The sequence below is a fragment of the Melanotaenia boesemani genome, chromosome 1 (assembly GCF_017639745.1).
Source record: "Melanotaenia boesemani isolate fMelBoe1 chromosome 1, fMelBoe1.pri, whole genome shotgun sequence".
Lineage (NCBI taxonomy): Eukaryota > Metazoa > Chordata > Actinopteri > Atheriniformes > Melanotaeniidae > Melanotaenia > Melanotaenia boesemani.
Window position 1 is genome coordinate 15,846,787 of NC_055682.1, and position 72,089 is coordinate 15,918,875.

General features: G+C 37.3%; 1 long non-coding RNA gene across 1 annotated transcript; it reads left to right on the forward strand.

Moving 5' to 3' along the window:
- The first annotated feature begins 18,161 nt into the window (after window positions 1–18,161).
- Window positions 18,162–39,134, forward strand: LOC121643006. The gene is made up of 4 exons (XR_006011022.1): window positions 18,162–18,262; window positions 27,889–27,898; window positions 30,596–30,599; window positions 39,124–39,134. It is a non-coding gene; the product is annotated as an uncharacterized LOC121643006 (long non-coding RNA).
- The last annotated feature ends 32,955 nt before the right edge of the window (window positions 39,135–72,089 follow it).

A 72,089-nucleotide genomic window follows, 5' to 3' on the forward strand; every position in this document is an offset into this window, starting at 1 on the left:
CCAGATTAGTACACTTGAGCTCACACCACCATGCTGGTAGGAGCTAATAAGCTTTTCTGGATAAATGAATTGAAATAGTTTCCTAAGGGTGTTGTGAATGGGCCAAAATGTCTCTAATTTCTTATTGCTTTGGCTGTTGGGCCATGAGTGTGATTTATAATATGCCTTTTATTTTCATAATTGCACCTCTACTCCAAGAATACAGTCATATGTAATAAAGTCTATCCTTAGTGGTTTACTTAGAGCTCATTTTCTTCCTCTAAGTCCCACTCAGCTCTGAGTTTGTGTAAATGCATTACTTTGAGCTCACTGTTGTAATCTTCCACCACCTGTTTCACATACTGTCTTTTTACCTGTTCAAAGTTGCAAAGCATCATTTTTGCTCTTGGTTTAACTGTCAAAGTTTCAAAGTTATGATAATGATATGACATCGAAAGTTTGTATGAATTTATCAGATCAGAATGGATGTCGTTTCTCATTCTCACCAATTGGAGTATTCTGCTGTATTTATTTACTGTGGAGATACTGTAGAGAGGAGCATTGTACAATTTTTAGGGGAATTTTTGTTCTGCTCCCTTTTTCTGTCATTTACAAACCACCACACAATTGGTGAAAACTTGTGTACAACATGGACAAACCACCACTTTGTGCATATATGTGTACATATTTCAGCATGAGGGTGTCTGATACAATAATAATAATAATGGATTAGATTTATATAGCGCTTTTCAAGGCACCCAAAGCGCTTTACATTGTGAATCCATTATTCATCTACTCCTCACTCATACCTGGTGATGGTAAGCTACGTGCGTAGCCACAGCTGCCCTGGGGCAAGCTGACGGAAACGTGGCTGCCAGTCTGCGCCTACGGCCTCTCCGACCATCACCGAACATTCATCCACACATTCATACACCAGCGATGCCAACACTGGAGGCAAGGAGGGTTAAGTGTCTTGCCCAAGGACACAACGACAGATGACTGCGGGAGCGGGAATCGAACCGCCGACCTTCCGATCATTGGACGACCTGCTCTACCGCCTGAGCCACCAAACACAATACAAACCATAAGCAACATTAATATGCAGTCTAAAATTACACCATGCAGTTTTAGCCATCTCATAAGGTTACTGGATGCCACACTGTGACAGACATCTGATGAACTTGACACTGACGTCTTGTTTGTGTGCAGACAGCACAGTGATGTTACTGACTTCTAGTATGTTATGACTGCAAAGAACGAGATGTGTCACCTTAATCTTAAGTAAGTTTTATGAGCTGACAGGATGAAAAATGACTATCCTGCATATTAAAGTTGATATCAATATACTTATTGGTTTGCTGGAATTCCTCCATTATTTCTTTCTATGCTGCTTTTTTCTTTGTTTGAATTTCACAAGTTACAATCAAAGAGGTTCCCACAGTTCTTCCACATTGGCCATCTCTCATGAAGATCCTCTCTTTTGAACATTGTCTCTTCTTATGTAACTGAAGTGGCATTAATGCAGCTGGAATAGGTGATCCACTTAAAAGATCAATCCAAGGGATGTCAAACACCAATCATTATCCCACATAAGGAAGAAATCAAAAAGTGCAAACCAAAAAAGATATAAGTAGAAAAAAATACAAACAAGAATAAAGTCAGATGCAAAATACACTGTAATTCAAGTTAATATTAAAGTTGACTAAATCAAATTTTAGAGATGATTTAAGATTAGACATTTAAAAAATAAGAAAAAGAAAATGGATGGGATTAAAAAAAAAAAAAAAAAAATCTTTAAGTGATAAAAAAGGCAGCCAAAGCATCAGGACGGAAAAAGTGTGGGAGGTAGAATAATGAGAAATCAGGCATTAACTTTCTTGACACCTCAAAGTACCACTATGTAATATTTCTTGGTATCCACTAGTAAAAATGCTGTAGATTATTTACAAGTTTACATTAGCATAGAATCATGTGGAATAAGATTCATGTGATTGTATTACCTTATGATGAGCAATTTGCATTCATAAATACAGTTGGACCATCTTTTCAGTGCACAGTATTAGTACAGTATCCCTGAGGGACATACCAAACGCTGACTTTGGCACAGACGATTCACATGTTTTTGCATCCAATTAGACAAGATGACATTAGTTAGATAGACTTCACCACCTCCTACACACTAGACATTTAGTTAAAAATAAAAGTCATAAACAAAATTGATCAGAATGATGGCATGCTCTGTAATGGCAGTAGAACCTCAATTTCTAGAAATTATGTCACATAAAACTACAATTACAAATTTAATTTATTATGCATGCAATTTTTTTCTTTTGCAAGTTAAAGATTTCTCAAATCTTTCAAAACTGTATTGTGTAAAAAAACGGATGCATCAGAAAGATCCAACATATTTTCACAAGCAGTTTATATATATATATATATATGTGTGTGTGTGTGTGTGTGTGTGTGTGTAAAACAAAGGAGACCCTAAAACTTGTTGAAGGACTTCTTTTTAGCTGCATTCCACCCATTAGACCCACCTAATGAATTTCTTAAATCTAGTTCAGTTACATATATTTTCCAATCATGAAAAAACATTTTTGCATCTTATAAATGAGATTTTCTTGCTTCACTTAAAAAGCATATAACTATATGTAAGAATGAACTCTTATGGTCATCTGTGTCTTTTATTTTATTTTATTTTAATTATTTATGACACGATTTTATTCATTTTTTGTGGTGTATTGATTTTTGTGCAGCACTTTGAAAAGGTTTTGTTGTGAAATGTGCCATATAAATAAAAGTGATTGACTGATGATTGATAATATAGTAATTTTTTTTTGCCTGGTACAGACTAAAAAACTGATGTTTTTCAAAAGAAACAAAAGCTTACCTACATCAAGGCAAGACAATAAAAATTAAAGACACCATAATGCTTTGGTTGCATTTTAAATTTAAACAAAAGGTTACCAGCATTGCCACTAAAGCCAGTTTATACATGGGAAAGACTTTTGGAAAATTATCTAGAGCAGATTTGAGTGGACACTGCACTTAGCTTAAACTTGTATTTACTGCAAGTAATAAAGTTACAAATTCCCTAAACAACAGCACATTAAGTATAGCCAGCTTAAAAAATGTGTCCTTTTCTGATTATAACAAGAAACATATTTAAGTATCTCCTCGCGTGTAGTTGCAAATTTATTATAGAAATTAAGTGCTTTTGTAAATCAACCTGTTTTGAGTTTTTCAGTTAAGGACATTTTTGTTTGCCATCCAAACACATATCCACCCACACTTTTCTTGGATTAGATTTTTTTTTCTGTCAGTGATTCTGTCAGTGATCAAACCTCTGAAGAAAAAAAATAAAAAAAAGAAATAAAGGTGAACCGGGTAACTTTTCAGCAATGCTCTAAGGTCACAATTCAAATTTGCAAACTTTGAATGTAACATTCTTACACATTTGCATTCATTGAACTAAACTTTGGTCTAAGTCCTGTTAGGTGTGACCATGCATAATACTGCCAGCACTGAGAAGATTCCTTTTTTCTTTACATGTCACATTTTCAAGACTTTGCATAACTAATCATTCGAACTCACATTAAAGTATTGTAAGAAACTGGTGCAACTGTGTTTTTCTCTAAGCTGCAGTTAAGGAGACAATGCCGACACATTTGAATGCTATATTTGTACAATGGGCTGAAAACTGAGTGTGGGGAAAAGCATTGTACGCCTTCATTCTAATGGGCAGTTTTTTGAGGCACAGAAATCTATGTTCTCTACTCACCATGGCAACTGGTTATAGGAATATTTGACTCATCTCAATACTCCTATTTGATATGTGTTCTTCTTAGCGGAGAAAGTGGGTATTTTGTGTCATTATCATTTTGTCCTCTTAAACAAAATTAAGACTTGGAGGTAAATGTCAGTAATTCAAATGCTGATATTTATTGCTAAGTAAATGAAAATAAACACATTTTAATCCCTTCACATAAGAACAAATTGAGTTTATACAGGTCCCATGTGTTTACTTTATTTACTGTATAATTCCTATCCTGTAGGCAGCTGACTTACTAGTTCTTGTTACTGCAATAGTAGACATCTGTCTCAACCTGAAAATTTAACATGCCTAAAAAGACTTTTTGATCCATACAATGTTTAAACTTTGTGACTTTGTTGGTATGGCATGTTGATAATGTAGCAATATTTACATGATATTTGAATGTAACACCATAAAAAGGGACAACAACACAACTAGGTGATGTAGAATAAGCAAATGCTGTATTTATTGTGGCTTTGTCATCTTATATAGTACTTTAGGCCAACAATTTTTCTCAGAGATATTCAAACATGTCAGCCAGCTTAGCATTACTGTGTTACGACTTTCTGTGTGATGAAACCACCAGACAGATTCATAAATAAAAGATACAGAGATAGGCCATGAAATCCTTCCATTTCCTACAAACATAAGATCATTTCAGCACACACAGATACACACAAAATTGTAATTGTCTTCCGGTTATGGCGGCGCACTGAACAGACGTGTTTCTCGTGCTCGCGTGGCTTTTCAATTAATCCTACATAAACAATCCAGAACAAAGCCAAAATAGAGACATATTTGAAAAAAAGATGAAAACTCTAGCTAACAAGGTCGAAGATCTGGAAGGAAGGAGCAGGCGCAATAATTTGCGCATACTCAGCATACCTGAGAAAGAAGGTAAAGACACCTACTCTTTTATGGAAAAATGGATAGCGGATGTTTTGAAGATAAAGCCACCGATGTTGGAGAGAGCTCATCGACTAACAGTGAGCCAAAGTCTTGCTATATGTCCGAGAACCGTGATTATAAAATGTTTGAACTACAAGGACATCCTGAGAGCCGCGCGAACACAGAAGGAGGTGACATATCAGAATTACAAGATAAGATTCCTTCCCGACCTGCCAACGGAGGTGTATAAACAACAGAGGAGATAGCGGCTGCGTGAACATGGACTGGACAAGCACCGGATCCTGTACCCCGCATGACTTCTGCTGACCAACAAGGATCGCACAATTATATTCACCTCACCAGCAGACGTGGACAAATATATAAAGCAGCTGAAGCCGACAACAGATGACAGTATTTAGAAATTAAATGCGCCCTGATGAGAAAATTCACTTACAGACTATTTTAAACAGGCTGTTGTGAAATACAGGTATGTGGGGCTTAATTTTATTTGAAGAGAAAATCTTCACAGCAATATTAATAAAAGATGTTTATTCAAATAGGAGTTATAAAATATATTAACAAGCCCTAATTTTGAGTTTTGTTTCCACCCAGTGTTTAGTTACTCTTTTATGTGTAAGTGAATGGATATAGTTATACAGGCATGGAGCCTAATGCATATTTCTAATGGACAGATAAAAGGACTTATGTGGATTACTATTATAGTTTTGTGGGTGTGTTCAATAACAAGCAACCAAACTGAGTTTTGGAGTGTTGGAGAATAGTTCCTCATTAAAGCGTGGACCTATTCCAGACAGTGAAAGGAAGTTATTCAGGGATTTGGGAATGCCTGCGAGTTTTAGTGGGTCAGGCTTGGGTTTTGGGGCAGGTCGCTCTCTATCATACTTTTTTTTCAACAAGATATCTGTTTACACTTTTATTGATGCGTGTATCTTAAGTAACTTTACCTCTCTTTGTTAATTAAGATAATATAACGAATGGCAGAAGTTTTAGTTGAATATGTCTCTTGGAACTGTGGAGGTCTGCATAAGCTTAACAAAATAAAACAAGACATGGGTAGAATAAAACAGCTGAAAGCCAAAGTAGTGTTCCTACAGAAAACATATGTGCTAGCCCATGAGACAATCAAAATTAAACGCAGATGGCTAGGTTATTCAAAATTACAAGAGGTTGTCCTCAAGGTTCGCCATTGTCTCCACTTCTATTTATTCTGGCCATAGAACTGTTAGCGATAGCTGTAAGATCTAATGCTCATATACGAGGGATTACAATGGGTAGGAAAGAGCATAAAACAGCTTTATTTGCTGATGATATAGTTTTATTTTTAAAACAGCTAAATACCTCTCTACCAACACTGCTGGATCTAATCAAATGTTTTGGAAATATTTCTGGATATAAAGTAAACACGTCAAAGTCTTCGTTGATGTTGCTTAATAAAGAAAGTTGTCAAGATATAATGCAGCATTTATTTAGCTTCAAATTTTCAACCAGTTTTACATATCTGGACATCAAAATAGTACCACAATTAGAAACTATAATATCAATAAATTATGAAGCCTTAGAGGAATCAACATCTAAAGAATTAGAAAGGTGGCTGTCTTTACCAATTTCTTTAATAGGAAGGATAAATATATTAAAGATGAACATTTTACCAACGTTCATCGCTTTGGCTCCACCAGTGGGATTGTTTTCCCAGAGTAATTCAATGTTCAGGAAATTTATTTGGAACAAGAAATGCCCTCAAGTCCATCTTTACGTTGTCTTCCATTCGATGCTGGTGGGCTAAAATGTCCCAACCTCCACTGGTATTATTTAGCTGCACAAATGAGAACAATTATTACATCTGGGAACATTAGGTTACATCTGGATGTTGTGTCATATCTCTAGCTAATGCTCCAGTTAAAACTGAGCTTATGAAAATACCTATAACTAGATCAGGCGGCTGTAGCTCAGGAGGATGAGCAGTTGTCTCTCGACCGGAAGGTAGGCGGAGCGATTCCAGGCTTCCACTGACTACATGCCGAAGTGTCCTTGGGCAAGACACTTAACCCCACGTTGCCTCCCGATGTGCCTATCGGGGTGTGAATGTGTGAATGTGATAAATAGTGTAAAGCGCTTTGAGTGGTCAAACTGGCTGGTACTTATATATATATATATAAGACTCTACTTCTTAAGGAAGCTGAGATCTTTTTAACGTCTGCACCAAAATGTTGCAAATGTTCTACAGGTCTGTTGTTGAAAGTGCAATCAGCTTTGCAGCAATCTGCTGGGGCAGCGGCATCAGAACCAGAGACTTGAAAAGAATTAACAAACTGATCAAGAAAGCCGGTTCTGTGCTTGGAGTAACTCTGGAGCCGCTGGAGTTGATCATCAAAAAAAGAATTCTGTACAAGCTGACGAAGATAATGGAAGATCCTTCACACCCTCTACACAACGCCGTGACGAAACAACAGAGTGTGTTCAGTGGGAGGCTTGTTCAAGTCCGATGCAAGACAGAGAGATACAGAAGATCCTTCCTTCCAGCAGCTATCAGGCTGAAGAACAAAGCCCTTAATTAATTAATGTGATTGTTTTACTAAAAAATTACTACTACTACAATATTGAATTTCCCTTTGGGATTAATAAAGTATTTTTCATTCATTCATTCATTCATTCATTCATTCATTCATTCATTCATTCATATATATGTATATATATATGTATAAGTACAAGTCTATTTACCAAGTCCATTTAGATTCTTTAGCTGTATTTACGACGAGACGTTTATCCTGGAAGTGGAGAAGCTCCTGTGATTTTGTGATCTCGCGGTGGACAGCACTCATGGGCGCTCCACACCTGACATCCTCCCGATATAAAATGTCGCGCCACGCAGGTTGGAACAAAACCGTAGTGCAGCTGTAACATGACGCACACAGTATGATTCTGGTGTAAGGGTCTTGCCCAAGGACACACCTGGAAGGTGTTAATGTTCATCCCCTTGAGGTAATCGAACGCTGGTCTCCTGCATGCGAGATGTATGCTCTGTCAACTGAGCTATCCAGACTACACCTGAGTCTTTGGACCTTTAAACAGCCTCAACCAGACAAGTTAAACAACAAAACACATTAAATAATATGAAATAAAATAGAATGAGATCGCAAACTCACACAAAAAGACCAGCAAAATAAGCTGAAAACTATGACCTTGACATTGGAATTTTTTTGTCATGAAAATAGACAAAAAAAAAAAAAAAAGAAAGAAAAAAACATTCCAGAGTTCTATCAGACTAGTAACAGCCTAAATATCTTATCATGTAAAGATAGACTGTGCCCAGTGGATTGCACATGCAGAGCATTAGAGATGTATTATATGTCCTTTTAAATTTAAAATGCTTTGAATGAACCCAAGGAAAATCCTAACATCTATCCTATGAAATAAAAACTGACCTCTTCCCTGCAGGCAACTATGATACCTGCCTTTTAATTTGAAGCTACAAAGACAATTTCATCTAACTTGCATCAATTCTGAAGGGATCAGCTTTCATTAGACTCTTTCTGTTTTTGTAGCAGGTATTATCTAGACCATTGGTTCTCAAACATTTATACGGCGTACTACCTCAAAAGATATTAGTCTCCACTGTCATGAAATATAGTTGAAAAGATTTACCCTTTTTCACCAGACACTTCAGAAAGAGATAAGTTAATTCCAAATTAATTTATTATTGAGTAGTAACAGCTATCATTATAAAAGGGGTTTATTACCAGAACTGGCATTTAAAGTAAGCAAAGCCCTTATAACCCTGAGGGCTCTGAGACCATTTTGGTTGTTTGAAGATTATTTATTTTGCCTTGTAATGTTTATCATACCTATATTTAGGATCTTTTTCTTCACCACAACTCTACCTCTAAAATCTGATCATAGTTTTTACTGGATCACAAAAATAATAAAATATAATAAAACCCATAAACACCATATTTTTATGTACAGTAAATTGACAAAATAAGACAAATATATTGAAAGAAATGCAACACCTCTTAATTCCACTTTAAAAAGTGGATAAAAAGTTTTGTATCACCAAATTTAAATTAACATATGACCAATTTTCTGTGTTTTATTAACATCAAACGAAATCTGAAAGAATATCAAATCTGCACTTTTGAGTGAAGTTGACTCTCAAGGTAAAGGTGCACCCCCCCTTAAAAAAAAAACCCAAAAAATCTCTGGTCATTTGGAAATTGTCTTAAAGTTGACCAGCAAATTTTCAAGTGGAGAAACTGGTACCAATGAGCCCGATGAGAAAGATGCTCTTACTTAAGTGAACACATTGTTAGATCATACCTGGATCAATCGCTGTATCAGCCCGAAGGCTTTCTTTCAGAAACTAGCAGTTTACAGATTATGTAGAGCAGAATGACAGAGACAGTTCTTCTTGTATTTGTAATTTCCTGGCTTGATTACATCACTTGACTTTTTCACAGCACTGTAACAATGCAGGTCACAGAGTGCTGCTTTCAACTTTATAGATTTGAAACTCTCCCATTTATTAGACATCGATAAATCATGTCAAATCAGAGACATGTTTTCATTTGATAATATAAAAATATTCATCTGTATATTACACATTATGCAGAGCAGAATTTGTATCTTGGTTGATGTCTGAAAATGTGTCATCGTACCACTAAAGGGAGCATGAGTACCGCCAGTAGAATGCATACCACAGTTTGAGAACTATCTATAAGATATAAAATTTTCAGGTAAATTTGCATTGTCACATTTTTTGTTTAGAATAGACAGACATTAGAGCAGGGGTCACTTTCATCCCAAATGAAACAGCTTCTTGTCAAGTTCTGCACAAGCCTGTTAATGATTTGAGTCAGCTTTATTGCAGCAGGGAAAGATCTAAAAAGCTGCCGGGCAGTAGCCCTCGAGGACTGGAGTTAGTGACCCCTGTATGAAGGGATGACACAAATCCAGCTCAAGCTCTTGCATTTTTTGACTGAGTAAATCCAGTGGTGTTGCTTCAGCTCCCTGTAGGTTGAATCATGCTCTTTTCCCTCACTTAATAAAAATGAGTGAGTGGAAAAATTGCATGCTGGTTTCCTTCAATGTTTCTCCCCATTATTCTCCTTTTAAAGATGATATTAGGTGAAATTCCATTATTTGTAGCTTTGTTCCCTTTACTTTATTTACTCCATGATTCAGGATAAAATTCATAGTTATTAGACCAGTATGTAAGCTAGCTGCTGGAGACCTCACAGTCCCACTATGGAGTCTTCGGTTTAACTGTAATTGTTTGACTTAGTCGACACTGTAAAGTTCCTGTTATGTTTTGCTGTTTTAAGAATCTATTGTCTAATAACAGAAGTGTGCAAATACATTATGGTGCATTTCACAGTTAAAACTCAGTTTTGACGTGTTTAAAACAAATAATTTGAAGGTCTGAAAAGAAACCTTGAGCATGACAGCGAACTGCTATATTCTGAACCTATGTACTGTTTGTGCATTGTTTTAAATGAAAAACAAAAAATAATTAGTGAATAGGAGAAATGCATGGTTTTCTTCAGTTACTCTCTTAAATCTTCCTCCTTTAAAAAAAGGCACAGCATTATAAGGCTTTGCCTTTGTAAAAGTTACCATCTCAAAAATATTGATGCTTGTTTTATCAGAATAATCTTTTTGTTTACCAAAAAGCAAATCTTTCTGCAGACTCAGGCCACACCAACAGTTGTATTTTTTCCTTGCAAAGCAACCAACTGTGTATTCCCCAAACATGTTTACTGATCCATTCAAATTCCAGTTTGAATGAATGCATGAATGAATCAACCAATGAATGAATAAATACAGTTTCTACATTTTATTATTGTGTGTTTTGTCTGACATACAGCAGTGTTTTCAGTGTAACCACTACTAATGACTTTGATTTAATGACTGAATTAATTGGCCAGGCCCAAGTTTGGACTGGTGGTTTTATTGTATTATCTTGGGTTAATGAGGCTAGCATAACACTGGGTGGATTTTTACCTCCCCTGCTAATAGTGCAATGAGAATAATGTAGCACTTTTCTGCTTTGCTGATTAGAATGCAACCCTCTATTCAGAACTGTAGCTGCCTGTATGAAGGTAAGTGATACCAGCGGAGCAGGATTGATATTGTTCTACCAAAAATTCTTCTATTTACTTTTTATGTTTGAGGTGTTTCAGTTAACACTTTATGGAATGAATGAATGAATGAAAGAAATAAATGAAAAAAAATACTTCATCACAGAGCTAAATTATTATTATTATTATTATTTTTGCTTGTTTATTTGTTTATTTTTAAGAAATAAAAACAATAATAACCAACCAGAAGATGACGAAGATAGTGGTTTGTTTCAGCAGCTTCTGCAACATTCTTTTCTGGACAATCAGCTCCAGTATGAATATCTATCTATGTGTATTTGGAAAGCAGATAACTTGAACTTTGGAAGATAGTTTGCAACTGTTATGAGAGCATGCACAAGAAGATTAAAAATGTGGGTAGTGTTTGTCTCCCTTACACCCTTTCCCCAGTCATTTGCAGTTTTTTGTCATGTATATACCGGAGTTCAAAGACTTGTAATCACAAAACAACCTTCTGCTTTGTGTTGTTTGTGGTATTTTAATACAACTATTGATCGCACTTTCATGTATTAGAACATGAAGATTCTTCCCTGTAATGTTATCAGCAAGAGTAGAAATTCAGTGGCTCACAAGGTAGAAAAAAACATAAAGACAGATTTAGCATTTTAACACTAAGCTCCCTACAACATCCTGTAAGCCCATCTCTGTTGATAGGACCATTGTACCAGAGTTATTTATACGGTATCTTGCCATTCACAAATGTCTCTAGATACCTGCCACATTCTGAAGATTTTACCTACTGATCTAACAGACTGATGTCATGTTCTCTTTATATCTTCTGTTTTGTTAGCGTAGGTTATAGGTCTTCTTATATTCTTTGCTCTCTTTCTGTGTTTGGCTGGTCTTCGCCTGGCAGTGTTGCAGTATACTGGAACAGAAATTCTTTTAAAAAAATACCAATTACCAGATAAGTTAAAAATTGACAGTGGCACATAAATATTTTTAAATTATTGGGCAAGGTCTTGAAAACAATATATTAAAATCTGTGTCCTCTGCGTTATTGCAGTTAGTCTTGCAGTTTTCCTGACTGCTACTAGGCTAATCCTATCAGTTTAGTCATGTTTCTCCTGGGTCAAAACAATATGGCTTGAGTATTCAGACTCAATAGATACAAACACTCAACTGTTCCAGTCTCTCTACAGTCCTCTGTTTTGTCTGGGGTCTTTTAAAGCTTTCTTCATTAGTCAGGGTATTTTTATCCATCATTTGGCTGTGCTCAGATTGCAACAGTTCTTTTATTCCTCCTCATTCAGGGGCTCAGAAAGGAGGTCATCACTTGATCCACACTGGACCTTGATGCAGGGTCAAGCTGGACCTGCCCCATGCCCTCCTGTCTTGGGCCCAGATGGGGAGGTCACCCCCCAGCACCAGCTGGGCCATCTCCGGCACACACTCATGTCTTTTTTTTCTCCCTTCTTGTTTCTCCTCAATGTTTCTCTTTCATTTCCTTCTCCCCACACTCCATACCTGTTGCTTATTACACTGATTGCTACCAGGATAGTCAGAATGCACAAGTAATATAGTCTGTAGTTTTCAAAACAAAATTAGTTTTGCATCCTGTCACACCAGTTTTCAGTCTGTGATTGCCACTCAGCTTTTTTACGTTAGTCATTACCTTCCTGTGTATGCTGCTGAGATTTCCCTCTTCGTTGTCAGATCTTTCTGTTCGCCTTTCCTCTCATTTAGTTCCTGCCATGCTAGTTCCTGTTTGTTTGATCATTCTTTGACTCCTGTGGACTCTGCTTTCTCTCGAGTGCCTGCACTGCAGTGCTTTAAGTTTTGTTCAGTTTTGTAAGTAATTAAAGACTTTTGTTTGCAATTCAGCTGCCTCCTGTGGGTTTTACATTTGGTTCCTTTTCATCAAAACACCACTTCATGACAGTATCTACCTATTCTACGTATCTCTAGAATGCGCCGCGAAGTGGCAGCAAACAGTAGTTCGTTTACCGAGACATGGCTGCACAAACACATCCTGGATTCTAACGTTTCTGTACACTGCTTTAAGATTTTACAAGCAGACAGCAATTAGAAAATCAGTGGAAAGCTAAAGAGAGGTGGAATTGCAGCACTTTTTAACCACCGTTGCTGCCATCCTTGACGTGTCATTGTCAAGATCTACACAAGGGACTCAGAGTTTACCTGTGTTATTCTGATAACGGTTTATATCATAATTGGCCTGTGATGTCATCGGCTCCGTCATTGCTAGACCACAAACACAGCAACCTAACGCATTTATTGCAATCTCTGAATACTTCTACAACCTCTTACTCTCTGCATCATTACCAATATTTAAATAATTTGTCAGCTGCTCCACATCAGCAGCACTGATATTGGACTTATTTTATTGAATTGTTAAAAATGCATACAACTCCTACCAGCCTCATTTTGGACATTCAGACCATAATCTAGACATTGCCTTACATTGGTTACTGGCTGTTCATTAACAACACAGATCTCATATTTATGCATGTTAAATCAAATCCAGCTACCAGCCATCCATTTACTGCATTCATGTCTCAGTCATTGTGCTACTGTGTGCACCATTCATTGCCTTTTCATTTTACATCTCTGAATGAGAAAAGAGGTCAAAGAATTCTAAGCATAAAATCTTGACAACTCATTGGTGCCAAGTTATAAACCGATTTAGAAGATCACTGAGTAAAAGACCAAGAAAAGAGATCAGCTTAATAACCCTCAAAGTTGACTTGTTCAGTTGGAAGTTAAAAGAGTAGCAGTCAGTGATGTGGAGAAAAGGGACAAAACACTGAATATGTGAAAGAGTTGCAGGAGACATGCATCTCCCACTGTGTTACATTCATTATTTAATGCAAATAAGAGGAACAATATCGGGGTCAAGATAGCACAAACAGCAGAAATAGGAGAAGCATATAAATAGCAAGAAAGATAACCACACACTGGCTCAAATTGCCTTCTTTTGTTTTAATCCCATCCTAATTCCTTTCTTTGAGAATTGACATATTATTATGTTTGCTGCATCCCTTTTTGCCATTACTTTAAATAATGTAGCACATCATTTACACTTTAATGTTTATTTTGTGATGAGGAACCCAATCTCTAAGGAAACCATTAAAAGCTTTCTTGCAGTCTTTTTCCACAAGAAGAAAATTAAATAGTATTATTTCAGATTGATATTAACCACTATGCTGTTTTGTGTGCTAGTGGTTCATGTACACTTAATCACACTTAGCACACTATCTGGAGAATTTATACTATTAGATGCTTTAAACCTTTTAACCATCTGTGAGTCATGTTACTGTTTTCAGGAGTTATGCTCCTGCTATTAATGCTGTATATGTATTCATCATAGCCGTTCCCAAAATAACCCAAGCCTAATTAGTTTGCCATCAGTGACGGATTTTCGTTATGAAGGTAACCTTTTCTACAAGTTATAATCCTGTTGTACTGTCCAAACTACAACGTTTGGATAGGGTGATAGATAAAATATATTTATTTATCTTTTTTTTTTTGCCCTAATGTCTGGTACATTGTAAACCCTTTGTTCAGTATCAAGGAAGACAGCCAATTTCAGCACCTAGTTAGTGGATGTAGTGGAATATTTTGCAGCTACAAAATCCCCAATTTAATTCAGTATTAAAGGTTGAGATCACTAAGCTTAAAGGAGGACATTTGAGTTAATGTAGTCAGTAGGTACAGACTTGATTAGATATGTTAAATTCAACTCACAGAATAGCAGCAGGAATGCATCAACGCGTGAGCAGTGATGACTCATTTACACTCGTTTACAGAAAATAAGATAATGGTTGCCTGACAGGTAAGCTGACTTGTTGTAAATATAAATCATCATATTACTGTATTGTCTCCTGGTTACATATTTTGTCTGCAGCACTGCAACCATTTGCCACTCTAGTGAAACAGAAAGGGGCTGATATGTAACTACAAGAAGGAACATACCTTTCAACTCAAATGCAAGGATTACTAGGGAGAAAGTCATCAGATATGGCACAAGCCTAAAAAATTCCACCGATAACCTTCACACTGCAATGCCCCTGAATAAATGTCAAATACTATCTGCTGTTAGCTCAGTGGAACCATTGTATCCAATCTACCCAAATGGAAGTGAAGAGATGTAAGAAATAAATCCCAAAATCACTTCCTGTAAAGTTTCTTTTTTAAAAAAAGAACAGACAGGACAAAGTTATGGTCAATTTTTTCATGTCAATTGGATCCAGTGGGGGTGTAGGTACAAATGGTGTCAGCTGACTCTCCATCTGTGTCTATGTATTTAGTAAAATTAGATGGATAGGCGTTGCGCTATGACCCATATGTCCATATCACCAATGCAGGATTTGCTTGCCCAAGGATACAGACACTGACGTCAGGTTTATGAATATTCAATTAGGCTGAGCTTCACTTGTCTCTTTTTTCCATGGACAGTTGCCGTAGCTCATAATTAATCCAAAGTAATATCTGTTACTGCTGCCATTAAAGCCACAGATATCACTGTGTTTGGACTAATGTATTCAGGACAGGATATCAAATTATAAAGGTCTGACCTTTGGGCTCACAACATCGTTTTCAGTGATGCAGCCTCTTTATAATTAGGGAATAGCTATTAAACAGATTTTACATGCAAAACATTCAGCAGTCTTGCTTTTTTTTCTTTAATGTGGATCACATTGATATGCCTGACTAAAATGATATGTTAGTGATGTTTTTCCTGATGATTTAGAAATATGTTAAGTCTAACACAATAACATCAGTGAAACATTTATGTTGCCATGTCCTAAGGTGTCTCTACTCTAAGGACAGATAAAGTCTTGCGTCCATCTTCTGCGTCCTTTACCTGTGTAATTTGATCAGTTTTCAGTAAGCTTGGGGATACGTCACTGACGCAGAAAACAGAGCAGTACCACTGGGGGGGCAGTGATGAGCAGTATAGCTAATGCACAACTAGGGAAAGGAACGAAGAAGAAGATTAAGAAGAAGAAGAAGAAGAAGAAGAAGTAGTAGTAGTAGTAACATGGACATGAAATCTGCATTGCCCTCTAATGGATGCACTAACAACCATGACAACACAAAGAACACACAGACGTGTGAGAGCACTTTCTTTCTTTCTTTATTAAGATCCCCATTAGCTTTTGCAAGGCATCAGCTATTCTTCCTGGGGTCTTTAAATTTTTGCAATTGACAATAAAAGCACAATACACACATAATACAAGACAGTACATATAGTACATGAACACAAACTCACACAACATACCCACTCTCCATAACACAAATATAACACTAAGACTGCAACACACATCACAAGCTCCTACACTGAAACATCATTAAAGAAAAAAATATGAAGAAAAAAAAAAAAAAAAAATAGTTAAATATACAACAAAATAATTGTCTTACTCTAGGATACCATGACCCCTCAACAGGCCTGAACACAAAGAAATAACAGTCAACTCAAATCAGTACAGACTGTTACAATCAACCTAAATAAGCTATATTATAAATCAAAATTACGTGCTAAATAATAATCTTTTAATTTCATTTTAAAATTTACTATATTATTCTGTTTTATTATATAATCAGGAAGTGAGTTCCATTCCTTCATTGCTCTAAATATCACTGTAGATTTGACAACTGTCTTGCTTATTGGCAAAGTAAAATAACCTCCACTAGCATGTCTTGTTGTATAGTTATGCATCTCTGAACTGAAGGACAATTTACTATACAAAATAGTAGGCTTTTTTGAAGTAATTATGTTTCTAATGAAGACCATCAACAGAAATAATAATCTATATTTCACCTCTAGCCAATGAAGATGGTCATGCATTTTACTTATGTTTGTCCGTATTCCACAGCAGAGGGCCACTCTTGCTGCTTTATTTTGTGCCATTTGAAGTTTCCTGATGTTATTTAATGATGTATTGGACCAAACAACTGTACAGTAATTGATATGTGACAAAATCAGAGCTTGACATACCTGTTTAGAAGTTTGTGGTGTGAAGAATTTATAACATCTTCTAATCATAGATAAAATATTTCCAATCTTTATTAGTATTCTCTGAACATGCTTAGTCCAGGATAGTTTATGGTCAATAATTACACCTAACAATTTTACTTCATTTCCTTGTTGAACTCGTGTACTATTAATGGTAAGTTCAAGCTTGGGATTTGAATGCAGTCTGTGTTTAGATCCGATCACCATGCTAGTAGTCTTTGACACATTCAACATTAATCTATTGCAATTAATCCACTCTACTACAGACTTCAGTTCGTAATTTAAATTTGCATTCAGTTCCTCGATGGTGGCTTCTGATAAGTAAATTGTTGTGTCATCAGCATACATTGCCATTTGAGCTTTCTGTAATACTAAGGGAAAATCATTTGTAAAAACTGAATACAGAAGAGGCCCAAGGCAACTTCCTTGAGGTACTCCATGTTTAACATATTTGATGTCTGATTCACTCCCATTCAAATAAACCAATTGCTGTCTGTCACACAGATAATTTTGAATTGTCAATAATGCAGATGATGAGAAACCATAACATTTTAATTTTTCCAATAACAACTCATGATTTAGAATATCAAATGCTGCCGTAAAATCAAGAAACACAACTCCGATTATTTTCCTTTGCTCAATATTATTGTGCCAATCATCCACCATTTGTGTTAATGCTGTTTCTGTTGAATGTTTTTCCCTATAAGCATGCTGGAAGTTAGTAAACAAATTATTATTGGAAAAATAAAACTGAATTTGTTCATAAACAATTCTTTCCATAATCTTACCCAAAACTGGTAAAAGACTTATGGGTCGACTATTTAGCTCAGAGAACTGCATCTTTTTATCTTTTGGTATTGGTACAATTTTTGCAATTTTCCATGCTTGTGGCCATTTGTTCTTTGTGAAACATAGGTTAATTATATGTGTAATCACTGGAGCTATGACAGAAACAACTGGTTTTAACAGCCTTCCATCTAGAAAATCAACCCCTGGTGATTTATCTTTACAAGTCATTAACATCAACTCCACTTTAGATGTAGTCACACTTTTAAAATTAAAAATACAATTTTTGTTCATCATAATCTGCTTTATTGATCTCACTGTGATATCATTATTTGTATTCTGCACTGTACTCTTCAGTTTGTCAATCTTTTCAATAAAATAGTTATTGAAATGGTTTGCGATTTCTTTAGGACTTGTTAGAAGCTCTCCTCCTACTTCTAAATACGATGGTATAAATTTGTTATTTCCTTTAATCAAATAATTTAAAGTATTCCATAATCTCTTACTATCATTTTTAATTCCATGAATAATGTTAGTGTAATACTGTTTTTTCTTACTCTTATTCAATTTTGTAACAAAGTTTCTTAATTTACAATAAATTTGCCAATCTGATTTTAATCCTGATAGCAACGCCATTTGTTTGGCCAGATCTCTTTCTTTCATGTATTGCTTCAGGTCCTTGTCTAACCACGGAGAGTTAAAAGCTCTTACCGTTGATTTTACCACAGGTGCATGACAATCTATAATTCTCATCAGGATTTCATTGAATACCTTAAAGGGAGCTTCTAGATCACCCAGTAGCAAAATATTTAATAAATTACTATTCATCACATCAGTAATATATTTCTCCTTATCAAAATTTTTAAAAGATCTTCTTTTAATTATTTTTTAACCTTTTTTCGGCACTTTGGTTTTCCTAACAATTGCTATTAGATTATGGCCACTACATCCTATAGGCATTGAGATGGCTTTAGAACAAACTTCAGGTGTATTTAGATAAAGATGGTCAATACATGTTGCCACTCTCTCATGACTAGTATTAAAACTAATTCTTGTTGGCCTACCAATTGCTTGGGATAATCCAAAAGCTGCACAAACATCCCACAATTTCCTTCTCATTGGACAGGACAAAGATTTCCAGTCTATATTCATATCAGCCATAAAATATACTTCATACTTTGTACTACATACAGCATCAAACATATCACATATCCTATCCAAATATTCAGCATTTGCACTTGGTGGCCTATAACCACATCCAACAATATTTGGTTTAAGATGTTTTAAATGCACCTGCAACCAGAGGACTTCAATGTCCAATTTCATTAAATCCCACCTGATGTTTACCTGTAGGTGGCTCTGCACATAAATGCAGACTCCCCCCCCAAATGCATTTCTATCCTTCCTGTAGATACTAAACCCATCTATCATCAATGATGTATCCTCAAAACTTGAATCAAGATGTGTTTCTGATACTGCTAAGATATGAAAATTATTTATCAAAATTATGTTTTTTATTTCATCTAGTTTATTCCTGATACTACATATATTTATATGGGCCATTTTTAAACCTTTCTTTGGTAACTTATATGACATCAAAAATTAAATACTTTTCATTCATTCTAACCTTGATAGATTCACGTGTGGAGCTAGCAAGACAACACTTAACATTAAAACACATATAAACACAAACACATACATTTACCAACATTTAATACTGTCACAAAAATTGCCACTCGCCCAATTACAAAAAGCGAAGCCAAGCCCTTTCCTATTATTTAATTAGTGGTTTATTTAATTTTCCTCAACTGAAATGCATTTATTTTTAAATAACCTCCCTGAGCCTGTTTCCATAACCTAAAATAATTATCTACGTTTAAACTAGAAGTCTCACCATCTTTCAAATCCCGACATTTGGTTCTTATTCTTTCTATTTTTAACTCAAATCACGTTAATTTAACAAGGCAGGCATGTAAGCTTCCTAGTTAAATGCAGACAAGAACTGATTTTCTTAATCATCACTAAGTATGGCCATTCTGACCCATGAACCCTCCTCCCTTCAACTTGACTCTTTACCAGTAGTCATTACTTTAGTCATTTAGTCCTATTTTCAACTCTTCGTCTTTAATCCTTACTTTATACCTGCGATCTTCCCTTATCAGAGTCCACTCAGTCAGAATTGCGAATCTGCAGGTCAGGTTTTATCACCGAATCCCAATACTCCTCTGCCTCCCTATGATCCACAAACTTCTTCGACTGTCCGGCCCGAACAGTTATAATTAACGTAGCCGGGTACATAATTCCATGTCTCACATCAGCTCTCCTCAGCTTCTCTCTCACATCCCGAAACGCAGCCCTTTTCTTTGCCACTTCAGCAGTCAGGTCAGGGAAGATCTGAAGTGACATTTCTCCATGCTTCAACTTGCGTTCCTTCTGCGCCACTTTCAGAATCTCCTCTCGTACCACGTAGCGCTGCATCCTCACGATCATTGCTCTTGTTCCATCCTTCAGCTGCGGGCCAACTCGGTGTGCAATTTCTACCTCAGGTTCAACTTGTAGTCTGCCTCCAAACAGCTGCTTAAATAAAGTGTTCATATACTTTGTAGGATTACCTCTCTCAGCATCCTTTGACAGGCCCAGAACACGCAGATTGTATTTCCTGCTGTGACTCTCCAGACGCTCGGCCTTCTCTCTCAGCTCACTGTTTGTTTTGTGAAGCTGCTCGTTTGCCATCTCCAGCTTTGTCACGCGGCTTTCCACCTCAGACAGTACCTCTGTAGTCGTTGCATCGCCTCAGGAAGTCCAGGAAGTAAACCCGGGCGGTCTGGACGATCTCCAGCACTGATGTTTGAAACAGACGTATCTATTTACACACACAAAGGGAGCATGAATGGGCCCTTAGCTGGTTCCTTAATTTGGATTTTTTTTTTTTTTAAATGGGTTGTAGCACGTAATTTTTTTCCTTTTTTGTGATTTTTACATATTAATAACGGGTGAGATGAGACTGTATATTGTATAAACCAGAACAAAAACAATTACCCATATATTTAGTATTTGTTGAAATGTGAGGTTGACCTCAGAATATAGGTTTTCAGAGAGAGTCACAGAAGATGTTAAGGAGAGCATTTGACAGTGTGATAGGATAGATATAAGGGAAGATAATGGGATAAAAGGTCTTTCATGTAGTTCTAGCATTACAGCACTTCACTCTCTGCCCACCCATGCTTTCCTCAACCTTTTAAACCATACCTTGTCACAATGAAAGCTGGATCAGAGGTGCTGTGGTTCTCTCTAACATGGCCTTGTGCTCCTCATTAGATAGTATAACCCTTGATTTAAAACAAGGCCTCTGTACACTATCATGACTCTTTACTTAAAGTCAGAGCTTTACCTCTTACCTTGGATCAAACTGTGTTCAGTTCTAATTTGTTATGACCAGAGGTGAGAAATAATGGCAATGCATGACTTTACAATAAAGCCTTTGAGAGTGCTGCATTGGTTTGCATTTTTTTACATCTCATTCGAGTAAATAAGAAAAGATAACAATTTTCATTCAGAAAATTGTAAACATCAATTTAACTTTCTGGTCTTTTGTATACTATATCAAAGTATATGCCATCTAAAAATGCAATCATATACATACACCTAATTAAGAATAAAAACCTTTATGAACATGTAGCAGATATGCCATGTCTGCAGCACAAGACAGGCTGCAGCAGATTAAATCTTTAAATAGCGTCAACTCCATTAGTCAGTTCCATCAAACATTAAAAAAACCATGAACAAATATGGCTTTTTAATTCATTTCACCTTGCTGTTAGCACAACTGTCTTCGGTAAGGGAAGAGAATTGTAAAAATAGTCTCATCTATCAACCCCAAGAATATTGGATGCATTACTTTTACTCTATATAAACCCTTTAGGTGCCAGAGTTTTTAAAGTTTTAAAGGCATACTGTAAATGATAAAAAAATATTGAATATGAACCAGAATTTGTGATGGCAGTAAAATGACTCATCAAATTTTGTATTATGGCATCACAGGTTGGCAGCAATACTTTTCACTATAAAGTATTGCTTATGTTTCATCTCCCACATGCGCTGCATCAGGAGCATAATAATTATGAACGGATGCACTGAGACTTCATCAGGCGATGTTGCATATTCACGCGTTGGGTACCCCCTGACATTCAGGGTGCTCTCATTGCTGAGTCGCAAAGTTGAAGTTCAATGAATTAAAAACGTATAAAAAAAAAAAAAAAAAAAAGTACAAATACATCAGCTGTGAAAGGATCGAAGAACATTTTATATGCTGTTTCATAATACAAGAACAGGCTCCTCAGCATCTCAAATAGCACAAACCCCACAGAAACAAATGCCAAAGAGAAACAGTACGAGGCCACAGTTTCACAACTAACATATTTTACTCTGCAAAAGTGAGCTTTCAATTTACTCTTATTTTGGAGAAGCTCGTTGTTGTTATCTACATACACAACAGAAAACACGTCTGCTGTAAACCTGCATGATAACAAAAAAAAACAAACAAAAAAAAAAAAAAAGCACGTTTTCATCTAATGTTGGAAGTCTGAGGTTCTGTAGGGGCTTCTTTGCCTCATCCTCAGAACACTTAAAGTGTGTGTGGATCAGCGGATAAGTCCTTATTTTATGTCATCGTACTGCTTCTGTTTTTTTCTCTTTATTATTATTTTTTATTTCTTTTGGTTGCTAAATATAAATGATTATATGGCGTACTGTCGCTTGTTTGTGAACAGCCACAGGGATTGTTACAGTGACTGACAAAATGACTGTTGGTTTGCAACAATAAATTAAAACACACGGGCTTAACAAGTTTAGATAAATGTCTTTCCCTTTGCAGTGCACTGCATGAATTATGTTCTAAAAGCTGAAGAGTGAATTTTAAATGTGTCTTTGAGTTGTCCTTCTGATGCACTGATAGGAGAGATGCACTTCAGTTTTACTCAGAGAGCCTTCTACAATGCTCCTGCTGTTGCCTGAAGCCTCTTTTAACCTTTGTGTGGTGCTTGGCTCTTTGGGATGCGTTTTCCACGTTTGTTAAAAGAAAATTCATACCATGAATTACTGTTTCAACCTGAGACTCACTGGCCTTGGCCCATTTTCTGTGAAGAACATGTAAAAAACACATTTTCTTTCAGTGCACTGTATCTGTAACTTAGTGTGATATACAGTATGTTTTATTTGAACCTTCAACTAAAGTTAACTGAAATCGTTGGAGTTTTAGGTGAAAAAAATTTTACATTTCAAATAATTCTTTGCTTGTTCATGTTTATTAAACATATTTCAAATATGTTTTAGTTGATAAAGCCTTGTTTACTGGCATTATAGGGAAATTTCCCAAGCATGGACCCATCATCAACAACCCACCTCACTTCTACTATTTTGAGTTGGATGTAACTTGGAGACAGATTAATCTTTTGAAATATTTACAAGGTGTGTGGCAGCAGCCTTGTAAAAACCGCTAAGGGTCATGGTATAATTTTGTATACACAGTCTTGCAAACACACATGTACTTGTAGCATTTGGCTGTCACTTGGGGGCAGTTCTAAAAATATGAGGAGGTGAAGGTGATATGCTTGCTTTGTTACTGCTGCTGTTGTTCCTTTAGCCTACTGCTGCGGTAAAAAAAAAAGTTATAGGAAACACAGATCTGCATTGTTGTGGAACAAAAGTGTAAAAATAATTAAGACTGTCCAGTGCACCTAATGTCTCTGTTTTTCACCCATGCTTCTTCGATCTTTACTTTTTTTCTATTTCAATGTCAAGAAATCTTTTGTGGTTGTTCAAGATACGTCTAGCACATGGTTATGTCTTGGCGGAAATTTTTTTTTTAAAAGCTGAGCCTTCCAGATGACAGTCAACGTTTGCCAGAGAAAGGGAGACTCATTTGTGACAAAGGCTATATATTGTATTGAGGATGTATTTCTAAATACTTACAACTCTCAAAGCAGTTTACTTGAAAGGAATTCAAAGAAAAATGCAAATCATCCAAAAAAAAAAAAAAAAAAAGAAATCCTCTTAGCAGTACCTCCAACTTGATTAGAGTAAGACAGCTGTCACAGTCTGTGGCTGAGAAGCTGTTGAAATTTAGAAGTTAAGTTCTTATAATAAGAGGACCAACTGTAGTACTAAGCAGACATTTAAACTCAGTGAGACATAGAGGTGTTAAATGTTTTTCAACAGTTTTTACAGAAAAAAAAAACATTGAAATTGTATTCCGAAACCTAAAAAAAAAAAATGGTGCAACTCTATCACAATTTTCTTTGCAAATGTTTTTTTCACCTGGATTCATTGGTGAAGGACTGAACTTCTTGCAAGACAGGCAAAACATCCCAGTCTCCAAACATCCCAATAATGAAGAGTCAAACAGTGAACAAAAGAAGCTCCTGAAGACAGATTCTGTACAAGAAGCCATGTGCAAAATTTGAAAGATGCAAGACTTTTTTTATTTATGCTTGCCATTTTACAGAAGTTTTAACAATGGATGTTAAACCATTTCATACATCAGGTGACTGAACTTCCTAAATCAAAATAAAGTGTATAATATTTTTGTTAAACCAAAAAATAATTTCAGTGTGTTTCTTTGCTGAACTTAAAGGGGAAAATTATACACCCAAGACACCTTAGCATGCAAGCCTTTGGCTCACAACTACAGCTTATATAATTTCAATATAAATCATGGCTTAGGCTCTGGGCTCCATTAAGGACCAACCACTGTTAAGTTGTTCAGACTTGTTAGCTATCGTGGCCATTTGAAGTGCCACTTAGTGCTCTGGGGCGCTGTATGCTGCTGCTAGTCATTTTTTTTCCTGGACCCAGAAGGGTCTCAGCACCTGCTGTGTTTAAGAGTGGCCATGTTGGTATTTCAGTCTGAGCTGGCAGGAGATAAAATGGTCATTTTCTTGCCATTTCCTTAATCTATCCAGAAAAAGCAAAGTAAGATGAAGAAGTTCCATAATTTCCCTGAAACAAGACATGCATAGAGATGTTTGGCAAGAGGAGCCAGTGTCTTAGTTTTTTTAAACAATGGAGAAATATGATTTTATTTATTTATTTATTGTTATTTTTTTCTTATATGGATCCCAACTGGAGAATAGATTTTAAACAATTTCATGCCATTTAAAACAGCTTCTCTTGATGCAAGTCTCTCTGTTCTGTTACTTTCTCATTTTGCCAAACACACACACACACACACACACACACACACACACACAAACAAACAAGAGTATAACAGTAAATAAGATACAGAATTAGTTTTTGGTGGGCTCTCTAGGTATTTGGAGTAAGTACAAGATATTTTTTGGGTGAATTTAACACTAACATTTTGTGTACTATCCACCCATCCACAATCCATGTGGAGGGAAGTGCAGGAAATGGCTGAAGATGTGAGGGTCATGGTGCAGGTGTGTTTGAATTTAAACAACAATGGTTCTATGTGAATGATTTGTGATTGGGGTGTGCCCTCCCCCTCGCACCGATTAACTCCATTACCACTTTCCAAACTTGAACAGCAAATATACAAAATAAATAAATTAATGGAAATGGTAAATATTCATATTCATATTTTGTTGCTTAACTCAGCTGCATTCATTTTTCTTTAAAGGAAATTTAAACTGTTCTTTGCTTTTGTCGAAGTTAACATAATTATAAAATCACCAGGCTCAAGGCTTAAGAAACATCTTTCATCCACCAAGATTACTCCCTTCCTAGTAGTACAGGGTCACTGCCACTGATTTGTACCAGCATGAAAATCTGCCCCAAGGCACTTTATGGGACAGTGTTCTGCACATAATGCAGCCTGAAAGGCTTCAAGATGTCATTGCAATTGAATTATGTTTCCTTTCATCGTGTGCATGAAGGCTTCTTTGTATGAACTGTACTAACTTACATGAAGAATTATTTGAGAAAATACAACAAATGCTTGTTAGACCTTGAAGTGTTTGCACTGCTGAATTCAATGGTTTTTGTTGCTTCTATTCACAGTGGTGTTAGTTGGGTGACAAAGAAGTCATTTAACTGTTTAGCCAATTTTATTTTCAGTGTTTTATAATAACAAAATCCCTGTTTCTGGCAGGTTTTCATGCTGGCTTAAAAAAAACATCACAGCCAAGTCGTCTTGTCTTTATTTAGCATCCGTCCCGTCAGCAACTGGATGTCAACTACTAAAGCAGTCACCTGGACAGGCCCCTCAGGCTAACAGATATGTCAGATTTCTCCTCCACTGCAGTTGATTTCCCCTCACCTCGCCTGTGAATGTAGCCAACTGATCTTTGGCTTGAGGTAATCAAAGGGAGCAGGAATTGAAAGGACAGAGATAAAACAAAGAGGAAGGGAAGGAGAAAGAGGTTGAAAAAATGAGAGCAGGGATGGAGGCCCAAGTATGGGGGGGCTGGGGGGGGACACCTAGGACTGGGACGTGATCCAGCTTGGACATCTTGTCACACCTGTTGCATCGACTGTCTGGCAAACACCAGTGAAGAGAGTAAGGGGGTAGCCATCTGCTCCATTCTGCCCTTTTCCAGTGTGTTGCTATGGGGATTTTCTTGTCTAGCCAAATGTACAGCAAAGACCTTGCTGATAGACAACAGCCTCCCCACACTTGCATCCCTCCTGTGCTGATTAATTTGTTGATTTTTCTAATTAACATCCTCTGTCTAATGCTAATGTTATTAATCTATGTCATGAGATCTAAGTAAGAGTCAAAGAGAGTTAAAGAAGTAAATGAGGTAAGCTTGGTCAGAAAAAGTCTATGCTCTGGATATAAAATGTGTAGCATATAAGGGAATTAAATTGACATCAATCTATAAAACATGAACATGTGTCCAAACAGGAACAGGATGATGAAAACTGACTTTTTACTGAAAATTTTACTTTTCTATTATTAATAAAAAATGTAATATGTTTCTGTAGCTGAGGAAGTGTCAGCCGTGCACCTATGTGGTTTTACAGCATGTGAGGATAGAAAGACATCCTGATAGAGCACCAGAGGTCTGTAGTAGCACTTCATTGGAGGAAGCTTCCATCTAGTATTCATGCTGAATATTAATGATTTGCCACATATACAGTCTAGTTCTTGTCATCCACATTTCTACTCCTATTAAACATACAAGAAAATGTAGGACTGAACTGGTTAGGCGTTGTCAATATTTAATTACACATCAGCCCGCAGTGGGTATTAAGTGAGTGTTAGTTTGTGGGTGTGTGTTGCCAGATATTGCTATATTAGAGAGTTAAACCTTGCTTGGTTTTACAAGGCAAGGCTGTTGAAAACTCCCTGCATTTTTAAAGTGATTTGATACCTTGTCACTGTGTGTGACATGCATACGCAGAGTAACATACATCTATAAAAACCCTGTGTGTAATATGCTCTCACACTCAAGCGTCATGCGAGTCATGCTGCGGTTTCTCTTCCGTGGTAACTGCACAAATTCAGCAAGAAGCCCCAGAAACCTGGAAACACATAATCACAAACCAACCAATTACAGGGGAGTAAATCCAGCTTTGAAGGCAACACCTAGCATGTAAATATAGTACTTGAGAATAATAACATTTGTGACCCCATTTGTGTAGGCTAATAAATATTTGCCACCAAAAGTCAGCCTATTACATAGTATGCAAATCAAACATTGGTCATAGATCACATTATGGAAAATGTATTTAATTCTCAAATATAACCCATCTGCTTTCTTATATTTATAACAAGCCAAATCCCAAGTAGACATAAGATCAAAAGAATTATAGTACAGTCACAAATGCATGTTAACTATATACTGTTAGCAAAGACCACATCAAGACTTTTTATATTTGTACAGGTTGATAGACAAGGAAAGGTTCACTATAGTGATTGCACAACTCATTTGAATCGTAAAATGACTGAAATCAAGAAGTGACATACCTTTTGCCATAAGGCAGGCAATAGAAAAACATCTACAACCAGATTGCACATCAGTTTCTTTCATCAGAAAGAAGACGCCCCTCTGTGTCCCCACTGGCTTTGTAACAGCAGAACAAGAATCCTTTGGTTACTTTATAGGTTTACCTGTGAAGCTGTGGAAACATAGCAAACGTTGTGGAACTTACAGAAAGGGTTGCTATTCTCTCATCAGGAGTCCACTATGCTTGTGCTTACACTTCATCAGTTTGATTTTAATGTGGATGCCTCTAATCTTATCAGATACAATTCCTTTTCTATATTTTTATGTAAACTAGTTAGAATTATAAAAACTTCTTGGTGCACCTTTCAGATCCCTTCATAGTTAGCAAGATGTTGCTCAGGAAAACAATAAGAAATTCCACAGCTCGGGAATGGTTATGTTATTATGGGCACAAAAACTACTTTTCCAGACTCAACGTAATTGTCATACAAAACACAAACTGTCATTTCATACAGATTACTAGTTAGTCACCAGTTTCACTGACTTTGAAATCAGCTAAATACGATTTTGTAATTCATGTGTCATTGCAAGTCTGTCAAATAGAGTAAAACAGAAGAATCAAACCCAACTTTTATTGTCAGGAGAATATTTGCTTCTAAAGTGATAGACAAATTCTTGTATTGGAAGCAGACTGCTCTGTTTCTTATTTCATGCCATAGCCATTCAGACATTTGTGAATTTATACACAATCATAATCAAATGTTTAATAGATGCTTTTGAAATGTGATTGTGGTTGAGTGGCTTACCGTAAAGTTATTGCTCTTTGAAAAATCAATTGTTTTTAACAGAACAATTTCAAAACAATCCATTAAAACAAACTTGGCCCTGACATAGTATGGGTCCACTCAATAAAAGTAATACACAGTTCCTTCCATACAGGGACGTTTGCAATACAGAAACTGTTATGTCTAACTTTGTGACTGATTTTTATTCAGCTTTCTCTAATCGTATTAAGTTGTTTGCTCCAAGCCTAGTAAAATTTTGTCTTCAAAATTTAAATTTGAATCAAGTCATGACGTTTTCATGAAGTCTGTACTGAACATTGAAACTATAAACTGCCATCAGTTACAAATAACTTGAGTATTGCACAGCAATATAAAATAAGACATGTATTAGTCCATGGCTTTCCCCAAAGTTTATTTCTGTACATAATATCCATGATGACCTAAAACAGAAATCAGTCAATCATAGAAAGATTAATTAGCGATTTTAATTGGGTTATTAAAACTACTGACAGTATGGACTAAATACATTGATTTAATTTTCTTTTCTTTTTGGAATTCAAACTACTGCACTGTATGCACTGATAAGGATGTTCACAATAGCACAGAGGCATGTTTTTGTACAGCTACTTTACTGGGATCAGACAGTCCAAGTGTGTAATGACAGATCTGTCACAGGCAGGTTATCAGCTGTGCCACCTGTAGCCAATGTGTAAAAACAGATTAACTTATCAAAAATGGCCAGTTTGAACCTGTTAAATTTGTAGGTCGTGCAATTTCTCAGATTAATAATGAGTTAAAATTCCATAATAAGTTACATTTTATAGTTTTGTTTTCTGTGGACTACAGATTCAAACTGCATGACATTTAGTCTGTTTTATAAACTGAAAATATTACAGTTTATAAAATATAACCCCAAAATAACATCAAGTCAGTGAAGTGGCAAACAGCCCGTGGATAAAGCAAAGATATTATGTGTCAGATATACTAACAAAAGGGACAAATTCACATTTTTTGGCAACTGCATTGGCTAGCTTATGTTACCAGATGTGACAGAATGCTGCAGGCACAGCTCAACAGAGGCTAACACAAGAAAGTGTGTCATGCTCTTCTTTCCTCTGGCCTGAAACAGGCAGCAGCAGTGACTTCATGAGTTGATAATAGGGACTATATATATATATCTTAACTGATGTTTTTTTATTCACTTTCCTTTATCTATTTAAATTATTTTACAAGTTTTTTTTCTATGCACCAGTCCAATCCTATCCATAAACATCATGCTTTCCGGCCTTTAGCTCATTCCTTAATTTCATCATGTCCTTTATATTTTGAAAGTCTCTTGTTTATCCTGTAGTACTGCACCACATTTGATTCATCCAGTTTTTCTTTGGCATTTCTCAACTCTACGTGTTCTCATATCCACATTGTTTCCGTCCCTCGTCATAAAAGGTTTATAGAGAAGACAGGAAAACCACATCTCAGACAAAACTTATGGAAGAGAGTGCATGACATAAGCTCAGTGATGGCTTGGTGATATATTTTTTCTTTTTCTTTTCTTTCTTTTTCTCCCACTGAGAACAGTAGCTACATCACGTTTGATCCTCCCAGCTTTCTCATGTTGAGAGACATTACAGTCTATTTCTTCTGTTTCTTATTTCTTAATTCTTCAAATATTTTTTTTGCAGAACACAGACTGAAATTATTTGCAGAGATGACATTGTCACATTACTGACAGGATCTCTCTAAAACTCTGCAGTGACTCCTTATCCTGTCTGTGAATAAGCAGGAAAAGGGGAAATATGCAAATTCTTTGACTTAAAGCCAAATTCAAACTGATCAAATGACTAATGGTGTTTACTTTCACTCATATTTTAGCTCTATGTGGTTAGATGAGTACCATGAAAGGACTCATACATGTGGATAGTATTAGCACGCACCTGTCACGTCTTAGTGGGAGTCAGATCAGTGGGGACACCTCCCATTTTGTTGACTAAATTCTTTTGAAATGAAGAAACTTTCAGCAGCCTGCAGAATTTCAGGCCAGATCTGAAATACATCAATGCCTTTGCCTTAAGCTTTCAAAGTCCCCTTGTGACCTTAGGCAGGCTTCAGGTACTCTGAAACATCCATATTGAACAGAGTCAATTAAATGATTTAATAAACTTGACATCTAGTTCTACCTTACATCATCTTACATCATCTTTGTCAAATTACTTTTATATTCTTCACATATGAGCAACTATTTTCACAAATTGACAATAAAACTGGATTAATCTCCTCCCCTCTAGAGTATAGTTGAGCCACAGGGTAGTTTAAAAACCATTGCTCTTTAGGGAAAAAAATTATCAGCTAGAAGTGTGGTGCAGCCTATTATTGGGAAAACAGGGAAGTTTCTAAAAGAAAGATCAGAGTATATAAGAAAGTGATCAGCAGTAGTGGTACAAACATCAAACGCATGGGCAAACAGACTTTGTGTAAGTAGTCTCACTGCCAGGAGAGAGAGACAAAAGTTTTACTCTGTGTGCTAAAAGGATGCACCATCACTGGAATCCTTTTGGATTTCTGTGTCATAAACACTAAAAACCAGCATAAAGCTATGGCTTTCTGAAGCGGCTGTTCCAGCAGATGTATTCACAGTGAGTAACACTCACTCTGTGTTTTTAGCTACAAATCACATACATGGAATTAACCTGTCAGGAGGGCATTTACAGGCTACCTTTTGTCTGTTTTTATTTCTATTTCTTTTCTTTTTTCTTTTACAGTAACCCATATAATCTAACAGGACAACAGATGCATGCATTATGCATTTACTTTATGAGTTCCTCCAATTAAACATATAAACTAGATAGTACTAATGCAGTTACGCTAAATCCATAGAAAATAGGTTTATGCACTGCAGTATACACAGTCATTTATTAGGCTTCATAAGCTTGACCATACACCCATGCAGATATGCGTCAACCTTTCTCTGGCTTTTAGATAGTGCTAGATTCTCTGTCTTTTGTCGATGTCAGCACAAAAATACTAACAAATGAAAAACCTCAGACATAGTCACTAATGAACTGAACACTTGGTGAATCACGGGATAATGAACTGAAATCCCGAAATCATCCTCATTCATTAGGTTGAGGGAAATATAAGAAATGAACCGAAAATGTATTCACCAGCTAGAGATGATTAATACTGGACAAATTGTGGAAATGCATAACTTGGCATCATTGCTTGTGGCAAACATGCTTGTAGTGTCATGAGAGCAGCTGATCTTAAAGGGGAATGTCTGGTGTGGATTCTGCATAAAAAAATGCAGGTTGCTGCAGCTACAACATGAGAGCTCCTTGAGGGAAAATAAAATTGTTATATAAAACAAAGACACATAATAAAACCAGTTGAGGTGTTTCAATCATATGATAGGATGCCTCATGGATGCCTCCCTGTGGGGATATTTTGGGGCACATCCCACTAACAGGAGACCCCAGGGCAGACCTTGAGGCATTATTTATCCCATCTGGCATGGCCAGCATATTATGGATAATCTTGGATTCTCTAGTAAGACCTAGAAGGCATTTACAGAAGGCCTTCCCAGTCCAATACATGGGCAAGCATGGGTAAACAGCAGAAAAGTTTTTGGTCGATGTTTGAAACAGAAGGCTCTAACTCTACAGACCATACACAGCATGGTGTCCCTCTTCATTATTTCAGATCAAACTATATATTTTGCATAATAGCATGGCTTCTGAGGGGGAAGGATGGAAAATCCAAAGCTTATAAAAGTAGCAGATAAAATATGTAAAAATTCAATCATCCTTTTTTTCCATATTTTTCTTTTAAATTAATTCAATTCTAGTAACATTATACACTAGAGATGCATCACATTGCAGATAAGATGATAAAAAGACAACTTTTCCTCATTTATTATTTCACTTTAAACTAAATCTGTTTCTTATTATTGGTACAATTAGTAATTCCATGTTCATATCTTGTAATATGTTATAATTGGAATTGGCCTTTTTGTTTGCAGCCACTTTCTATCCACGATAAGCCTTTTAGATACAGGAATAATCCTTTTCAATCAGATAAAAACAGAGCCAAAACGAAAACAAATTCAAAAACCAAACCAAAACTAAAACACAAAAACACTTACCAGAAGAATTCACCAATAAAGTCTAAATCATTCCAACAGAATGGTGTTTTAATATTGGTACATGTTATGTGAGAGAGATCATCCATCCATCCATCCATTTTCAGCCACTTATCCGGAGTCGGGTTGCGGGGGCAGCTGCCTAAGCAAGGAAACCCAGACTTTCCTCTCCACGACCACATTCACCAGCTCATCTGGAGGGATCCCGAGGCGTTCCCAGGCCAGCCAAGAGATATACTCCATCCAGCGCATCCTAGGTCTTCCCCGGGGCCTCTTCCTGGTGGGACGTGCCCAGAACACCTCACCAGGGAGACGTCCAGGAGGCATCCTAACCAGATGCCCGAGCCACCTCATCTGGCTCCTCTCGATGTGGAGGAGCAGCGGCTCTACTCTGAGCCCCTCCCGGGATCACCGAGCTTCTTACCCTATCCCTAAGGGACAGCCCGGCCACCCTGCGGAGAAAACTCATTCAGGCGAAAACTGGTCCACTGTCCCACGACCGGGACGAAAATCACACTGCTCCTCCTCACTCCGAGGTTCGAACTGTCCCCGATGTTCACGCGATGCTGCAAAGGCGTGTCAGCCAAGACAGCCCCACAGCATCCAGAGCCTTAAGGAACTCTGGGCGGACCTCATCCACCCCCGGGGTCTTGCCACCGAGGAGCTTTTTAACCACCTCAGCGACCTCAGTTCCAGAGATAGGAGAGCCAGCACCAGCTACCTCAGACACTGCTTCCTCATCGGAAGACGTGTTGGTGGGATTGAGAAGGTCTTCAAAGTATTCCTTCCACCGCCTCACAACGTCCCGAGTTGAAGTCAGCAGCCCCGCATCCCCATTGTACACAGTGTTGACGGAGCACTGCTTTTCCCTCCTGAGCCGCCGGACGGTGGACCAGAATTTCCTCGAAGCCATCCGGAAGTCATTCTCCATGGCCTCTCAAAACTCCTCGCATGCCCGAGTTTTTGCCTTAGCGACCGCCGAAGCTGCGCTCCGCTTAGCCCGCCGATACCCATCAGCTGCCTCTGGAGTCCCACAGGCCAAAAAGGCCCGGTAGGACTCCTTCTTCAGCTTGACAGCATCCTTTACTGCGGGTGTCCACCAACGAGTTCGGGGGGTACAGCCACGACAGGCACTGACGACCTTACGGCCACAGCTGCGGCTGGCCGCCTCAACAATAGAGGCACGGAACACAGCCCATTCCCACTCAATGTCCCCCTCTTCACCTGGGACATGGTTGAAGCTCTGCCGGAGATGGGAGTTAAAACTCTTTCTGACAGGGGACTCAGCCAGACATTCCCAGCAGACCCTCACAACACGCTTGGGTCTGCCAGGCCTGACCGGCATCCTCCCCCACCATCTGAGCCAACTCACCATCAGGTGGTGATCAGTTGACAGCTCCACCCCTCTCTTCACCCGAGTGTCTAGAACATGCGGCTGCAAGTCCGACGACACGACTACAAAGTTGATCATTGAACTGCGGCCTAGAGTGTCCTGGTGGCAAGTGCACATGTGGACACTCTTGTGTCTAAACAAGGTGTTTGTTATGGACAGTCCATGACGAGCACAGAAGTCCAACAACAAAACACCACTCGGATTTAGATATGGGGGCTGTTCCTCCCAATCACGCCCCTCCAGGTCTCGCTGTCATTGCCCACGTGAGCATTGAAGTTCCCCAGCAGCACGAGGGAGACCCCGGAAGTAGTGCTCTCCAACACCCCCAACAAAGGACTCCAAAAAGGGTGGGTACTCTGAACTGCTATTTGGTGCATAAGGAGGGAGGCTACCCTTTTGTCCACCGGGGTAAACCCCAACGTACAGGCGCCAAGTCAGGGGGCAATGAACATGCCCACACCTGCTCGGCGCCTCTCACCGGGAGCAACTCCAGAATGGAAGAGGGTCCAGCCCCTCTCAAGGACAGTGGTTCCAGAGCCCAAGCCATGCATCGAGGTGAGTCCAACTATATCTAGCAGGAGCCGCTAAACCTCGCGCACCAGCTCAGGCTCCTTTCCCGCCAGAGAGGTGACATTCCTCATCCCTAGAGCTAGCTTTTTCAGCTGAGGATCAGACCGCCAGGATCCCCGCCTCTGGCAGCCGCCCAGCTCACACTGCACCTGACCCCTATGGCCCCTCCTGCAGGTGGTGAGCCCACGGGAGGAGAGGCCCATGTCACCCTTTCGGGCTGAGCCCGACTGGGCCCCATGGGCAAAGGCCCGGCCACCAGGCGCTCGCCTCCGTGCCCCACCTCCAGGCCTGGCTCCAGAGTGGGTGACCCACTCCTGGCAAGGGAAACCTTGGTCCTTGCTTTCTCATCATCATAGGGGTGATTTGAGCCGGACTTCGTCTGGTCCCTCCCCTAGACACCTGTTTGCCATGGATGACCCTACCAGGGGCATGAGCCCCCGACAACATAGCCGCTAGGATTGTCAGGACGCACAAACTCCTCCACCACGATGAGGTGGCGGCTCAGGGAGGAGCTGGTGAGAGGGATCAAAAGACATCAATATAATCCTTTTTTTGAGCAGCTATTCAACCATGTGCTCTTTCTCTTGCTCTATCCTTAATATTTTTCCCTTCAGTATTCATAAAATATACATTCATAGGAAGTGAAAGAACATGCAGAAACCTGTCCTCTCTGATCACAGTGACACAAAGGCTATGAGAACACTGATCATCCAACACTGTCACTGCAGGTATGAAGCAATCGATTTAGCTTGGTTATTTATTACTCATGTTCATTTTTATCGTCTGCTCTGACATACGATTGTTTGTTTGTTTAAACTTAATGTTATTGACACTGTAATGCCCGATTAACCTGTGTCCAGGTAAAGTAGATGTATCAACACACATCTAGAAACATTTGTTAGCTGATTGTAACTAACTCTAGATGCATAGCTACAAATAGTATTATGTGGTATAGCTATTAAAGAGCCTTTTTAAGAGTCACACAGAAGAAAAAGTCAAAAGAACATTTAACTGTATGTTTCCTAGATTAAAAACAAGCAAAAAACCCAACAAAATACTGCCTTCTCATTTTCAATCTACCTGTAGTGTTCCAGATCATACCATAGAACAATTAGATACTCTAATAGTCTGATTAGAAGAGGATTACAATGGGAACATAAACAAACTAAAGTTTATCTTAATCCAAAATGAAACACTTGAAAACATTGCAATGTAAAGATTAAACTGTGATGAAAAAGTAGTGTGTGAATGTTTAACAGTTTGGTCCACAGCAACATTACCAAGGCTTGAAAACCACACAGTGGTTCTGTTAGGAGCTGCTATTATGTTGTAGCCTAGATAATAATGTCATCTCAAGCATTGTTTGCAATGGCTTATTTAGCAACAGCAGTTACAGCTATAGCCTAACAGCCATTGATTTCCTTAAGATTGGATAACTGGAATTGCTTTTTATCAGACTGTCCCAAAAGAAATCCTTTAAAAAGCCTCCAGTTGGTCTAAAATGTTGCAGCAAGAATTCTGATAACAAATCATTTCTTGTAAGCTATAGAAACAAATGTAAAACAATTTTCCTCATATATAAGGCCTTTAATTATAAAGGTTGACATTTTTTAGCTCTTATATAGGCCCATTGATGCTTCCTTACATACATGAATAGGGCTATCTATTTCAAACGTTGTCATACGTTGCTGTCCTCATACTTCCATGTGTCTTTTATGTTGCCATGGTTGTTAAGTTAACATAGATTTATTCCAGCTTTACAGGTGTAATTTAACCTGAAAATAAAAGTAAAAAATCTCTGAATTCCAATATATATGTGTGTATAGTAGCATCTTGTATTACAATTATCTATATAACCACCAACGTAGACACTTATTAAAATTCAGAGAAAAGGGACAGTTATTCCTTATCATTCTGCCAGATCAGATTCATGCTATACTGCAAAAGAAACTATTCTTTAAAAACCACTATCACTTGAAAAAGCAGACAGTCTGTTAAGCTACTCGTAATGTCCCATGTACAGTGGTTTCAATGCAACATGCATGTGATGTATGACTGCAATTTCTGTCCAAGGCTTTATAGATATGCAAATATAACTGCTTATTGCATCTCCAAGTCAAAGAAGACAGAGTTAGCATATTTTTGCCGTTGTCAGGCTGAATGAAGTCTAATGGCTTAAATACAGAAGCAGTAGTACGTGTATGAATTTTACATCTGGAGTAAAGAGTTGGTGTAAATGCTGATTCAACCTTGTCCTTGTATGAAAAAGAAGATACCACATGATCTTTTACTCAAGACACTTCTTTAGTTAACTTTCAATATTAAATTTATTCACAGAATAGATTTATAGAAACTCAAGTATCAGAGTTTTGGTAAAATTTTATTATATTATAGCTTGAATTGATAACATAATGTTATAACAATGACAGTTCTTATCCAGAATAAAATGTCCCACTGTCAACTGCCTGTTTATAAAGCAAATGCGTGTAAAATAAAAATCAAAAACGTTCTCCTGGACATCTCCTGGTGTTTTTGTGTGAAAGCAGCTAATGAGGTCCAAATAATTATTGTACAAGTCGAATTCATATTCTCTTGTTTTTTTTTTAAATATTAAATGAGGGTCCAATGGGCTAATTAGACTAAAGCCTCATTACATCATCTTAATTACAAAATAAGTTTAAGGAGCCTTATGAGAAACAATTTTGTTCATTTACTAAAATGAATCTTTCTTTCGCTGTCCCATTTTGCTTGAATCTCTTGAGGCTCTATACAATAAGTCCAAGTCCTAAGTTGATTGTGTTTAATTAAAGTGATTTAAAAGCCTATGGAAGAAACTTATATTGCTTTCTTTGTGTATAACTTAAGAAATAGGCTAGCATTAGACATATTGTAGTGTAGAGCTGTTGGCAGATTTCACAACTAAGAGTAAACCACTTGAATAGGAGTGATTTTGTTGACTATTTTAAGTGTTTAATCACATAGTGGCTGGTGGGATTTATCAAATATTATATATTTCTTTGGAAACTAACAATAATAAAAAACCCTTCCTCCTGGCACAAGTATCAGCACAGTAACTATTGTTGTGGTTGTTTGGTGTGATGTATATTTACAGTCACAGAGTTTACTTTTGGGATATGCCACATAATATGCCAGGAGAGAGGTTTTAATTATGATCTCACCAGTATGCTGCATGTGTCTTGTGTTGGCTCTGATTAGTGCTTAGGGAATCAAGGCAGTAATTGTTTGCGCTAAGCGAGGTGTGTGTATGTGTGTGCCTATGATGGGAGTTGTTGGTCACCCATAGGGCTTATGTTTCTACTCTGAACAGAGGAGAAGTGATTTATTTGCTCAGGGCCACACTGTGCATCCAATCAGCATCAAGCACCCTAGGGTGACACCCTCATGGTCATCTTCTCTGCAGGAAATGATGCAAGCTCTGCTGTAATTACATAGGGTGTGAGACCAATAAAATTGGGCCTATTCGTGTCACAGCATCAGATAAGCACTGGCTGCTGGATGCATTGCAGCAATTACTGCAGGCCTGCGCTCCTCGGCTGTAGAATTGGGAAATGATCATCTGTGAAACACAGCAGAGTACTACCGCCTCCAGCACAATAACTCAACATGTCCACTTGGCAATGTCAGCTCTTCATGAGGAGAGAACATGAAGGAAAGGATGATCACAAGGACTTAAAGAAAGAACGAAAGACAAAAAAAAAGCACCTATAATATTAGAGAAGATCCAGTATTACATTCTGAAATATTAATCTGCTTGCTCGAAGGTAAGGCTAACAAGTGACATGAGAAATTGTAACATTCTTTGCACTGTTTTTGATGACATTTTCTTTTCTGTATATCCTTAAAAATAGCCTTCAAAGATTCTTGATATGGTTATGCTGCTTGTTTGGGTTTATCAATAGGCAATTAAGGATTAATGTAAAAGAAAAAGGTCAGTCAAAACTTTTCCTGGACCAAGAAGGGACAACAAGGCCCTGCATTAATCCTATATGTCTTATTTTAAGATAAATAAAACCAAATGTTATCATCAATAATATTATGGTTCTGGGTATTAATCTTGATCATCTGCATGCTTTATTTTATCCCAAGCTACCCTCATAAAGGGTAAAATAAGCAGATGAGAAACAGGAGCAAGAATAGGAGAATGAAAGTGGCTTTTGAATTGTGAAGAAAAATTGGATGGAAACTTACAGCCACTAGAAGAGAACAGATACATGGTGAAGAGCCAGACTAATGAGGTAGATGTCTATTTGTGTCACTGGAGACACAATGGCCAGCCATCTGCAATCCACCCTCTTTATTGCTGCCTATTGGTTCATGCCAATATGATCTCATCTCTCAATGGAAAGGTAGACACTGTGGTTCTGACAGGGAGACATCCTCCCTGTTTGAGAGAGCTGGTGGAAGCACAAAGAGAGGTTCAGTTAGAGAAGGTCTTAGGTCAATGACTGTATTAGACACAGTGATTGATCTTGTAGAGAAAGGGCCCATCACATGTAATTAATGAGGAAGAGAGAGACACGTCTGCAGGATGGCCCTCTTTCACTGAACTGTGAAGGAAGACATTGGGGATGAACACTGTGGTGATACTTTACACAGAAGAAAACTAATTATCTGTTTATGCATTTATTTAATATGTTGATTAAGCATGGGAATATTAATACAATTTAATTTGTATGCAAGTAAGTAATAATGTAACCTTTGATCTGTGCAAGGATGGAAAAATCATGATAATTATAAGTTCTTTTACATTAATAGGATATGATCAAGACACAAAAATGTAAAATGCAAGAGTATATATTTGGTCACATAAAACTTTAAAATACCTAGCTGTTTATATTCTGCATGACTATTATTACTACATGGGTAACTTCCATTTCAAATTTCTGAAACTCAGGCAAAGAAAGGCTTCGATCATGTTACATCTTTCTTGTAAATTGGTGTATGCATACTAGAAAATACAACAGTTTTCTTTGGGCTGCAAAGTTAAATGCTATCCTCAAATAGACTATAACACATTACTTTTTAAAATTTCATGAAGCGGTGTCACTGATGGGTTGCAATTTCTGTGTATCGTTTCACTTTTCAAGTCTACTTTGCATCCAGTAAGCGAGACTGTCTGGGCTGGGTGTGTTTGCTTGACAGGGGCAATCTGGTTGCGTGTGGGCACTGATGGCATTTTTGTGTACATTTTCAGGATATGTTAGGGAAACCTAGCAGAAAGATCTTCTGGCTCAGACAGAATTGGAGCCCTTTCAGGGCTTCAGGAGGAATGGATAAATGATTGGACAGGAGGGAGGAAACAGGAGAACAGTGGAGACATGACAGGCTAACAGTTCAAAGGTACTTACTTCTCCAGTATTGTGTTTAAAAAAAAGTCACACTTTACAACAAAATAGATCAGTAAGAGTAGACAATATATAAACAAACATGTCTGAAAAAAGACAGATTATAACTCAATCTCCTTTTTAAAAGATTTCATTAGATTTAAATAAATTTGGCACATAAATTGTTTGTTGAAAACTCATTCCCAATGTACTGCGCTCATTTAACATAGGAGCTTTGAAGTTTTCTTTGCATTTTTTATAAGGTTTAAGTTTTTTAAAAGTCATTCAGGAACATACTTTCCCTCACAATATAGAAGTGCTGAGATTCTAATCCTGCTTTTTGTCTGTTACAGCAGGGAACACACCTGATGCTGGAAATTCGCACTCAAGATTTTCTCCCCCTGTGTTTAGAAGAAAGGGAGGTTCACACAGCTTTGAATTCATGCTATTCACCTGTTGCCTTTAAAGAAGCACTACTGAACTTTGGCAGATTTTTTTTACTGAAAAACGCTCTTACCAACGCTCTGAGCTCTCTTTACTGAGTTAGTCAGTCTGATGTTGACTCTTGTCTTATCACTTGCTCTTTCAATTTTTATCTTTCTTTTCCTCTCTTCCTCCAATAATGTCACCTTGTGATTCTTTAAATAATCAACCATGGCGTACATTCAAAATGGCTAGTGTGTTAATATCCAGTTGCTGGTGTGTGACATGGTAACTCAAACAAAAATAATGTGAAGCCTTGTGAAGAATGCTGCTGGGCAACATCTCCAGGAATGGACATGCTAATGAGAAACACTCAGTGTGCAGACCTCCGGGTCACTCACCTGAGAAAAAGGCCCAACAGCCCTCCCAGAACCCCCTATATTTTAAACCTTTTGAAAACATGATCTGGGTCAAACAATGTCAGATTATAACATCGACCATGATGTAATTTTGCTTTGGTTTTTTTTTTTTTTTTGACAATAAAAGTTTTGGCATTATCTAATTAGTTAGAAGCTGAAATGGCATGATTATCCATATCTCCTAACATAGACAGGAAAATGAGTCAGTGGTGAAAAAGGTGAGAAGGATATATCCCTTCTAGGGGGGGTTCAGGGGCATGCACCAATGGGAAGAAAATTTGGACATTTTAATATTAAAAGCATCAATCTGGTGGACTTTGAGAAAAAAAAATCAAGAATTACAAAATCAAGCAAAATTTTGCTGCATACATGGCAGCAAGGCATAAGAATAATTTTATCTCATTTTGTGCAGGTTTAATTATAAAATATAGCACTCAAAGTAGCAAAGGGTTTATAAATAGTTTATTAAAACTACCAACAGAAACTTCAAAATAAGACAGGAAATTTTCAAGATCTGTGTACCTTGTTTTACTGGCTTCTGGCCTTTTTTGAAGCCTTCAATTAACAGCTGATTGAGGTGGTAAGAAAGTATGAAAATGAATGCAGCACATAGAAAATAAAGACACGGATGCCACTGTGTGCTCAGACCCCCCCTGCCATGGAAGAAGTTTCTTGTTAAATATGAAATTACCTGGCGGCTGTTCATTGCACACAAAAACACAAACACCCCCCGCAGTTATTCCCGCCCCAGTGCGGACGACGTTTCTTGTGGAGTATAAAATGAATGAACCAATGCAATATGTGCCATATGTGAGAGCATTTCAGTATAGTATGTAAAAGCAGATTTCAGTATAGTATATAAGAGGAAACTTCAGTATAGTGTATGAGAGGTTTTACTAGTGTGTGAATGATTTCAGTATACTATATGAGCGATTTCAGTGTAATGTGTGAATGACTTAAATTCATGTGTCTGTGAGAGCGTAATTCTGAATAATGTCTCAAATGGCCCCTCATACACATGAGTCATATTTTGTATTGTATCTCCTGTCTTGCTGTAAAGTTATTCTACTGTATTTTTTTTAAGATGCAGGCTGGACAGCTTTCTGAATGATCCATCCCTCCATCCATTTTCTATAGACCATCCTCACTGACATCACTGTTTGTTTACGGAATGGCAAATAATTATTATTGCCCATTTGAACATTTGAACAAAACAGGAAGCCTTAGTTTTAAGATGGCAGGGAATTCCTGTTTTTAAACATCAACACAAAACCTTAAACCAGCAGCAGGCAGACATACCTCACTTCCCCCAAAAAGCAGTGACAGTCAGTGCTACACATTTTCTCCCTCTGATAGTACCTGCCTGCAGCACCAAAAGACTAACGTTGTCTGCCTCCGCCCTAGCTGCACCTGTCCTCCTCTCCTCTTAAGTTTGCCTCAGCACCTCTGCTTCTGTGTTACAACGGATTCTGAGATGTTTAAGACGGTTTATGGTCTTTACACACACATCAAACTGCGCATCGTTGCTGTTTGTTGAGCTGAAATATCTCCACTCATCACTGCATGTCGGACTGATCACTGAGCAGTGAATGAACAGCGCTGCTGCGACGCAACACTACGTTTTGTTTCGCATATGCCTACGGCAGGCGGAAGTATAAGTAGTTCCTACCTATCCTGAAAGTTCAATTATATAAATATTGGTTAATCCTTAGTTATTTTCTGTTGTTTTTGTGTTTTACCATGTGCATGTTACACTATTGTATAAAGGCACTGTTGTAATATGTAGCTATAAGTAAGCATTTGATCATAAAACTTACTGTGAACTGCCACTGACAGAAAGCAGAGATCTTTGCAGCAAACATCTCAGTGTATTATTGTCCAGCAGCTTCTAAACAAACAGATATTACATCATCTTCATCCATCATATCGTCCTCATCTTCAGGTGTGTTTTCAATAATTTCTTTGTTCATTGTTCATTCATTCATTGTTGTCCTTGTCAGTGAACTCTGTTTCACACTGAAACGATAAAAAAGAAAACAATGACATTGTGTCGAGACAGCTACAATCCTTTTATGTCATTACCCAGAACATATAAAATGTATACCACAATAGCAGGGTACAAGCGAAATTAATTGTTTAAAATTATTAAAAACTGAAGAGATTATTTACAGTATGATGTTTTTACAGCTAAAACAAATGTTTAACAACCGAGGTTTATTGTTGCTGCTAGCCAGAGTTCCTTTTAAGAAATTTTATACCAAGTGCATTTTAACAGACAGTAGACAGATCTCTTCAACGTCAGTGCTTGGCACTAGTTTTATTCTATTTTACACCAACAGTTAAGCTTGCTACAGATTATCACTGTATGACTGAGGAAATCTTGACTTTTACCAAACGTCTCTATTTGTCTTTACATTACTATAATTTACTGTTACATGTTACCAGGAAAACTGGAAATAGGAGTTGCAATTTCTTGCAAAATGTTAAAGCATAAATGAAAGTACAGGAAGACAAAACAAAGTTATTTCATATCTAACAAGCATAAAAGTCAACATTCGGTATGACCACTTTTATTCTTCAACACAAGCTGAACCCTCCTAGACAACATTTTTTGTTTCTTTATTTTTCTTTTTCTTTCCCCAGGAATAGTGTTTCAGGCTTCTTGAAAGACATTTCAAAGTTCTTCTTTGGATCTTGACTGCCTTTTGTTCCCTTTTCTGTCAAGATGATCTCATCCTGCTTCAATAATGTTGAGTTCTAGCTATGGGGAGGATTTTTCACTCCATAACAGCTGGATTCTAGGTCCACTCCTTGTGCTATTTGGCATATCTCAGTCTTTTCTCCTGTTTCCCTCATTGAGCATCCCTTCTTGACAGCCACTCTTCTATGGAGACTGTTTCTGATGACACTTTGGAAAGCAGTGGATGGATCAACTGAATGGCCAGATGCTTTTCTCAGGTATAGTGGCACAGGTTTTTGCTATATTTTTTCTTATTTTTTCAAATGATCACTTTTATATATTTTTCATCTGTTGTACACAGATTTTCTTGGCTTTCCACTTCTCTTTGGGAATGTCATTGTTAGAATATTAATTCATACCTTTCAAGCTGTGCTGTCTTTGGCATTTTTCATACATGTAACTATATAAATGGAAACGGATTATGCATCTTTGTGACAAGCTGATAGTAATATAGTGCTAAAAAGTAGAATTCAAACAGGATCTTTATCAAGCTGTCTGTTATGTTTTGACACCATGCAGACTGATCCCTTGAGTAGGCTGCCGTTTTAAATGCTTGAATCTGTCATATGTCACTGTTAAGTGGCTTGAAAAATATAATAAGATAAAAAGGATACAGTAATCAGAAATTGCACAAATCTAAGGACTGGATTGAAAGTAAGTGTAAAAGAAGTCAATGATCAAAGAAAATCTTTGAAAACTTCAATAAGCCTAAAAACAGTTTCTCAAGACCATTTTAAGGTTTTGCAAGATCTGGCTCCTTTGAAGCTTAATAAAATAAATGAAAGATGGCTCAAGACTTTTGGTCAGCACCACTTTCCATATATGTTGTTTGTTGGCACTGTTGGAACTCCATATTGACAAAAACATCCCTTTAACATTGCCTTATGTGATGGTCTGACTTCATATCTGACCCTTCAACTGTCCTTAAGCAATGTCACAGTGAACTTGGGTCAGCAGAAAGCTTGCAGTAAAATGATACAGTAAAATGGTACTGTATCAGATGGCAATAATGGTTCGGAGAAGGACTAAACTTAAATAAAACCTAATATTAAAATAATAGAAAATGATTACACAAAAAAAAAGAACTTAGGAGATGACAGTAAAATATTAAAACAAACAGCTAACCTACTACAAATATTCATTTGAATCCTTTCACATTACCAGTAGCATGCTTCATAATCTGTGCGCTGGGAGCTAAACCTAAGTCATTATAAGAGCCTCCAAGTGAGATGCTTGGTTAAAGTTGTTAAAAACTTAAAATAAATAATTGAGCTTTACCCATTGTTTTTGCCCAAAGTGCAGCACACAAATTAGTGTGTCCACCTAAGCTATGTATGCATTACAACCATCTGGGGCTTAAACTCATAAATAGTCATTACCACTACAGAATCATTTCACACAGGACTGATTGCAGACCCTTAGCAGAACCCCACTACAGATAAAATTCACATTAGTAGCTTTTAGTGACTTTTTAATCTGTAAGAAAAACAGTTTTAACACACCTTGGCATTGAATCCAAGTCTCTATAATTCAGCTGAAAGACCATTTCTACAGAACGTACTCCCCTATATGGTGTTTTGATGGCGGTGAAGAAGAGCTCTGTCTAACTCATGAGTCAAAAATTTCCCAAAGGTGAAACATTTGGTTAAGATTGAGGCGGCATATGATTTAATTTATTTTTACCATCATCCAGTCATTCTGCCATATTCTAACTGTATGGATGCACTGTCATCCTGGAAGAAACCACTACCACCAGATTTGAAATGTTTCATTACTGGATCAAAGTAATTAAGAGAGCCACCAGATCCCCTCACTCTTGGTGTCAAGGGTTAGCTTTTCCTTTGTCAACTGTTTCAATATGTAATATAAATAGTAATTTGATCAGTGTGATACAGAGAAAACAGTTGTCCATCATATCAGAGACCAGATTCAATCCCCCTGCCTTACGACTTGAACTCTCAGAGATGCTTTGCTCACTTTTATCTCCCACTCCCCTTTTCTTTATGTCTGGATCATTTGACTAAGATTGATCTCTGCTTTTGCTCCTTATTTGTCCTGTGGGGGTTTGAAAGTGAGGTGGAGGACTTTAGGATTCAATAATCTCAAAATAGGAATTTGATGCATTCTTAGGTGAAGGAAAAAACTTGCAAGTTGGAACTTACCCTCTGGGCACACAAAGCAATAATGACTTTGAGTGCCCAGAATTATAAATTGTGCTTCATTCTAATGCTGCACATTTAACTGTTTTCCATACACATTGTTTGTATACAGTTAAACTTGGCTTCTAACACGGAGGCCTTCTACACTTTGTTTCTGATCAGCTGACAGAAATGAAACCCTTGCTGCTTTGTCATCACCTAGTCTTGCTTATCTATGCAGTCAGTCCATTTTTACATGACTGTCACATGATATCCAGTCCATACGTACCTTTGTTCAGACCATTGTGAAGAAGGACGTTTGAACGAACTTTAAAGGGCACTGTAAGAGAAAGGGAAGTGTTAGATAAAATGAAATGGAGCATGACTGATTTCACTTGATGTTGAAACAGTTGATGTTTCTTATATAGACTCTTCCTAAACTCAAAGTTTTAAAAAGACAGTACTGCAGGGCTCCCTTTCTCCCTCTACTGGGCAGGTGAAAGGTGACATGCTTGTGATATCCTGCTGGGAGAATTTCTCATTAATGCTCATGTAGGAACCTTGCAGATAACCTCACACAGTAATTAATCAAACTAACCTTAATTATCTCATTATAAAAGCAAATTAATTCTCCACACACACACACACACACACACACACACACACACACACACACACACACACACACACACACAATGTAAATCTTTGAAGAGCATAAAAGGGAAAGAAATATATACAATAAAACACAAACATACAAGTGAAAGAATAAAAGTTGTCTTCCTTTTAAGTTTATCCCACTGCCTCTCTTTCTCCTCTTTCCTCCCTCCTACCTGGTTGGCCATCCTGCTGACAGGAACTGTTGAGTGAGAGATCGCTCCGGCAGCAGACGGCGGTGACGCCTCATCAGACTTTCAGCAAGCCCTGTGGCCCCTGATGGCGCCACAGCTGGATAGATGGACATGATCACTCACTCACAGACAGGATTATTCCCCCACCCCCCCGACTGCATCTGTCTTTGCTGTCCTGTTTCTAATCTCTGTCCCCTGGCCTCTGTCTGTCTTGTTTCAGCTTGCCTCAATCCTACAGGACTCATGTACTCCACGTGTCGCAGCAGTGTTAAGCCGAGACTATGAAGGCAATAGTCCAAACTTTTAAGCCCACTATTTACAGAGCAAGCTCTCGTGGTATAGAAAGATTTTTTTTTTTTTTTTTTTTTTTTTGTGAGTATGCAGCTGTGAATGACTTTTACAGCAGCTTTAAACACTATTGATTAATTGCAGCCATTATAAATTAATCATTAAAAATACCTTTACAAGGGTCAATTGAATTTTGACAGATGCTAAGGAAGAGAGAAACATACGACAGGTTATCTAGAACAAGCTTGAGTGGCCTTATTCTGCATTTTCTGCAGGATATTTCTTATCCTCAATAATTGAACAAAAAGGCTTTATAGGTATTTCTTTGAAATACATAACACGATCAAGGTTTTGGGGCTGCTTTTATCAGAGAAAGAGAAATTATTTTTACATCATTAAAGCATATCCCATAATAACTTTAAGATAAGATGGTTATCTGAACCTTTGCTGAAAACACAATCTCTTTGCAGCCCAATCACAAAAAGCATCTGAGAGATCTTTAATGTGACTTAAATATGCTTGTAATATAAACACAGCATTGTGTTTTTTCCTAATAGCTTTTAAACACATTTTGACTCTGCCAAACTCTACTGACTTCCCTTGTTGCAGTGCATTGGCGTCAAAGAGAAAATAAAATCCTCGGCGTATGCAAAATGGCAAAACTGTGAGAATAGACAGTAGTCAAGACAACTCAACTCTATTGATAAGCACGTTTAAAAACATATGTTGACCAAATTGCTGTACAACTAAGAGTGACAAAATAGAAATAAAAATTTGGGGGCCTATATAATAAAACAGATATAAAAAGCATGAAACAAAAAAGCAAAAAAAAATAATAAAAAAAAAAAGCTCAGTCTGGTTTAAAAGCAAGAGAGTAAAAATAAGTTTTTAAACAAAATTTAAAAATGTCCGCAGTTGGTGAGATCTTAAAATGAATATGTTGGCTGTTCCATAATTTGGTCGTGACAACAGCAAAAGCTCTGTCCCTTCTTAAGTTCAGCCTGGACTTCACAACAACAAGAAGTGACTGGTCAGCAGACCTCAGCAATATAGAGGAAGTGTGTGGTGTTAAAAGACTGGGCCAGAAAATAAAGGGCCAGTCCCTTTAAAGACTTAAAAACAAACAGAATCTTAAACTCAACTCTAAAACTAACAGGTAGTCAGCGTAAAGAAGCTAACATTGGTGTGGTCTCTCTTCCGACTGCTAGTTTACATGCAGGCAGCTGCATTTTTAACTAACTGAAGATGGCGCATGAGGAACTAAACCACACCTGAATAGAGGCTGTTGCATTAGTCAAGGCTAGATGAAATAAAAGCATGAATGACTTTTTTAAACTCAGTAAAGGAAAGAAAATGCTTGGCTTTTGCAAGAATTCTGAGCTGATAAAAACTGGCTTTGACCACATCACTTATATGTTTGTCAAATAAAAAGGCACTATCAAAAATTACTCCCAGGTGTTTTATGGAGCTTTTGCTATATTGGTGCAAGGGTCCAAAATCAACTTTCTGGGCAATGCTAGCATGGCGGTCAGGAGGCCCAAGCAACAGAACTTCAGTCTTATTCTCATTTCAAAGTAGGACATTTCTAACCATCCAGGACTTAACATCGTCTAAACAGTTTAACAAGGTGTTTAAAGGAGTCCAGCTGTTTTGCTTCAGAGGGATGTATATGTCATGGATTGTGGGATGTGAGAATCCAAATGCAGGATGGAGAGGCAGGAGGTAGATAGGTGCAGGACTAAAGGTTTTAATTTGGAAGCACTTACAAGGACAACACATGAGCGACACAAAACAAGACAGATGATCTGACATAGGACAACTGAAACCAAGGGTTATAAATACAGAGGTGAACTAACAGGGAGCAGGCAAAGCAAATTAGCTAATCAAACCAGTTGTACTAATGAACAGAAAAAATAAATTAGAATGCAACACACTAGGTAAGGATCTACAAAATAAAACAGGAAACCAGACAAGAAAATGAACCTACAGGACAGTAAAACTAATCCAAAAACACACAGACTGTGACAGTATATATGCGTATCATCTGCATAGCAGTAATACGAGATGCCATAGTTTTTTTTAAAAACGGACCCTAAAGGAAGCATGTAAATAGAAAAAATAATTTGACCTAGAATTGATCCTTGGGAAACCCTGCTGGAGAAGGGGTCTGAAGAGGAGGAAAAATGCACCAATATTGACAAAGAGAAACTTCTGTTGATAAGACTTGAAACATTCAACTACAGTACCTTTAAGACCAAAAATTTGTTTAAGCCGTTATAATAAAATGCAGTGATCAAAAGTGGCACTAATATCTAGAACGAAAATAATACAGTCCAAAGAATCTTTAGAGCATTAAAGATCATTAACAGGACCCAGCTTATTTTAAAAGAGACACACTGTTTTGTCTTGTGAATTACTGTAGCTATTGCCAGCAAAAATATTTTTTCCTGATTATATTATGTGACGGCGAATGGTTATTATGTCTTTAAAATAACATAACATGCATATTTCCTTTTAAGAATAACATTAAATTGATTTCAAATCACAGATTTGATGAACAGATGTGAAAAAGAAGAAAAATAAGTACAAAAAGAAATTTTAAAAGCATTTCACACATAAATGCATTGAAACACAGAAAGAGCCTTTCAGATATTTTCAATGTGAAGCTCAAGGCTGTCTTCAAAGCTTGTTCAGTTCATGGCCACGGCCGTTTAATTTCCAGCAATGCGAGGCTCACACTGTCACACTGACAGGCATCTCATCCTGCGCTGTAACAAACCAGCCCTGCCCACTCTGGTTGCACTATTCACACCATCTAAAGCTTTTACTTTCCCAGTGGACACACAGAACGGTGTCACGCTGAGCTGCTTTGATAGAGACAGCTTACGTTTATCACAAGCAAAAAAGAAGGGAGGAGGCGTGAGGCAGGGGGAGAAGAGTGACAAAATGCTACATCAAAGTGTGAGAGGAGTACAGTTCCTCACATATGACCCATCGGTTTGCTGTCTCATTCACGCATACACTGTTACACACAGAGTTTGCACATTTTGTTATAAGTGCAATGTGATATGTTTACTCATTACACTCCCACAGTGTGGCTGCTTTGCAACTGGGTCACTGGGAACATTTGTGAGTTGATTATCTTGCTGTTATTAATGGGCAGCGCAGAACAAACAAGATATATAGGCACAAACTCAGTAACCTATATTTGTTGCATTATGACTCCACCCGACTTCATGGGTACGTGTTGGTTTTGTACTTTTCACTATTTCTACCAACTGACATATTGTAAGACTGATAACATGCATGTACTCAGTAAAGTTTAAAAGGTCATCATCTTCCTAATGAAGATTAAAACCTGAGTCTTTTATTTTTATTCAGCAACCTGTTGGGACTGTCCCACAAAATGAAACAAAAGACTTCAGAGTCTTGTGTAGGGAGGTCATTAAAATCCATTGATATGTGTCACAATGACAGTGGCATCGAATGGCTGTGGGAACTCTGATGGAGTAAAAAGGGGGATGGTGAGTTGATCTTGTTATTGAACTACAAAAGGCAGTAGTCAGAGTGGATGGATAGGCTGAGTAGAATTGGCCTCTACAGAGTTAGAATGCTGTTCTCGTTCCATTTTAAACCAGACACCAACCCAATGTTCATTACTGCAACCATTACAACAAAAGTCCTTGGTGTCCTCCCATATTTTATCAGATGGTATGAAACAAAACTGGACCTACAACTTGGACCTAATCCCGTTTTCTCACTTTGACCATTTGGCTCTACCCATCCAAATGGAATTTCTGAAAATAGGGTAGGTGGTCCTTTTCTTTTGGAGATAAAGGAGTAGCAATCACCTAGCCATCCAAAAGGCTTCTTACAGTGTGACTGAAGGGTGCGGTTTAGAAACACTGCTTCTCGATTCCTAACAGAAAAAGAACACTGTTCCTGGAAATTTGAATTAGGCCTGAATAAGTGACTGAAATGACTTTGACTACTGAGCAAAAGTGTGGACAGATCACTAAATAGTTTGTGTACCTGATCCAAAATACTTACTGTACTATACTGTATCAATTCAGTATCTTTGATAGAACCCGTCTGCACCAAAAAAATTCTATTTACACTGTTACATATTAATATTTGACAGAAAGACAGAGGTTGTTTTGAAAAACTTTGTGATCTGTGACAATGACAAAATACAAGCCGATGATGTCATTTCATTTCTCAGTCTGCAACATTTGTGGTGTTACTGCTTTACTGTAGAGAAAAAATATGTTTCTGCTGCAGAACAAGTGGCTTTTATTCACAGGCTATAACGGACCGGTATGGTTGTAAACACCAGTCTAACTTACAAAGGTGTGTTAGGAAAGTTTACAGGAATGTTATAATGAATACTTTAAAGTCGCAGTTTGAAAATATAAACAATGTATAATTTAACTGTTTTTTTTTTCTTCCAGAGAGGTGTTAATGTGACAGAAAACCTAACTTTGAATATTTTTAATTTCTAAAACTAGTCATTCAATTTAAATTTATTTCATTTTATGTTAATTTCTTTTGTGTCAGACCTAACCCTAAGTGCAAGTGACTGAAATGTTGTGTTTTGCTAACTTAAAAAAAAAACTTTCCTTCTTCTGAAGTCGACATTGTTGGATGTTTTATTGGCCTTTTCTTATTCTTGTTTAAAAAAGATTAGATGTCAATTTTGTTGTACATGGATTTTAAATGCTGGGCAATATATTTCAATCTCGGTTGAAGAAAAACAACTTGCAAAACAGGACTAATTGTTGTTAAAACTATATTACTTTGATGCATATGACTGTTTGACAAAACAAATGATTAAATTTAGGAAAAAGATACTACACTTATTTTTAGATTAAAAGTTAACTAACTAAAGGTAAAAACTTAAGGAATAATTCATTTTGATTTAAGGGTTCATATAATTTGAAAGGTATACATTCTAATAATCTATTTTTAAAGTATAATGTGCAAAGGTTGGTCTAAATTAGACTAATTTCAAATTATGAATCCAGTAATTCCCAATCCCCCTATATTACACAGTCTGTTTGTTTAATTGTTTTACTTTTATTTATTTTTTTAATCAAAGATAAAACTGTAGAGCTTACAAGAAATAAGCTGACTATGAGCCCAGGGAGTGGTTAGGCTACAGGCTGACACTAAATAGAGGCCATTTAATCAGCTTTTCAGGTAGTATAACTTGCAGAAACCTTTCATCTTAAGCTCTTCCTACTGCATACTCACTTCCTTCTTTCCAGCTCTAGACAAGACTTGTGAATACAATGTTTGAAGTGCAAATGTTGAATGTAAATCACATAAGATTTATTTGTCCTGAACAAAATAAAATTGCAGCATCAAATATTCATAGTCATCTGTGATCAGCAATGCATACACTGCCATTGATCCATAAGGGAAATGCAGCTGCCAGGAGCACAGACCTGATCCATCAGAGGCAGCAGAAATAAGAGTGAGGGACGTCGAGTGCAGGAGCAATTTGCAATCACAGGGAGAAAATACATGAATTTCCTGGAGTGGAGTGTGAAGGTGAAAGATGTTGCATCTACGTGAAATTGGAAGCAGACACAACTCTTACATAAATATGATCCTTAGACAAGTGGCTTTCTCCATCCTGACAGCTTATTTTCTGGGCAGACAGATGAGCGATGGTTCAATGGGTGTGACAAGAAGAGAGTGCCTGACTATGGTTTTCTTTTTTTTCCCTCGATGCTAGGTGCAAAAGAGAAGCCTTTTTGTTGAGAAGGATTGAGAGGCAGGGAAAGGATATGTTAAATGGTGGAGAGATGTTTTTTTGAAGAAAAGAGACTTTTAGAGAAGAAAGTATTTTGACGAGTAGTCAAACTAAAATGAGAAAGAGGCGGCAAAAACGGATGTTGGAGAAATGAAAAAAATATATAAAGAAATAAACTGGAAAGGAAGGAGAAAAAAGCAAAAAAAACAAAAACACCTTCCTGTTTACCACATCAAACCTAAATCAAATTTGAGTGTAATTCAGTTTTTATATTGGTCCTCTTGTACAGTTTCATCATGTGATTGCTGTGTTGCAACCAGTCCCTTCAGGAATCTGTGATGTTATGATCACAGCTATTAATGCAAATCCAACCAATCTTTCTTTTATTTTACTCCTCCATGTTACCCAATGTATATAGTATTAAAAGGTGGATGGCAGCAATATGCCATGGACATGTGTAGACTGCTTACCCCAAACAATAATAAGAAAAAAAATCTCACGTCTGCTGTCTAAAATCACAACCAAGGACGATCCATGATACTTCCCAGTGTTCTGCATGAAAGTAAGTGTAAGCTGTTTTGTGCCACAGGATAGAATGAAAAAAGATATGAGACCAACAAATTTGAGTTTCTTTACATTTACTTATATTTAACAACAAAACACTCAAGATAACAACAGAGAAGTACAGCATGATGTCATGGTAATGTATTTAAGTAGTTTGTGCAATCTGTGTGTCGCGCAAATGCATTTTATGCTTTCAGTCAATGTGCACCACTTTATTGATGCCAAATGATAAAGATAAGGATTGAAACACAAGACAGAGGGTCATCCTCTCACAGAAGATGGCATGAAACAACAGTTGAAATATGTGGTTATAAATCACAGCATAACCTGTCATTCAATAACTAGTTTTTTTTTTTATGATACTAGGCTTAGCCGTGACCTAAAGTACCAGGAGTGTGATGTGGTGAAAGAGTGAAAGTGAAGTGGTCACATAGGAAATAAATAAATGAATAAATATGGCCATTTTTTTCTTTTGTTTTTACACTGCATTATCTTCAATTATTGAGTGCTGCATTGTGTTTTTAATTTAACAAAACAATCAAGTGAGTAACTAACTTACACTTTTGAAGAACTTAATTACTAACAATTCCTCTTCCTGTGAATAATAAAGATTTTTATCATGTATATTTAAGACATGGAGCTTAATTCATTATCTCTTATTTTGCCTCAGATTTTATATACAGTAACTGTTGCCAGAGATATTAAACACAAGCTTCCCTAATCTTTTCCTTTTTATGACCAAATAAAAAACAGCCACCACAGTAAAGACAATTAACCCGAACTTAAGTACTGCAAAAGCAGCAGTGGGTCATTTTTATCCCAGTAATAAGTATTTTCTTTCTGTGGGAAATATGGCATAAGGGGACTACAGCCTGTGCTGTGTGCTGTGATTCTGTAAAACTCTTCCATTGATTTAAACAGTAAATTATTTTAATGCCATTGGCAGTATTTTCTGTTTTTTCTTTCACATTTTCTTCATAATTAGAGTGGCGGGATGTAAGAGTTTGTGACAGACAATGATTAAAAACATTGTTTTGTTAATTATTTTATTTAATTTTCTCATAACAAAATCATTTTGTATAATCTCTGTGCAACAGATTTGTCTATAGAACCAAATATATTAGACTAACATTTCTTATGTTGTCCTTGAACTCTGTAAATTTGAAAGTGTACATGTATTTATGCTGTCTCACAAAGATGCTTATAAACTCAAAGGAAATGGATTACTTAATAATCAACTTGATTACCCTGTATTGTAATAGGAAGGGAAAATGATGTCTATACAACATGCAAATTCTCTAGTTCCAAAAAGATAAATGCAACTCATTGTGGAAAGTTAAATCACTTATACATTTAATTAGTATTTTTCCAAAGATATCATTTTTCCAAAAGCAAAAACTGACTAAAGTCAAGTTTCTGAAGTCAGGAGTTGAAACACTAACAGATTGCTCTTTCTTTTTTCTTCATGTTGTTTTGCAAAGCTTGTTATACTGGCTAACATCTATCGAAGTAGCACATTCTCATTCCCTGATGTGTGGCTAGATCAAGAGCCCCTTGCAGTTGATTCCAACAAACAGGGGACTGCTGCATATTACAACTTATTCTTCTGCAGCTGTATCTGGTGCACTGGCTGCTCCATTTGTAAACAGCAACAGGGAAACGTCTTGTGTTGGGTTAAAAAGACGTTACATGGGGGAATTAACACCTTACTTCCCAGAGCGCAATGACTTCTTAAATCCAACCTTTAAGATCACAGTTATATTGTTATATACTGTATTTATTTACTTATTGTGAAATCTTCTGAAGGGCAAGCAGCATCACAGAGACGGAGAAGAAGGTTGACAAGCTTCCCTGAGAAACAGACAAACGGGATTAACAAGTCAAAGGAGCAACGGTAAGTGAATATTCAAACAGAACTGGAAAGCTGGCCAAACATGACCTGCTTACCACTGGAGCAAACAACAATCTGTCCAGGAGTGGAGTAAAGCCCAGGGAGGATGTACTGCCAAGCCTGATGTGGAGATGAGATGCAGATGTGACAAATGCTCAGAGGAAGAAACACAGGGAGAAGGAGGCAGGAAGCCAGAGTACAACAGGTTCCAGTTGGAGGACTCGTTGATTTTGAAATAATTTCCCTGTTGTACTATCATCAGCTACTAATACGTGGGAAGCTACAAATTGTATTGATGTTTGATGGTGAATATATTTATTCTGATTCACAGGGTTGTAGTAATCAATAGATGTTTTCATGGAAAACTTCAGTCAGCTGGTATTTTAACACAAATTGCTGATCAACTCTCATAGGGAAATTCTTGCTTTTATCCACAGCCAGGACCAAATCATTCTGCATATTTTAAATGTACCTTAAGTTTGTTGACTCTAACATCACTCTTTGACTGGCTCAAGGATGTTTTTGCCTAATGACATCAGGAACAGAGAGTAACCTTAAATATACATCAACTAGTTTTATTTATGCTGAATACAATACAGTCTGCTTTGCTTTCATATACAAGTGACTATTGACGTTTGGTTTTCACATTATCTTGAAGTTTACAATCAGGATGAGCAATGAGAGTAATTTCAATGCAGGGCAAGCCAAGCAATCATACATTTTAATAAACATTTCTGTCAAATGCATGGTTTGAGAAGAATGTCTTTGAAACTGTAGATATGCATCAAAGGGAAAATATGACTAAGCCAGCAGCTAAAGCCAGTGTTGCTGAAAGGGGAAAAAAAACCCTGTCAGTAATTTAAAATGTGAACAGTTTGTTAGAATCTAGAAAATGATGGCAGCAGAATAATTATTTTTGACAAGTCGATTGATAGAGTGTGCAGCTGTTGACAAATTACAATAACAAAATCCTGTTTCTGTCAGCCACTTTTGTGTATGACCATTTCTTTTCATATGAATGGAACATTTTCAGCATAAAAATTGACAACTGAATTGATACAATCTGTCTTTCTTTGGTACATTTTATATTTCTTTGTCAATTTTTTAGATCGGCACACATGACATTTTGAGGGAAATAAATGTTAGCTGTATACAGGAATGTTAATAACAAGAATGTTGCTGTCTTAGATTTAAGCAAGAGCAATGGACAAATGAAAAATCAGCCAAACCTGGACTGTGTGCTAAAACTGAACACATCTTGATACCACTGATATCCACAGCTTCACCTTCACTTTCATCTGTGGTCCACTGAATATACTTTTGTTTTCCAGCCTTTTCTAGTGTTGGTCCAATTTGTCCCTGTGAATTTGCTTCAAAATTTTAACAAAAGGAACATACAAAGGCAGAAAAGCTATAAAAATTAAATCATCAGGGACATGTGTAAGTGTAAGAAAGTACCATGGCACAGCAATGTGTGTTATCGTCAGGAAATGAACCTTCCTGTTTCTGCAAAGAGAGTAAGTGAAATCTGAACAGTACACTATTCAGTCTCAAGGTAGTTGAGCCTCCTTCACTTTACTTGAAAGGGAGAAGCAGAGAAGAACATTCAATCATTCATTCTCCTTTACATGAAAGATCTGCCAAGAATAATTTAGCCCAGTCTCCACTGAATTCATTAGACAGGCAGGCTATTGTTTTATGTGGAGTCTTTCTTACATTGCTTCACTTTACAATTTTAGCCAAAAAATAAATAAATAAATAAATAAAAAATAGCCAAAAAAAAAAAAAAAAAAAATAATCTAAATGTGCATTTTAACAAATAACTTCTGAATCAAAGGAAACGAGTGTAGTGAGATTCTTTGAAAAGCAAATGAAAATACTTAAAGGCTTCAAAAACACCCCTGCACAATAACAACACTGGATTACAAAGTGCTCACATAATGAGGACCTGAGCACCCCCAAAGGGACAATTAGGTGCAATGAGAGAGGTGTGCTGACATCGCTGATCTGTAGAATAATTAACACCTCTGCCCTTTGTGATGTCCCTACGGAGAGACCTTCTAAACTACAGAGGTTTGCAAGTTGTGATGGAAACTTTCACATAGCTGGAATACACACATTTGCAGACACACAGATTGCAACAACAGAAACATTTAAGATATATTTAAGTCTAGAGATGAGATGTCTATAAATAACCAAGAGTGAGAAATGGGAGCGTAAGTGTGGCTATATTCTGAAAAATTCAAGTAAAACCTGTTTATTTATTAGTTTTATATACCCACTGTACCTTATTCAGGGTTAGGAGGACTGGATCCCAGTGGCAACAACAGGGCCAGTCAGGTTACTAGTCCATCACAAGGATAACACGGGCTCAGATCCTCTCATTAAGACAATTTAGTGTCACCAGTTGACATAAATTGCACATTTCTGGATGGTAGGAGGAAGCCAGAGTAGCTCCACACAGAAAGGCCCGGACTGAGATTCAAACCAGGGGCCCGCTTGCTCTGAGGCAACTAAAAGTTTCTCTGCCAATTTATAAAAAACCTAACCTGTTTGAAGCAGCTCAGGAGAACTCTGCTTTGTCTTTACATGAGTTCATCGTAATGTGGGTGGTAAGAAAGGAGAAAAGTGTGAGATACTTTTTACAATATCAGCTCTTGGTTCATTTTCAAGTAGGCGTTTATTTGTGGTCTTAAAAGATAAAAACACAATTACGTGACACTAAATCTGTTATTTTAGGCTTGGCATTTAGAAGCATTCAACAGTCACAGCTTTGGTAAAACCATGTTTTGTGGAATTAGTGTCCATTTATTATACTGTGAGTACATGACAGCCATAAAAAAGACAGAACAATAATCCCAGAACATTTCCATTTGAGGCATGCTGTTTTTGTTGCTCCTATATCTGTTTGGCATTATCAATAACTTCTAATTAATTACATGTTACAATAATGATATTGCATAGTTTCTGACAACATTGCTTAAATTTACGTACACATGAAATATACTGTAGGGAAGGCTGAGTTTCTAGCAGGTTTTGAAAAGGGACGTCACCAAGGGAGTTGCCTGCCATTTTTTGTAGTATTTCACGCAGCAAGGTTTGTGGTTTGTGATTTAAAACCCAAACCTTGATGATTCCTCAAGATACAGCAATAGGGTTTGCTGCCTAAATTTAACTAAATCTAAGGTAGTGAGGAGCAGTTGTTCTACATGAGACTCACAAGGGAGATATGGTTCCCTGAAGCCAAATTAAGCAAGCGAAGCACAGCCTCCTGGGCAAAAGTCTAATTTACAAAGTTCATCATCCTTCTATTGCATATGATCCTTGTCAGTCTGTCTTGCTGGTGCTATATCTTACTTTTTTCAATACTGCTGTGGCTGGTGGATCATTCAACTGATAACAAAAGGTAAAATCTGCATAGATGCCTGCACTTTTGACAAAACAGCTGCATTTTTTGCCGTAAAAATGGAAAGTGATGAGGTTCACCAAATAAAATGTCTGAGAAGGATATGAAGTGTGGCTATTTTGGGGGGAGTGGTTACTTTGTGAAGGGAGAGATCTCATACTGACTCGTTTTAGCACACATTTGCTAAAAAGTGGAGCAAGTGAGTGAGAGAGCTGACAGAATTTTTGGGCGGCATACACAGCCTATAAGGAAACATATGCACTGTTGTGCCTGAACGAGCTCATTGAACAATCGTTCATGAACTCATTCATATTTTGGGTGAACGTGAACTGAACGTATTGTATTTCTGCCTGATGAACTTTATTGTGAGTGCGCTCATTCTGGTGTTTGTGAACGGCATTCTCTCACAGCTGAACTTTGTTCAAGAGAGTCCCAGATTTTCATGGAGCTTTCCAGGCAAAATCCTGGCTAAAACACATGTAAACAATCATTAATATATAGGTGAAAAATGCCAAATCTGGCAATACCAGCAACTACAGGCCGCACCACATGCGTCATCAAATTTCGAAACATGGAGGCAAAATCCAATAAAGGCAGCAGCTCCACCTCTACCTCAACGATCACTACAACATCTTTGTATGATCACTTAAAATAATTTTTTGAAAAGGCCAGTGATGGTCCAGGAGGGAGAAATCTTGCCTTTTTGTGTAAACTTTGCCCGCCAGGTGTCAAGAAACAACTCTGGACATCAACAACGTCAATAGCAGACTGAAATAAAGCACTCAGCTAGCCTTCCAAGGTATGTGAACTAAATGTCACTAAAAACAATCTAAAGACTTGGCAACGGCGTGCTAAAGCAGATCCTTTACCACCCAAAACTAAATAATGGCGTACAGTAGCAGCAGCGCCGTTGTCTTCATCTTCAGTCACAGCTGGAAAACCTTTTGCAGTATATTGTTGGAGACCTGCAGCCTTTGAGGAAAGAGGAACCCCCAGCTTTCATCAGTTTGACAAATGCAAGACATGGTCTTGCATGTTCATTTTTGTTTTGTTTTTTACTTATTTATTTGGGCTGAATGTTGGACTTTTATGACCCAAGTTCTAGAACTTTTCTTTGGACAAACAAGTAAAAAAAAAATACATTCACAAAAAACTGAAAAGTGACTTAAGAAAAATAAAGAATGTTTACATGTTTTGCATGTTAAATATTGCACTTTGAGGTGCATCCTTTGTTTCCTACCTCACCCTGGTTCCTACCTCAGATAGCTTAATAGTTCCTCATTTAAAAAATAGACCATTCAAGCAAGTTCTTCCTCATGTTTTTATACTGTAGGAGTGAAAGCTGCAGCTGGCTACAAGCATGGACTGAATGGGTGGCAACGATAGGAAAATGCCAGTATTCTGAGGGTAATAGCTCACAGCAACATCTTTAGAAAAAAGAACTATGAACTAGTTGAGTTTTAGAACTGTGAACTTAGTTCAAAAATTTGAAATATGAACTATAAACTGAACTAGTTATTTTTTTAAAATGTGTGAACTCAACAGTGAACTAGTTCATGTAGAAAATTAACTTTCCCAACACTGCACATATGATTGTTAGAAAACCTTTAGAAAGTGAATTTTGCATAATATGGGACCTTTAAAGAGACGTCTCAGTGTTTTAACACATTTTTACATGGAAGGCAAACCTGATACACTCTTGGTATATTTAGTAATAAACACACATTATTGTTCGTAATATTCCTCATGATACAAAATCTGTCACAAGTCTTAAATTTGTCCTTCAATGTTTTTACTGATTTTTTCACTCAAAAGAACTTATCTTTTTAGGTCACTGGATAAAAGATTTAAAAAAGTTAATTAAAGAACTATTAATAATAAACCTCTAGTTTAGTTTGTGCCAACCACAGTGAAAGGTCAGAATGACGTGATAATAATTTTAACAGAGCACAGCATTGGTCGCCCTTGGTAACCAGTGACTCCTTGTCAAGTTAGCAAATTATATTTCCATTATTTTCTTTTCATCACTTCTATTAAAATAGTTGGAAAATTAATGAAATTAAAGAAATATATTCAGTGATTTATTTCTTCTTTTTGTCTGCTAATCACATTCTCCTTGTAGGTTAGTGTCAGAAACAATGGGGGTATGAGGGGAAGTTAAAAAGAGTGCATGTTGGGGGGAAGGATGCAAAGGGAAAAGTTGTGGGGGGAGTTAAGAGGACCCTTGGCACCAGCTTTAAGAGTCATAGATAAAAGTAAGGAGGTAATGTGACTAGGCTGAGCAGGTGAGGAGCACTGAGATCAGCCTAGAGGAGAGATAATTACACAGAAGCACAAGGATTACCATGATTCTAGATGAAGTGGAAAAGCCATGCAAAGCATATTATTATGATGAGAGGAAGTAGAACTAGATCTGTATATAATTTATCCTCTGTGGCAGCAAGAGAGAAGAGGATTGAGGAACTTATTTATCCCTGGAGGAGTTCAAGGTATTTAGACCTAAATAACAACCAGGGAGACATCAAAGGGTGTCAGCCCACAGAAAGAGCTCTAACCTTGCCAAGTAGCAGGATTGCCACAAGATCGGTAAACAGATCTATCAAATGACAAGATCTCTGATCCTGCATTTTCTGTGTATTATTAAAAAAGTAAATCCTGAAATTGTTATTTTTTTTATCATTACTATCCATTTCAATGTCTATTTAATACTTCTAGCCACACATATTGTGAAGACATCAAACACTCATGTATAATGAAATATGCATATATGAATGCATATGTAATATTCCTATGCTATTCTCCCCTTTCAGTACAGTATCACAGTTTCAAAGACCAATCTAATTTACACGTCATTCCATTTTTATCTACAGACGCCTAGCTCTACAGTGGAGCATTAATTTCCCTTAACACATTTCTGCCAGCTGTGTTTTTGTCAGCATGTAATTAGCTTTAGTAGGTTATGAAATTAGTCTCAAAAGAGAATATTCTGTTCATGCCCTGGCATGATGTAACACAGACTTTTAGCACAGAATCTGCAGATTTTACACATACCTACAAATCAGGTGATAATTTGGTTTTAATTGTGATCATTGCACTGTTAGTATGTTACTACTTCTTAGACCCCTTGCTTTATTCTTTATTGCCTATGAGTATCACTAATATCATTATGTATTTATATCTAGAGCACCATAAGGCTGCTTGGCTCCATATAACAAAAACACAACTACAGAATGAAAAAAAGGGAAAAGGTATAAGAAAATCCTAAACTGAAAATTTTAAAGATATATGAAATGTATCCATTATGTTGTCTTGAATATGTATTCATTAAACACAGCATGGTAATCAGACATAAGAGAGTTTTGGTGTTAAAAAAATCTTGAATTAGTTAAATAAATAATAATAAAAAAAAAACACCAGATATTATTATCGTTTCAATTAAGTTATTAACATCAGGTCACAAAAACTAAATGTAATGATTGGATTAAAATGTGTTGAAGTTCAGCAGATTGTGGCTGTGTCGTTATCAGAGGCTGTAGGAAGATAGGACGCCTCTGGAGTGTCAGGGAAGCAAAGAGATATTTTCAAGCTAAAGCTGATTGGACACACTGTCAGGTCAGTGAAGTCTGCTGGTTAAAACTGCTGACTCTCTACCAGGTGACATAGTACAATATCAGCACCATGAAGCAAAGGAGCTGATTGATGGATGTTAAGGAGAGTAATTTTCCATTAACTGTGTTACTCAACTCGGGGTCAGCCTGAGGAGCAAAATTGTGTAGAGTAAGCTTTAATAACATTTCACACAAGCAAAACATCAAGGCTCAGTGGCCAGAGTAAGCATTCAGCTGTTGAACAAGGGTCAGTCTGGCCTCCTAGGCCTTACAGACTTAAAGTGCTATGAAACCAATAATCAGTAGTGGGACCTGTGAGACTGTAGACCACATCCATTTCCAGCAGCTGCAATTCTCTTTCACCCAGTCAGCTTAGGAAATCCTCATGTGCCATCAGTGATCCTCTAGCTGACTCTCCATCTCCTCACACATTTAATTGTTGAGCACACTGCTCAGCCACTGTTATGTTCTGCTGGTGAGATAAGACTGATATACTAAGACAAGCAAACACTTTCTGTCCTTACTAATAATTATCTACAGCCACTGAAATGGTATGACCTTTCATAGAAAAGCCTTCATCAGGGCCCAAACTCCCATTAAGTTTATGGTTTCATTTCCCGGCATTGTGAACAGCACCATCTGGCAAAAATGATGTCACAATACTCAGTGCACCGGGTGTTTTGGCTAGTTGTGAATCATCTGATATGTGGAGTGCAGGTGACGCCTTTGATGCAGTACAAAGCTGATGGGAAGTGTGTGTAAACCAAAACCTAAAAAAGAACATATAGATATTGGAAATGTTGCAAAAACATTAAATTTTGCTTGAAAGAAAATCTGTGTTTAAACTGTGTGCATGAACGTGCTTCCTGTGCAACTTCATCTAGAGCTTCTCCTGCAGTGGCATAATGACATTTTCTCAGAAGCAATGAGAGCTGTCCGGGGACCTAAATCACTGGTATAAACCATACGGGCTCTGGAATGACATCGCAATTTGTTGGCACAATAATCTATTCGTCAAACATAATCAGCCCATTGCTTCACTTCTTGAAAAGACTTCAAAATATAGTTCAAGATTAAACCCTTTTCAAAGGTCTACACACAAGAATTTCCCAAATATTGTTAGATCATTTTAATCTTATGACAACCTTTGGGGAGTTTGTTATGTTGCTCAGCCTCATGGAGAAAAGTTTTCTTGTCCTGTAATAGAAGTGTGCAGAGGCATTAGTAGAATCTGTTTATTTTAAAGTAAAATGCTTCTGATTAGTGAGTACAAACTCATCGCAGTGCTGATACGTATTTTTATAGGCTTAATTCATGCTTGGTTTGTTTGTTTTACTTTTCTAAGCGACCTCTAGCCACAAAAAATAAAAAATAAACAAAACAGTTGAAAGTGACTCATTTATAGTTCAGGTAGGTGTAGACATAAGCAGCTGGATATAGAAAAAGGGAGTCAAATGCTCAAAAAACCAAAGCATATAAAGTGTTTACTCATAGTTCAAGCAACTCTTGTGTTGGTGGCATGCATTAAAATGCTAGAAAACAAGTACCAATTCATTCTGCAGTTTACTCGGAGCACAGTGCTGAAGAGCAAGTCCACATAGACACAGCAGTGCTGGCATGCAACATGAAGTATCCTTTCTCCCAATATTTGTGCATTGTGTTGGACTGCATTTTTGTTGATGGATAACTCAAAATAATCAATGTAGGGAGATTTTCTCTCTTTAATCAAAACAGCAGTCATAGGGGAACCAGTTGATAAAAAAGCCATGATAAAAAAAGTGCTCTTGAGCTTGCTGAATACAGTGAGATTATGACAACAACTATCAGATTGATTTAAAATGAAACTGCAGAGAGCACCGATTAATTTATGATGGAATGTATTGCTGACAGTGACCAAATCACGTATAAATACAATTTACAAATGCATTTTATACTGTGATGAGTAGTAAGATACATCACAAACAAGAACTGGTCTTTACAAAAGTTCAATACACTTTAGATTCTGGATTATGCTGTGATAAAAGCTCAGTGACATTAAAGTGTGAGATATTTTTGATTCTCCGAACATGTCACCAAAGTCCTAAGCTCTCCATCTCAAACAAGGCTTTTGAGGTGGATAAATATGCTTTCATTTTTCATCCTGTCTCACCAAGGCGAGCAAACTACCTTCCATTTGCAAAGGTCTTTGCCAATAAAGACAGAAATTTGATATCTTAAGATAACAGAAATGATATTACCCAGAAGCCATAACTGAGTCCCGTCATGGAGGAGACAGAGTGAGTGATTGCCCCTAGTTATGCAAGAGCTGATTTATCCCATTAAGCTTTGGTGTAGGCGCAAGCCCAGAGCTTGTGCCACTGAGACTCACTGGCAGTTATTGCCTGACATGAAAATTCTTCTTCAAGCGTAAAATGTCAGAAAGTAGGATTGATGCCTTTACTCATTATTGCTTCTGCATTTTGGGAGGAGAAAGGTAATATTAGCTTGGAAAAAATATGAATAGCAAAGAGGACTTGGTGACAGTTTGAGACTTCAAGTGATGGAGGTGAAAGGATATCAGAACAAATAGAAAACAAATAACTATAAGAAAGAATGGCAAAACATTGTACAAGATACAAGTGGTTAACATAACTTGTATTGTACTTCACTAATAAGACAGATGACAGTATGCATGAGCACACACACACACACACACACACACACACACACACACACACACACACACACACACACACACACACACACACACACACACACCACAGACACACACACACATTTCACAACCCATACACCTATGCAATAAAACACTGGCACATATTAAAGTAATATAAAGTAAATTGTGGCTGACTTTCTGGAGGTCTCTGAAGTGTAATGACCAATTTTTCATCTTTATGTGGTCCACCTCAAGTTTCCTCAAATACAGTGAAATTGTCCAAAGTCAGCTGTGCAACTACAGTTTCAAAGCAATACTACATACGTTTCTGACCCTAAAACTCTGTGTTTTCATTTTGATGGCACACTGACATTTTTTATGGACATTCTTGGAGTTGTAGATGCTGGGGCTCAGAAACTGACTTTGTGTTTCGAAACCAGAAGCATCATGTGACAGTTTTACAGCACTGCATCAGATGCCAGCAACTGGATATAAATACACTTGCCATTTTGGACACATACAAAAGCTGATTCAACAGAAACAGAGCAAAAGTGAACATTGACAAGAGTTGACTTTTACTGGCTGGAGGGAGCTCAATCATTACATTTTTATTTATTTGATCATTTTGACTTATTGCCTTAAATTAGTCATGTCCTGGCCAAATGCAGTTGCCAACCCATGTCCTATGCTCTATGGAATTCAGTATGTTGAATCAGAGTATTTGTTGCTGTTTGAAATTCAACCTTAATTTATACATTTTGAAAGTAAAAACAAGTTGCTTAAATTCTGAATTTCTGCTCCTGGAAAGTTATTTTTCTTTCTTTTGCCATGGTAGTTTGCTAAACTCCCAGCAGGCATCTACTACAGACATCTTCAGCTCTTGCCAAATCACACTCAAACAATTTGTACACAGAGATAGCATTTCCGGTATGAGAACTAGTATGAGCCTCTCAGTATATTAGTTCAAACTGAGGGCTGGGAGCTTCCGTTGTGTGTGACCATTTTTCTCTACACTTTTCACCTCCAGCCGTCCATCAACTCATTAACAAACTCCATTTTTAAGTACAGTATACAGAATACATCAAAGTTATCTTATAGATAAAAAAACGAAAAATAGTTAAAATAAGAATATGTGCAATTAGATTGAAACTGCTTTGCAGGTTACTTTCTGGTATTTATAGTAAAAACAATTAGTCAGAGCAAACAGTGCTGTTCCTTTACATTAGACCAAGGTAGGATACTTAGTGGGGTCTGTACAATAGATCATTTTAGCATCCTGGCATGTTCATGCACATTGGGCAAAGTCACCTAGGCCAAATTAGCTTAAATATGACTATCTATACATAAAAGATACACTTGCATGGGTCACATTATCTATAACTAATACACAAGACATGTCTATCTGATGTGTAATTTAATGATGTGCACTTTGACTCACCCTTACTAGAATTTCAAGGTTCATGCATGCAAACATAGTCTTTCAACTTAGTTTACAAAACATAGAGTATGTTGCTGGTAAATTACTTGCAGCCTTTGCATATACTCAGCAAAGTGAGTTAGGAGCAGGACAACAAAGCAGAAAAAGGAAATAATGTTGCAATAAGAAATACAGTGAATTAGAGAGATGAGTCCCTTTATTCTTCAAATCCAAGGGACAGCTAAGCCTTCTATAAAGTCTTTTCAGTCCCAGGGCATCAAATAAAGTTGTTGTGTCAAAGTTCCTGGCATTTCTGAGATATGCAGGAGGTGTTTTTAGGCATTGGTGTCCTGACAAACAGGGTGCAGACAGAAAAGACTCTGTAGCCAAACGATGCCCATAAGAGACCTGGATATGAGGTGACAGACATTAACAGGCATTGAACTTCCATTTTCTTTTCACTCAGTGCAGCCCAGTCTCCTTCGAAGTACATGTAAGAAGTGCATGTAACACATATATGTGTTACCTTTCTAAAATCTAGTAGTTTGCTATGTGATGAGGTAACACATTCCTGAACTGCTGTTTCCAGTTGAGGTATGGCAGAAATCTCAACATTTTTGTAATAAGTAGAATAGAATAGAATAGAACTTTATTGACATTGCAACAAAAAGTGCAACATAATTACTAGAATTAAATTACTATTTAGTAGACCTAAATGTGTGGATTCATTCTAATCCCTACTTTTACAGTCTGACCCTTTGATTTGAAATTATAGTATACAAGAAATAGTGAGTGGTAGGGAAGTAGAACCAGCAATGACTACTGAAAATATTGTGCAGGACTAGTTTCAAATATAAGAAGTTGTACCACAATCTTTAGTACCAAAAAAGTCTAGAATTTAGTAAACATTTGTAAGATGTGAAAATGGATGACATCAAGTTGGAACAGGCATTGAGATAAGATGGTGATGTGTTGTTGAATTACAGCTTAAACTATGTCTTTGTAGGGAAGGAAAAGTAAGGAAAATATAGTAATAAGACTTCTCTGCCTTTACTTTCAAACTATAATATTTTATACTTTGCACCAATGGAAATTTTTCATGTTCTGTCATGAGTTTGGGTGGCTCATAATTTACCTTTGGTTTGAATTCCTGTTCACTTAAAACATATCACAGTCAGAGCTAAAATATATTCTTTGCACAATGCAGTTATTGCGTTCTTGGTTGCCATTTTTAAAACCTCCTGTGCTGATGCTTTCATGACCAGTAGAGGTCAAAATTTAAAAAATAAAAGAGTATGAAACGGCAGACATCAATGGATGGATATCTAATATCTTATACTTTTTTCAATACACAATTTATCTGTATCCTTTATCTTTTATGGTACCAAACATAAGTGACAGCACATTGTAATTCTGTTGCATCACAGACATTTACAGTGAGGTAGCAGCACAGGAGCAAAAATAGAACTCTTCATTTATAAAAGCATGATTTTTCTTTGCTTTTTAACAGATTTCAGGGAAGAGGCTGGCATCAATACTCTTAGAGCCATGCTGACATATCTCACATTATATTTGGTTAATGAGATAAAGCAACACATCAATTTGTTGAGCTCGCCCTCTTGCACTTGTGTGAGTAATAATGCTGATGGGTACATGATATGACTTCAAGAAAATGGTTAAATAACCACTAACAGTGCATAGCGGATCCCCATTTACATTTTTAGGAACAAAAAAAGCACTAAAGCTGCAGCTCACTGGTTGAAGACAAAACATGATTAACCCCACGTAAATATTGCTTGCAGCAAAAACAAACCACAAAGAAAATATGTTCAAACCTCACCAGCTGTAAAACAGAATTCCGACTGGATTTCTCCCAGCTACCCTGTACACAAATGCAGAAGCAGCTCTATAACCCGCTAAAAGTATACTTACACAAGGCCATGTAATGTTATATTTACAAAGTGTCAGATACATAATGAAAACCATCCAACTGCATTCAAACACTATGTAACTCATAAAAACAGTCCATCAGCACCAACTGCCACTTCAGGGTATGATGCCTGCTAGACGGTGGGCTTCTCCTTTACAAATTTATCCTTTTAATTTTCTTAACTGTTGGCTTTAGCACACGCAAGGCAGCAGCAACAGTCAGCTCACTAACACAGCCCAGCATGCTGCTCCCATCCCTGCAGGAAAAACTAACACACATCAGCACCAGGCTTCTTTTCTTTCTCTTTTTTTTCTCTTTCCTGTTTTTCTTTTCCTGGAAGGATTACTGTATATAGCTGATGAAGTCATCAAACCACATGAGCCTAAATTTAGTTTACTGTTATTAGCAGGATTTTTTTGAGGGGGGGGCTTGGGGGGGTGTTGCTGTTGATCTAGTGGAATTCAAATTTCATGCATTTGACAGTTTGCAGTTAAAAAAGGGGAATTGGGGGTGGGGGCGGGGTGTCACTTTAAAATGCAGTGAGATCACAAATCCAAATAGTACTGACAACAGAGGTGGACCTCAATTTTAAAAAGGCTTGCTGAGATAAGAATTCTCCACCCAGGAAGATGGCAAAACTGACCAGCCGGACATCACAGCTTCTGGGCAGCTAAATCTTCAACTCAAGCTGATTTCTAACGAGGCATATTACAGATAAACTGATCACTGTTAAGACTAAATGGCTACTCTCTGACCTGAAAAAGATATAGGGGCTTAAAAAGATGATAAAATAGCAGTTAAGGTTAAGAATTGTAACTGCTGTGACATATCAAAGGGTTTTAATCTCAATACATAAAATCAAATCAGATTAACAACACATCAGAGATGGTGAAGTTCCCACAGTCGACAGTCCCACAGTGGCTGCAGACAGGCGTGGGACCATTCCAATAGCAAAGACACTCAAGGACACAAGGAGCCTAAAATATTTAAAAAGTAGCACTTATTTTTCCCACATCAGACAGTTGTATGTTTTAGAGGTTTTTCTTGGATCTTGTACATTGTCCTCCATCAAACAGCATATGTGGTGAATATTCATTTATTCATTCATTCATTCATTCATTCATTCATTCATTCATTCATTCATTTTCTAAACAGCTTATTCCAATTCAGGGTTGTGGGGAAGCAATCTGTATCCACAACTTTAGAGACTTTTTTTTTAACCATGTTAATCCTTTTCTAAGCATTTTCAAACTTGAGTTTCTCCATCAATTTTTTTACAGGATAACAAAACTTGATTTATAAATACAAACTAAAATTATTTGCAAACTTTCATTTACAACTGCAAAATCTTTATGGCTTTATTATGAGTGGCAAACACTGTTGCGGCTCCCTTACTCATTGCTTTCACTTTGCTGTTGAAGTCTGAGTTGGACTTTAAAGTGCGATTTTCATTTGAACTGAGAGCAGATAGTTCTGCAAATATACATTCTTGGCAGTGAATGATAAATACTCGGTGGAGTTACAATAAGTTTGGAAAGACTAATACTATACTATTGTATTGTACATACTTAAAAATATAAATGCTTTGTATTATTTATATTTAAATTAATTCTGTGATATCAGAATCTTGGCCTGAAATGAGGCTGAATTGTGGGGATTTATCTAAAGAATGTTATTCCAGACAATCAATTTTTTTTTAATGTCCTTACTTAAAAACAATATATAAAAATGTTTTTTAACTGCGTATTTTAAAACATAACATGAGTGGTTCTAACATTGTGGAGCCACCGTTGGAGCCACATGCTGTCTACAAATCAAAGACAACAAAGACAGATGGGAGGCGGAAGGAAGCCCCAAGGGAAGGGCCTTATGTCTCAGTTTCACTCCAACAATGGAGCACGTGTGCTCTGCATTGTTGCCATTGTTCACACACACAGTGTGTATCAGCTGACCAGAAAACAACATCACATCCTGTCTCAGAGCTATTGATCTTGAATTACAGGGCCCCACAGCATTTCAACGGATGAAGAGATTTCCTTGACGATCATCTGCTGTGAGCGGGCCCCAGCGACTTTGGCATCTGGCAGTTGCATCATTCAAACAGGAACAGTAAAGGGATGCATTCATTTAACCAATCACATCATGGTCCTTCAAAGTCTCCTGGCCAATCAGACATCTCAGTACACTGCACACTTTACCCTCTCTTTTATATGTGTGCGTGTGTGTGTGTGTGTGTGTGTGTGTGTATGTATGAAAGCACTAAAACACTGTAACGCTAAACCTGTTATATTTGATTTTTTTTTTATTTTTTAAGACACGCCTCCTGCTTGTGCTCTGTTATAGTCAAGGCTGTTATTTTTGAATAGAAACTGTGTGGGTGGTTCCAAAGGTGAGGGGCAGCTGGGTTAAAGAGCAGTAAAAGTTGCAACGATATTGAGAAAGCTCATGAAGGAAATCTTTGAATGAGAGGTGTTGGTCTCTGCAGTGTGCTTCAAACTAACACAGACACGAGCCAGAGGGTAATGTCAATAGACTTAGTGGGGGATGGGCAGGTTCTGCCGTTGCATTTTTAATAGTAATCACTTTCTGAAGGGTTGCCACGGGCCGTTTTTAAGAGGGGGGTTGGGTATTGAGACATTTTTTTCCGTTAGTCAGAGGGGAAAGTTCTGTCATTGGAAATGAACAGTTGAGGTCTGAGAATATTATGGAGCTGGTAGAGCAAACAGCTGAATTTGGAGAAAACTGTTAACATAGCTGGAAAAAAAAAGATATCCTAAAATAAAACATGTCAACAGCAACAGTGGCGCAAAATTACTGTTTAGTTCACTAACAGGATCTGCCTAATGGATAGCCCAAACAAACATAAATAGCTTTATTGTCATTAAATTCTGTTCAACTTAAAAAAAATGTCTGCCTAAATAATGTGTTTGTGTAAATCTAGTTATAAAAGATCGAATCATGTTTTTATTACATGACAAGCATATTATAATTCTTCTAAACCCTGATTTTATTTACAAACATATGTAATCTCATTCATATAAAGTGTTTTACTGAGGCCCACTGAACAGCCTTGACCTCACACAACTACATGCAACTACAGTCTGTTGTTCAGTGACCCTGAGGCTCATGCAAGATATAAATATCCTTTTCCTGTCCAAGAGTCATATGTCAATGTATCTAAAGTGCTTTCAAAGTGTACAGTCCAGTCAGCTGATGGCACTTAGCCTTATGAAGACATGTTTATATACAGTAGACATTTATGCAGAATGGCTTGAACATATTCAAAATATGACATTTTCTTTCTCTCTTGTCAAAGGACTACTGGAATTCTTCAGTTGAGTTACAGTTAATGAATCTTGGTGAAAAGAAGAAAGAGACTGAACAGCCTTGTTAGTGTACCAAAGAGCGCCTGCCATTCAGTGCAGCTACATGCACTGTGGAGTTGAGCTATGGTTAGAATTTGTCCACTGCCATTTCACTGTACAGCTGTCCTTGCCCCTGTCTACATGAATGGGAGGGTAATCCAATTACTTACCAGAGTATATCCAGCTCCACAATATGGTTACTATTAACCTTTTAAAACCCAAGGTCTCCTAATTGTGGGACTTTGAGAACAGATGGTACCAAACTGTGCCAAAACACCTGTTTTGGAAACCTAACCTGGGCTGTCTGGACTAAAACCTTTTAACGTTCTCATTAAGGGAGAACTTACTGCAAAATGATGAAAAGGTTACGGAGTAAAGTCTGATTCAAGCTGAGTCTTACTATATACTTTTTTTTTTCAAGAAAAAGGTTTTAAGCCTAAACTTAAAAGTGCATCCCCAACACTGATTGGGAGGTGGTTCCATAGGAGAGGAGCCTGAAAGCTGTAGGCTCTTCCTCTGCATCTACTCCTAGAAACCCAAGAAACCACAAGTTAGCCTGCTGCTTGAGAGCAACGAGAAAGATAGGGTATAGAACTGGGATTTTTTGTTTTTTAAGGTAAGGTGGGGTGAAATCATCAAGAGCTTTGTATGTGAATGATAACACTTGAAATGCAATCCTGGATCCCACAGGAAGCCAATGAAGAGGAGCCAGGACTGGGAAAATGTGATCTCTCTGGTTAATCCTCAAAACTTTCAAAAGGAGCATTTTGGATCAGTTGAAGACTGTTTAGCCTTTTGCACTATGATTTGACAGATGATTAGTGTTACAGCTGGATCATGCCAAAGGGATGTTTAGATTAATCCTGAAGGTGTTTTCTTTTTTTCTTTTTAGGTGGGCTTGAAGAT